The 53,557-nt window shown below is 38.8% G+C and overlaps 1 protein-coding gene across 1 annotated transcript; it reads right to left on the reverse strand.

Annotated features, from left to right (window-relative positions):
- Nucleotides 1-18,660: 18,660 nt before the first annotated feature.
- On the reverse strand, nt 18,661-52,142 carry ACOX3 (acyl-CoA oxidase 3, pristanoyl). Its single transcript, XM_010177258.2, has 18 exons — nt 52,075-52,142; nt 49,619-49,797; nt 47,840-48,073; nt 46,694-46,765; nt 45,133-45,222; nt 44,597-44,740; nt 43,651-43,739; nt 33,838-33,934; nt 33,239-33,421; nt 31,132-31,254; nt 29,383-29,503; nt 28,777-28,896; nt 27,360-27,473; nt 25,932-26,047; nt 23,135-23,309; nt 22,596-22,663; nt 21,812-21,898; nt 18,661-19,073 (listed from the first exon to the last, which is right to left on the reverse strand). Exons 2-18 carry the CDS (start codon nt 49,784-49,786, stop codon nt 18,954-18,956), a joined length of 2,121 nt encoding a protein of 706 aa, XP_010175560.1. The 5' UTR covers nt 49,787-49,797; nt 52,075-52,142; the 3' UTR covers nt 18,661-18,953.
- Between the last annotated feature and the right edge of the window lie 1,415 nt (nt 52,143-53,557).

Consider the following 53,557-nt stretch of genomic DNA (forward strand, 5'->3'; position numbering starts at 1 on the left):
TGCACAAGTCCAGGTAGATGACACCAGTTGTTCAAGATGATCACTTCAGCTGCAACATTTGGTCAATATCTAAGTCCAGGAGAAGCTGGTTCAGACATCAGTCCTCTGTGCCAAATTTAGGTCTAGATGGAGGTTTGCTCAGCTTGTAGCGTGTTGAAGTATCACAGATCATAAGTGATTTCCTCACTCAGGTACTATACACAGAGTAAAAATCTGAGATTAAATCTTATATTTTTCCTACATGTCTGTCCATACCCCAGTGTATTCAAGGCCCTTTGGCCAAAGTCCAGCTTGCAGACCAAGCCCAAGTTTTGCTCCCACCGTGCCTGACTTGTATTTGAAGAAGATTTATTTGTTCATGTCACAGAATTGGCAGTTTCAAAAGTTTTTTGCGAGCTGGGGTTGTGCCCAGTGAAGTACACCGGGGATTGCATTTGTGGATGTTCCTGGTAGATGCTGACTAACGTCCACCTGCTGCTCAGACAGGTCCCAGTCAACATACTGGTTGTGGTCTGGGTTTGCTGTTGTCTCAGATGTGCTGATTCACCAGAGCCTCTCCCATTGCATGCTGGTGCTGTCTTCCCCTTTCTCCTGGAACTGAGTCCAGATCCTATCATCTCTAGTAACACAGGGTTCCCAGGAAAACAAATCACACTTTGTGAATCACCTCATAAGGCAGGCATTTAATAGTTCTCCACCTCTGGTGACCTACAGAGGTTCTGTGTAAATAAAGGAGCTGAATCATCATTTTCATAAATATTTAACTCTACCTAGTCTGTAAAAAAAAGAGTAAGTGTAGAAAAAAATTTTTATAAATATGCTCTACACAGCCAGTTTGTCCTGCTTTAGCAAAGTGTAGCCAAAGACCAGAGAAGTGCTGACAAGTCAGTGGAAGAAAGTTTGTTCCTTATATATATCTGTGTGATCATGCATTGTATATATCTACATTGCTGGTCAAGCAGTTAAGTTTAGGGGCAAAGTTCACTAAGGGCTAAATTAAGGTCACAGCAGCCTAAAATTTAGTTGAGGCCATAAGCAAGTAAGTATGAAGGCAGCTACTGCACAGGAGAGTGCTGTAAATCCCTAGCAAACTCTCTGTGGTGTAGCTTTTTCACCAAGTGTTATATCTTCATTTAATTAGTGGAAGAAATTACAAGCAAAAGTTAATTTGACTCTTGTTTTCTCATTTTCTTGATCTCTATTTCCTTACTTTACTTGTCCAAAGAATAAAATTGCTGGTGCAAAAGAAGCAGCTGCAATGGCAGTTTCTCACTTGCTTGGATTCTAGGAATAAAGACAAAAAATTGTCTGATGCTGTCCTTCACCTCCTGCCTGTCCATTCAAACCAGCTGCTGCAAGTCCATCCGTTTTAATGCTTTTCTGCATTTAACACTCCTTTACTAATTTTTAAGCTCTCAAGCAATATATTACTCCACAGGTGATTAATGAAATGCACAAACTAATATTGAAATAAGACTGTTTTAACTTTTCTTTGAATCACAAGAATCCAGTCTGGTGAATGTAAACTGATAGCATTTTGAATTGCAGTAACCAGTGGAGATCCTGTTCAGAAGCATAACCTCACTGAAGATGTGATGGAGTTATGCCATTGATTACACTCCTCCTGCTCAGCTTCAGCCAAGCAAATCAAGGAAGGTTATCTGCTGGGGGCTTTGCCGAGCACAGAAGGAGCTGGGACCCACGGACCAGGTCTACACTTCTGCTGTTGAGCTGTAGCTCTGCTTCTGACACCTTGGGATGCATGTAGGCCTAGTTTTAACGGGAGGGACTCCAAAGCCATTCAGAAGCAAGCAGTAAAGACACTGCTCTGGGAAGTGCATTTCAGACATCTCAATCTGATCTCCACCCTGAATTAGGCTCTGTAACTGCAGAGAGGACCAGAGGCTTGGATGCCTTTGTCTGCAGGGTGTCTCCTATTAGCAAGTCCTGCACCTCTCCTGTTCATAATTTATACACCTTCTTCTGTTTGTGTTTTTCCAGATGATACCTTTTTCACCCATAGTTGTGCCATGCACTTTTGAGTAATGTGATTACAGTGAGTTAGTTTAGTACTTCAAAAATAAAGTCAGAATGAATATTGGCATGTTTAAAGGTGTATTGGACAGTTTAGATTGGGACAGCAAATGGTTGTCCCACCTAAAGCAGATTTCTTGCTATAACTATTTCAAGGAAATATGTTTGTCTTGTGTGAAAAGGCTAAAGAATATTAGGGACTATTTAATAATTATATACAGTCCAAGGAAATAAATAGGACAACAGAAAATGAGCTTTTCAAAATTCAAGGAAATGTAGCGTGCAACAATGGTAATCTGGCATAGAGTTTACACAATAGATCTCATTTTTTTCTTAACAGGACAATAATTGAAAACCAACATAACCCCTTAAACAAACCAGTGACAGCTGGGAAAATCAGCAGATTGGCCCTTTGTGCCTGTTTATAGTAGAGTTTGGCAGCAAGATATTTGTTGTAGTCTCTATAGGACGCAACTAGTATGTCTTCCAGATGCGCTTGACCTTTGTCTTGGACAAAAAAGTATCTTGCCATAGAAACTATCTATATACTGTTAGCCCGAGCCATCAACTCCTTTAAGATGCTGAAAAACCCCTCTTGTGATGGTTGTGCTTCCATTGCCATTCAGTACAGAAGTCTAACTTGCGAATGCTTAGATTTTTCAAACTTGAGTACATAATTTCAGCTCAATGTGCCTATAGAGTTCCTAATATGAGGAAGATCTTTAATACGATAAGGGGATAAGGGTTGCTTAGTACTCACAGAGGGACACTTAGGAGGTCCTTCCTTGCTTAGCTACTCGCAGTGGGTGGAAGTAGAAAGAAAAATGGCAATAGCTTCATCATGGGTTGCCTTTTATTATTTACTTACGTGAGCAGGATGATGCTACTGTTCTCTCTGGCTCTTTGGGGAAACTATATCAAACATAGTTCCCAGCAAATGGTTGAGCTACAGACAGCTTAATGCTAACATGCCAAATAGTTGAGAACAGCACAGGCCATCTCATACCCACTGACTCTAGGGGACATGAACAGGAGTCCTACCAATGCCACGTCTGCATCAATGTAAATTGTCCCATTGACAAACCTCAGAGCCAGGAAATAAAGAAAAGGAATCTCTGGCTGTAAACACACTTGAGTTAAGGGAGGATTTCCAGTATGTTAATTTTACTGTGTCAAAAAGTATAGTGGCATTCAGATAGAGTGGCACAAGAAAAATGTGAATCTCATAGGTGAATATTTATGGAGAGGAGAATTAGGACATAGCAGAGCAGAGAAGAATAGGGGAAATGGGTAGAGTGCTGTGGGACGAGAGAGGAGCTGTGGGCATCTTGAGCTTGGTTTGGCAGCAGAGAGGCAGAGGTTGAGAAGGTGCCATCAGGTTGAAGAGAGGACTTGTTTTGATGGGCAATAAAGCAAGGCAAGATGTTGAGTGGCTTGTACTTGCTGTCACATGGTCAGGTCTCTGGGCTGGTAGCTAAAGAGCCATGGCTCCCTGCCTCCTCTTAATGGTTTTGTGGCACCTGTATAGCTCAGTTAACCCTATGGTGACTGAGTTTCTTGCTTTTCCTTTCCATATAGGTCAGATGTGAGATAGAATACAAGTACAGGAAAGCAAGACTACATATTAGCTCAGAGAGCCATGCATCCTGATGAATGATCTCAGACACCCCCAGTGTAGCACTGCAAATCTTCTACGCCCCCCATGCACTCCTTTCACCACCACATGAGACAGTATGTCTTGGTCTCCTGTGCCCTGGCAGGCTCATAGATGTGTATCTGTCACCCAATCTGAGGCATAAGTTCCCACAGGGTCACCTCATTACACCTCATCTGTATACAGATGCCTTGTGTTGGGAATTCAAAGGGTTGGAGGGGGGTGTGACAGGGTGGACTAAGATTATGTCAGAAGAAACTGTGCTGAAAGAAAGATTAGAGCCAAGCTGTGTGAGCCAGTGGCCCACCAGTATGGTCCACTGACAACAACGATGGTTGCAACTCTGCCATCTACATTGCTGTCAGACAGGAAGGTAAACTTACAGAAAGATGGAAGTATACAAATGATGAAAGTAAGAGACAACAGAGGGTCTGAACAACATTCTCTTGTGTCCACATTTTACCCAGAGGTAAAGCTTTTGAGATCTTGTGACACAACAGTAGGCCAGTTTCAAAAGAGTAGGAGGATTCTGGAATGTAGTTTCTGGAAGACCATGTAGCAGCATTTCTGCAACTGATTTTCTGAGGAGTTGTTTGTGGGAAATTAAAAAAGAAACAAACACATGCTAATTGTTCAAATTGGATCAAAATAGCACAGAAATCAGAAATCTTGCTTTTCAGCTTTCACGGCTGTCTTCTGGCTCTTCTACTGAGACAAAAATACCAGCTGGCAACAGACTGACAGTGGTTTGTGAGATGTTGTTTCCTGAAGATAAGAATATTTCTAGGAGAGGTGACAGGCAAGGCAGAACTTTGCTTCATCATCCTGAGCTGCTGGTGTAATGTCGTTGGAGGACACTACTTAGTTTTGCAAAGTGGCAGCTCTAAACAGAGCTTTCTCCCTGTTTAGAGGAGAACTGTTTCTCCCTTTGTTTAGGAGAGCCCTCTGAAAGGGATTAATTCTGTCTATAGATCCTTGTTTCTTTCACTCTTGAGGAAGATATATATTTGGGACTTTAATAATTTCACGGTATCTTTAAATCATGAGACAAACAGGGAAGGCAGTAAAGTAATATGGTAAAATGTATTTCATCAAAATAACCAAAATGCCAAAATAGCCGAAAATAAAATGGAATTTGACAAGTGGGAGGAGAAAACAGCTCTGTCAGTTTTTACTTTGCTGTGTAAACAATGTGATGCAATTATAAATCTGCTTCTGGTTACACTGTATCATAGATCACAGAATCAGAGAATGTTAGGGGTTGGAAGGGACCTTGAAAGATCATCTAGTCCAACCCTCCTTCTAGATCAGGATCACCTACAGTAGGTCACACAGGAAAGCGTCCAGGTGGGTTTTGAGGGTCTCCAGTGGTGGAGACTCCACAACCCCTCTGGGCAGCCTGTTCCAGTGCTCCGTTACCCTCACAGTGAAAAAGATTTTCCTTATGTTTACATGGAAAAAAAGGTTTGTCACATGAACTCTTCTTCTGCTTTCATTGTAAGTCCTCATCTTGAATCACAGGCTGCTTTGATGATTTGGTAACATATGTTATGGAGTGTTTTTAATGGAGGGATGTGCAGATGTTTCAGCCTGAGCCTCTGCAGATGCTCTTCTTGTCTGGACCACTGGGGATGGGCAGGTGCTGTCAAACCACATGGCCAGAGGTGCAGGGTTCAGGCTGTACCTTATGCTTCACGCTTGCTTCTAGGAGGAAAACCACAGCTTGTCTTCTTAGTACTCCCCTTGCGACTCTTCCAAAATGCACACTGTTGCTGCTCAGATTTAACCCATACCTGAGATTGTTGCCAGATTTAACCACTTTTACAATGCATCAGTCACATACTTCATGAAGTTTGAGGACAAAGAAACAAGACATTTCCCAAACCGTTAGTCCAGAGGACGACAGGCCTGGTTATACGTTATGGCTTAGCTAGAGGATAACAAAGTACTGCTTTTGTGGAGCTGCTGTCCAAGGTCTCCTGCCCCCAGGTTCCCACGTGTGGGGTGGGTCAGTGCACACCCCAGGAGGCAGCTTCCTGCTCACTGCTTCAGAAAGTTCCTGGATCCTTCATAAGCTGAAAACCTTTCACAGAATCACAGAATTACCTAGATTGGAAAAGAACTCTAAGATCATCATTAATCTCACACTGACAAGTCCCTGACTAAACCGTGTCCCTCAGCACTATGTCTACACAACTCTTAAATCCCTCCAGGGTTGGGGACTCCACCTCTGCCCTGGGCAATTCATTCCAATGCCTGAGAACCCCTTCAGTGAAGAAATTCTTTCTATTATCCAATTAAACTTCCCTTGGTGCAACTTGAGTCCATTTCCTCGTCCTGTCACTTGTTACTTGATTGAACAGACTGACCCCCATCTCTCCAACCTCCTTTCAGGGAGTTGTAGGGAGCAACAAAGTCTACCCTGAGCCTCCTTTTCTCCAGGCTAAACAACCCCAGTTCCCTCAGCCACTCCTTGTAAGACTTGTTCTCCAGACTCTTCACCAGCTTCGTTGCCCTTCTATGGACACGTTGCAGCACGTCCATGTCCTTCTTGTAGTGAGAGGTCTAAAACTGAACACAGTATTTGAGGTGCAGCCTCACGAGTGCTGAGTACAGGGGTAAGAGAACTACCTGGTCCTACTGGCCACACTTTCTGATACAGGCCAGGATACCGTATGCCCTCTTGACCACCTGGGCACACTCCTGGCTCATGTTCAGCCAACTGTCAACCAACAGCCCAGGTCCCTCTTTGCTGAGCAGCTCTCCAGCTACTCCTCCCCAAGCCTGTAGTGCTGACGAAGGTTGTTGTGGATAAAGTGCAGAACCCGGCATCTGGCCTTATTGAAACTCATGCAGTTGGTCCTGGCCCATCAATCTAGTCTGTCCAGATCCCTCTGCAGATCCTCCCTACCCTCAAGCAGATCAACACTTCCTGCCCAGCTTGGCATTGTCTGCAAACTGACTGAGGGTGTACTCGATCCCCTTGTCCAGATCACTGATAAAAGATGTTAAACAGGAGTGGCCCCAGTACTGAGCCCTGGGGAACACCACTTGTGACTGGCTGACAGGGCTCAGGGGCCACTGCTTACCATAGACTATTCAGTGGTGGGGTTTTTTGTGTGGTTTAAACGTTGACTTGCTTGCCTTGCCACACATACGCACTGTAACCTGCATGAGGCATGGCAGAGTTTGTATATTTGCACTGCATAGGGAAATTAATAAGGAAAGGCTTTAGACAGTAATTAGAGTAATTAGAGAGGGTGTATGCGTCGAAATACAGTTTGCATTAGACCTTCAAGCTTTTCAAAGCATTTATAGTTTACATAGCTATACGTTAATCCACAAACAATCTATAGTTCTGAATATTCTCATAGCAACCACAGATGAACAAATGATTTCCCTGGGCTATTTAAGCATACCACTGCTATTAGGTCTCTGATTTTTAATTAAAAGGAAATAGCTCTAAACATCTTGAGGTAATTAAAAAGATAGATGATCTTTAAGGTTCCTTCCAACCCAAACCATTCTATGATGATAATCTTCTGTAGAATGCATTTCTTAAAGTAACAGTAATTCCCCTATGTGACTTTATAACTCAAAAAAATAACCACAATTTCATTAGACAAATTAGATTATCCAATTATTTTTCATTAACTTAAAATGTAAAATATGCTTACAGTTCTGCTGCAATTCTTGAATGTAATAAGAGAATTCCCTCTCCCACATTTTACAGTGTAACTCTTGAGATAATGATCTTATTAACCTTCATTATAATTCTAATTAATATACCGTATCACAAATAATTCCTTATTATCTCTACCATTCATAATACTTCCATAAGGAGTTTATTACTGTGGTAAAGTTATGACTCTGTGTTTATGAAATATACACGCACACCTAGATTTACACAATTTCTGGCTGAATTCTGACAAGAAGAAGGAAAAACCAGAGGGAAAACTATTTGAGTGAGAATGCTTAAAAATTGTTTGTTTTTGCATCTGACCACATGCATGGATTGAGTTTTGTAAAGTGCATGTCTGTGTCTCTGTGTGTGTATGAAATCTGTATCTTTGAAATTTAAATGTTGCAACATGTTGCAATGAACCACTGGATTTTAGAAGTTTTTAGAGAATAATATTATTCCAGGTGTTGCCTAGATACATATGGAAGCAAAAAATAAATGAACAAAAGTTGCAACAGATGTAATTACTTAAAACAGCGGTTTAAGGAGAGACTTCCACTGTGGATGAAAACTTACTGTCAGTCAGTCACTCTGGTCTTCATGTCCAAACTAGCTCTAAATTTTAAAACTTGTTCAAGTTTTCTGCAAAATCTATTGGCTTCCCTCTCACTCATATAGTAAAATTTACCCATAAAACTGTGTATCTATTATTTCCACCTTTTCTCTGTCCTTGGCAAATGCACCTCTGTCCTTATCATTTATGTGCCAAATACAAAAGATTATTTGCACTTTCTCTTAGCACAGGACTTTGGCACTGTCCCTTGCTTTCTGTGTCTTTCCACTGTCTTCTACATTAGATTAAATGTAAGTTCTTGGTCTTTACTGTCAAGACTCATCATAGCCTGATCCTAATTTTGAAATTAGGCTGGGTATTTACTCCAGCCTCCATGATGCCATCATAGAATGGCTTGGGTTGGAAAGAACCTTAAAAATAATCTAATTCCAACCACCCTGCTGCAGATAGGGTTGCCATCGGGCTGCCCAGGGCCCCATCCAACCTGGCCTTGAACACTTCCAGGGAGGGGACATCCACAACTTCTCTGGGCAACTTGTGCCAGAGCCTCATCACCTCTGGGTGAAAATTTTCCTCCTAATAACTAATCTAAATCTCTCCTCTCTTAGTTTAAAACCATTTCCCCTTGTTCTATCACTATCAAGCCATCCTTGATGACAAGTGCTGGCTACCTATTTTCTCACAAGTTTCCTTTCCAAATTAGGAAGCTCTCAGAAAATTTCCAGGTAAGTTTCCCATTAGCTTCTTTTCCATCTCACCCTTAAGTCCCCTGACATAATGTTTATAAAAAATTTGGCTAAAAATAGCCAAACACTGAGCTTGGAACACTGAGGTTGCTGCACATTGTGCTATCCAGTGATGACATACTAATTTGTTCATAGTGCATGATTTCTCATCTTCTATTTAAATTGTAAGGATTTGGAGAAATATTTGTGAGAGCTTTGTACAGCAGTTAGGATGGTGGGACTCTGCTCTGTGATTTCATCTAATGTATTAGGGTAAGCTCTCCAGCTCTCTCCACCAAGAATCTACAAAAACATGTGATGAAAAAATCCTAGATTACTAGAAAAACAGCCATGCCTGCCTGTTCCGGTATGTTCATTACAATTTATCATTGTCTGTATCAAAGAAAATGTCATACTTAAGGACTAACACAGATATAGTTAATCTTGTCTTGAAGAACATAATTTGACCAGATGACATGTGAGAGGTGTGAGACACTGGAACAGGTTGCCCAGAGAAGCTGTGGCTGCCCCCTCCCTGGAAGTGTTCAAGTACAGATTGGATGAGGCTTTGAGCAACCTGGTCTAATGGAAGGTGTCCCTGCTGATGGCAGGGGGGTTGGAACTAGATGAGCTTTAAGGTCCGTTACAACCCAAACCATTCTATGATTCTATGATATCTTGAGTCACCTCAACTCTTATGTAGGAATATCTATGAATAAGTGTATATGGGAACTTTTAATTGTGTTTCTTGAACTACTGTTGCATCCCTGAATGGGAAGTTTAATACATATGAGAGAATCATTCTGGTAGTTCAGGGGTAACATGGTGGTTCTCAGAAGTGGTAAGACACATCTCACTACTAATGATGATGCTACCATGTTCCTCCCAAATAAAACAAAACATAGTTGATCATGTTGCAAATCTTACATCTATGGAATGTACTTTTCTGTAGAAGTTTTTGTCCTCTAACCACAACTGAAGCAAAATACAGCATGACTCTTTCAACTCTGAGGTTTCTTAGGTCAAAATGGGAAAAAAAAAAAAGATTTTTTTTCTTTAAACATTTAAAAATCCTGTCTTGTGAGACTAGCTGGTGAATCAAGTTTTGGATAATACTATTACAAGAGAAGTCAAGCAAACAGAAAGATGACTCAAATAGTTTAGTGCCAGGACTATTTCTTAATACAGAGGAAAATCATCCTCTGGTTGCATATGGAATCCTCCCACAATGAACAGGGAGCCTGGCAACAGAAATAAAACTACAAATACTCCAACTTTTTCTGTGGAACTGGCCTCACAGCTGAAGCATAATGAGGAGACACTAGGAAAAAACAGGCACTGAGGAGAAGAAACGATAACATGGGTAAGTAACCCTGGGCCTATTTCCTTGCTTGTCCAAACAGACAATCTGGTAGATTAAAAGGCAACATTTTATTTAATTCTCCCTCCCCATCAAAAAACCCCAAATGAAACCCAAACCAAAAAGTGGGCCAAAAACATAGAAGGAAATTCCCTGAACATGTGCTCTCCCTATAACCACAACGGACTATGCAGGCTAAGGATGGATTTCTGCCTCTCAAGTAAAGTACAGCAGGACAGCACCACACCACCTCCAGAGTATCATCTGGTGACTGTCGTGGGGCCACCCTAGAACAGAGCCCACCAGTGAGACCGAAGAGTGGTCTGACTGAATCCATGCTGATGGATTGTGACTTGGATCAACAACGCTCAATGCACTGACTGCTGTGAAAAAAATATACAGTTTACATCTGCCATAAAGCATAGCTCAACCACATGAATATTTGTGTGTTGAGCAAAGAACCGGGCTTGTTGCTTGCCTTAGGCACTTGTGTTTTTCTTCCTTTTTATGATCTTGTCAAGGATCAGATGGTGGTACCCTTTCTCAGATGGGAAAGGTAGTTTTTTCTAAAGAAATACTTTTTGATAATTGTGGTCCTCTGCCCCACGCTTCTGCTTGTAGGACTTATCAACAGCTTTAGGACTGGAACAGGATATGCAGTTTCTGCGGAGCTGGAAGACATTCTTTTAATAAGAATTTGTAAAGAGATCAAAATAAGCACAGAAACCCAATTCCACCCTATATGTGTCAAAAATAAATTTACAGCTGGGAATACTCCCCAGGAGATATGTTTTTCCTGGCTCCCTCATCACACTAGTGAAATACAGCCAGTGCTCAGTTCTGGACTTTGCAAACACTCATCACTGATAAACTAGATGGAAAAAGCCAAGTGTTTGTGTGGGCTTACAAAAAATCATTATTTAATGACACTCAGAGAAGTACTTTTTTGGAGGGTAGTTCAAATGGCACCAGCTGTTCTGAAAAGGAGATTTAAAGGATCTTGGTACAGAATATAACAAAACCATAGACAGTTGTTTGGTCATCCCAAATAATGTGTGTATATGCACAGACTTCCCTTCAAAGTAAACCATTTCCTTAAATCTCTCCCTAGTGATCGGATACAAATTAAATTTGTTTTGACATTCAACATTTTCTTCCACTTTTGGACAAGCCAATAATACTCTAATCGCATCATATTTTAAGCTTCTCTTTGATATGCTAAACATTGAGTTCATCCAGTTTCCTGTTGTACCACACTTTTCTCCAGCTTTGAAGTCAATACTGTTGCTCTTTTTTGCATCCTTTGCTGGTTTGTGCCCTGAGGAAGCAGTAGTCTGGCACCTGGTTTCTGTGAGCACAGAGACAGAATTCCTCTTAGAAATTTTCACTTTCCACAACACAGTTTCCATTTGCCAGGCAGGCTTGCATTTTTATGGGTCTAACTTTGGATAAGGCTTTTTTAAAACTAGGGCTGGACATGAAAAAATTCCCTGATTATGTCAAGGTTGTAAGGGTCACAGGTTTTCCTATTCCTCCTGTGACACTCCTGTAACCTTTTAAAAAACTGTAAAACACACCTTTCTCTCCCAAATACATCAGTGGAGGTCAGTTGTTTATAAGAACAATCAGCCAATGTGAAGAGGAAAGCATTCACCTTGTCTCAGCACTGTCTGACCTAGAATGACAAAATTTCCCTTTATCCCTACATTTTTGAAGGAGCTGTTGCATACTTGGGTCAGGAAAACCAGGCTGGTTTAAATTTATTAAGCATTTCAGACTATGCTGTATGTCAAGTCTGTTTTCACTTTTATTTCTCAGTCTACATATTCTGCATATTTTAATAAAAGAGATTTTACAATTACTTCCAGCTCACTGAGGAAAATGATAAGCAGTGGCAGGTCTAGAATTATCCTTAACAACATCCCTAAAGCACACACAATGATTTCTCCACTGATGCCTTTCTGAGATCTTGTCAATCAGGAAGTTCCTAATCCAATTAAAGTGTGTTTTATTGACAGATAGAATGCTGAATTTTTTACTCTCAGTGTCATGTAACACTCACTATGGTGTCTTAGAGGTAAATGTGTACATTGCATGTCATATACATTCAAAAACCAGAGTGAGAATACCTGGGAGCTCCTCTAAGAATGAAATCAGGTTTGTCTGACAGCCTATTTTCTATAAAATTTCTGTTTGATATTTATGGTATTACTATATGCTAATTACTTTATTAGTTGAATCCTCCAGATTTTCCAGTATTCATCTTGTGATAGAATCATTTTCACCACTTCTCTGGCCATTTAAAACTTTGGTATAATATCCAGCAAATTCTATTCTGGTAGAATTTCTTTAATATTCTTAAATATAACAGAAATGAGTACGAGTAGCCCCATCAAGTTTTCCTAGTCAAGCCTTCACAAGCTTCTGTTGATAGTTATATGGGTCTGCTGATTTTACCATTGTAAGTGTTGCTTAACAGCCTCCTGGGTTACTAAGGGACTGGAAAGTATTTCATCACATCCTGGTGATAAAAGCATGTAAATACAGTACAGAACTACTTGTTGAATACTTATTTTGCCTTATTATAAACAATTTTATCATCTCAGCTCATATTTTTGCTGTTGGGAATGATGTCTGTTGATAGATTACTGGTTTGATTCTTACATTTTACAAAAATAATGTATTTAATACACTGTTTAAAAGAGGTTTCGATCCCAGACGATGTTTTTCTGTTGCTGATACGCAGGCTGCCCCTAAAGACCTCGTGGAGGTGGCAGAGCCAGTGCAATATATGCTGTATGGCATACTGGCAGTAGAGTTGCTTTTCTCTGGGTGCTTTAGAAAGTGTCCTGGCCCATGGATCACCTGTTGAAAGCGTGAGACATGTCTCTATCACAGTCACAGATCTCACGACACTAGAGCTCCACGTTGGTCCTTCCACAAGTTGTTTTACAACTCCTGGTTATCCCTCCATGGTGTGTACGCTGCCAGCAATTGCCCTTCTAAACAAAATTGTCATTATGAATTGAGGCATTTTCTCTATCAAAGAACTTACAATTTAAAAATATTCTTTGCATAAAAGGAGGAGTAATAATGGATATTTCATTATGATTTGGCAATTAGTTTTTAGCAAAGCTACGAGTACAGAGAAGATGACAAGCACGTGAAATGAGTTGGGGAGGGCATTCTGCAGGAGGGTGGAAGAATATGGGCAGGTGAAGGGGGCTATTGACGACTGACACTGGGTCTTTGGAGTCTTCTGTAAATCTCAGCAGATGTTGGTTACTCAAGTTGACCATAGTTCCCAAACAAAAACATTAAAAATGTGTAATTTGCTTCAGGAACTCCACTGGGAATTGTTCTAGCCACACACTTACCGGTTTATTCTGTGACATACACATTGAAGAAAATCCTGATGGAAACTGCATTTATTTAAGAGAGATTCATGCTGTGGGAATGCTGAACAAATACAACCAGACCGCAAAAATTTGGGAAAGAAAAAGGCAAGATAGACAGCAGAACTGTTGCTCTCAGCAAAAACTGCATTCATCTCTCTTTCTCCCTCTGAAAGGAAATGATGTGAATTGCTCTGCTTGCATGTGATAAACCTGAGACTTGACTTGCTTGGAGAAGAGTGAAGCTTTCTGCTTCTGTTCCCACTGACAATGTTGTGGGCAGCCTGCTGTGATCACAGCTGACCTTCCCGTGGCTGGATCTGTCTGTCTCAGATTATTCTATCACATGGACGTCTCATGCAGCGAGCTCCCCTTTGCTTGTGGTGCTCCTTAGGCCAGTGATCTGAGCTACAATGACCTGGAGCCTTACTCTGATCTCAGGCTAACGAGAACTGGGAATAACAAACCATCGGAAAAGGCCCACGGAGCTACAGTGCTACAAGAGGAAACACAGACCTCTGTGATGGCCATATGGTTGCATCTGAGAGAATGGTCATGCTGATAGCATGTGCTGGTATTAAATCACCACTCAGGTCTGAAAACACATGAAGTCAGTAAAGAAAATACATGAATAAAGGTAAACAGAAGAGAAACTTCTTACTCTGCAGAACACATGATATATCATTTATTACAGTGGGAAAGAGGCTTTCAGACAGCAATAGCAGCGTATGAGTCCACTTGTCTCTGCAGAAAACAAGAACCTCTGGCAAACCAGCATCCACAGAACTGCAGCTGTAAAAATGGTAGGGCTTCCATCGGGCTCCCATCGGGCTCCCTAAGCCTTTTTCCTGACACCATCACTCCTACATCCTCCTGATGTGAAATATTCATGCATTTATCTTGCCACATCAGCAAGGGAGGTGTGTGCATTCAGTGTCCTAATGCACATGAGCACATGAACAATGTGGGGTTTTTTTCTGATAGAAAAGATCTTTTTTTTCCTTTAACTCATTCACATGAGTAGAAACATCACATCACAGAGGAAACCTTGGTAGGCAGGTGGTTTGATAAAGTCAGGAAGAAGGAAAATGCCAGTATCCAGGAGACACGCCGTAAGGGGCACAGGGAAGCAGTAGGTTGGGGCTCTTCCAGGTCTACTTGTATTGAACTTTCTGGTGACAGATTTAGCTGCCTGCATGTAGCAGTATTTGAAAGGACAGATTCCCATGGCCAAATCGTTTTGGACTGAAGCTCTTTGACAGCCTTTGACCCAGCTTCCCAACCAAGTTAAAATGACAAGTCCAAACTTATTTGGCATTTGAACTGTGAGGGAAATGACTTTTCTTTTCTGCCAGTGGCCTCTTTTATTTAATATCCTGTAAAGAGGAACAAACTGTATATAATAATGACATCTTGTGGTAGTTGTTGAATTATTGCCCTATGATTTAGTAGATAATTGGATGCCAGATTTCATGACATTTTTCTCCCTCCATGCAGTAGCTCTGCAAGTTCACACAATTTCTGCTGCTCTGAGAAGCTGGATGTAGAAGACCTCTAGAACCTTTGGCTTATTGTTGACTTCAGTGGAAAAGGTTATTTTGGTTATTTGATTACACAGGTCTGGCCTAACATACAGGTCAGAAATTCAGTCACAACTGATTAAAGAATGGTTATCCAGATATTCATACAGAAAATACTAGTGTTTTGATAATTCTGAGTGCAGAGTGGTTCTGGCCTATAGACTGAGCCTGCCTTTGCTGTGCCCTGGCTTTGTACTGGGTGTGAGAGTAAATGGAGATGGCCTTTGCTGGCAGCATATAAAGCCCAACAGATACTCAACACCTGCACCAAACTTGCAAACAGTCTTGGTGAGCAGCCATCATCGCCCTGTGGCTGGGGTAGAGTTGTGTGGTGTTATAGAGTGAATCCCCAAAGCCTCACAGTACCGCTGCTCTGCTTTTACTTATCTCAGCTTTGCTGCTCAGGTCTCTAACTCCTGCCATTAACCCTCTGGGTATCCAAGGATCCCTAAGCTCTCAGTTTAGTGCAAGCTGTGGCCATAATCCTGACATTTTACTGAGTATCCCATTTTGCCTGCCCATAATTGTGTTCTTGCTGATGGACTCTGCAGTGCTTGCTCTAGTTGAAGTTAGAAGCTTTTCAGAACAAACCGCACCACTTTCCTGCCAGTTTGTACACTCCTTATCAGCACAGAGGGGCTCAGCTTTTATCAGGGAGTTTGGATGTTGACTAAATAGTCATAACAAATAGGATTAGCAGGAACAGCTTAGGGATCTTTTTCTACAGAGTTGTCTGTTAATCCTGTCATGTGTTTGGTAGGTATCTTTGGGGTTCATTGCATCTTCCGTCCTGTTCTACTGTCACACAGCTGAGTTCTCAGGGGTATTTTTTGGATTAAGGTGGTTTAAGCTACATGCCAAACACCTTTGTTTTTTCTTCTGGGCTACAAAGGCCTCACAAATAGACTTATAGTTTATATGCAAGATTTATATACAGTTCTGTTTCCCAGCTGTGAGGAAGGAGGCTGGAAAAGACTGTATCGCTTATGAAGAGCTCAGAGGTGACGGTGAAATTGCACACGTGTAAGACAGTGAAGTTATGCTGCCAATCAACCGGCAGTACCGAATGTGGAGTGACAAATGAATGCTACCGGTCTCTGCATTTTATGTAGTGGGGAATCTCTTCCCTGTGTGCCTCTTTCACTGTCAGAGATCCTGGTGTTCACACTGGGTACTGGGCATAATGCCTTGGGACTACTTCCTCCAGGTCTGCACAAATGCAAGCAGTAAAGACTTGCTGGATTCCCTAGAGATACAGAAAATAGATTAAGATAATAATGAGACTCCATGATTCTATAATATCTATTGACAGTTATTTAGCTGTATTAGTTATGTTTTTCCATGGGATGATGCCACCTATTGGACATTATTAAAAGAGGCAAAACAGTTCAATGAAAAGAAATACTTTATACAGAGGGATTTTTTTCAGCAAAGAAGGCTGAACTTTTGCCTGTTTCCTACAGCTTAATAGCTAGAAAAAGAGCTTCTATGGGGACATCCTGAATTATGGTACCTCATTAGAAAAGAAGAAAGTATACAGGCAGAAAAAAAACAAGAAACAACAAAACAAAAAAAAAACCCCAGGCAACACTGACTATCTGTGGCAAAGAAAATGAAGTTCAGAAAAACAAAACCAAAAACAGGTAAGGTTTAACAAGATAGTTTTTATCCATTTTTCCAATGGGTCCATAAACAACGGTTTCAGCATTTCGGGGTTTTTGTTTGTTTGCTTGGGGTTTTGGGGTTGTTTTGTTTTTTCTGAAATGTGTTGAGGGTGTTCATCTTTAATTGACCTTGAACTTGTGGTGGTAAAATTACTAATATTAAAGATTGAGAGGTCTATCTAAGAAGTTATCTTTACTAAAAAAAACATTCCTGTTGACTAAAAGCTAACAGTCTGTGACGGGGTTCCCAACTTCACACTTCTGAGCTAAGAAAACCCAGGCTGTGTCACTACTACAGGCTGCACCTACAGCCATCTCTTCATATAGTCATATTATTTCTGTTTGACTCCTTAAAAATCTGGCAGCTAGCAAGTCACCTAAGAAGTCCATGCCTCCTGGGATGGACACCTGGCTTTGTTAACATTAAAATGATTGCTTTTCCTCACCCCTTTTTTAAATTTTTTTTTCAATTTTTTTTTTTTTTCCCCTGAAACAGTATATAGGTTGGGTCTCTACAATCAGTTGACTGAGAACAAAGGAGCAGAAAGGGACACGCTGAATGTTCTCTCACAGAATCACAGAATGGTGGAGTTTGGAAGGGACCTCAGGAGATCTAGTCCAATCCCCCTGCCAAAGCAGGTTCCCTACAGCACATGATGCCCAAGCTGACACCACCAAAAGCTCAACTCACCTTCAGGGATCCTGAAAGATGCAATTCCCAACATCACCCACCCACTATGATCATAATTAATAAAGCTTCTGCCTGACCTGTCCTGAACTGTACTTGCATTATTATGCACTTGGAGTTATCAGATTCTCTGATAAACTACTCTTAAAATACATATAAAAAACTTTAAAAAAATCTGTTTACTAAATACATGTACCTTGAGGTACTCTGAGAGATTTCTTTAACACTAGCCTTTCGATGCATTCTCCAGACATGAAATGTTTCCTGAGCTCTGTCAGATTTAGATGGAACCAAGTAAGTCTCTACAGAACTACCTGGTCACATTGTGGCAGTCTGTAAAGCTTACAAACTTTATATGTATTCACACTGCAACAATAGATGAAATTATAAAACTCCACAAGAACAAGGGTCTGATTCTGCTCAAGTATAATTCAACACTTAAGTACTGAACTCGCATTTATTTAATAGCCCAAACCATAATTCATCCCTGAACAGCCATAAACAATGCTCAATTTTTTAACTAATAAGATAATCTCTTTGGCTTGACAGAATTGCTCACAACATTAAGGGCAACAGGAATTACATTTTAACAGTACTTCAGTTCATAGGTACAGCAAAGGAAAAAATGAATTTGTTTTTCACAGCATATTTAAACATAAAATATTCTAAATTTTCAAAGCTTTGTTAGTGTCTCTTTCATTTTTGAAAAAAAATTAAATAGTTAATATAGCTCAAAAAAGAAAAATCCTAATACATGCAATAATGCCTACCATTGTCATATGTTCATATACAACCATATTTATAATAATCTGAGTATATTCTGAGTTAACACACAGATGCAGTTTCTATGTGTGTCAATGTATTCCAGGCTTGACACTGGTTTTGCAGTACTGAAAACGTTACAACCAACAAAGAACATATATAAGACTTACAAGTTTACATTACTATAATTTTTTTTTAAAAAAGGTGTATAAATGAGTCATTTTCAATTAATTTTATCTACAGAGTTATACACAATTCAAAGACAGATTATCTAAAATCCCAATCCTCTCCTGCATTGAAAGAGCAATCCAGTAGTTTAATAGAGGCATATGAAGTAAATCAGAATAGCTTCATAGACTTCAAAGGGGCTGTTGGAAATGATTCCCATCCCTTAACACAGGTTTATCACTGTTGGTGTTCTTGATGTCTTTTTTCTTCAAAATCTCTTTCATTTTGCTTTTGTTCAGATTATTCATAATCCCTGGGGGGAAATGTTTTTTATTGACTTAACTTCTGTAATATGACAGTAAAGTCAATAGACTGATTGGAACATTTCTTTTATAGAAACTCTGTCATCATAATGCATCTGCATTTTTTTGTATTTAATTGAGTAAATATGAATATTGTGCAGATGTGTTGCTCTTGCTCCTGTCATTATTATGTTAACAGTCCCTGAGACGAAGTTGGACTTGATTTCAAAGTTATTTTAAAACTTGGCACTTCTCTATGAAAATCTCTTTCATTTTCAGTGTTTGACATATGGTCTCATTTCCTCCTGATGTTTGAAATACGGTATCCATCTCAGGCCCATCCAGCCTCTTACAAGTTGTTTGGTTTACAATCTTGGCCTCAGCCTGCCTGTAACAGGTTTATTAATACAAAATTCTGGCCACCATGAAGGTCTGTTCAGAGCCTTGCTGCCTTGAAGGATCTCTGCCCACATATTTTTATATAACTGCAAAATAATAATAAAAAAGGATTAATTAATACAGAAAATAAAACCAAGAAAAATGCTGTAAGATAAATGACCTAATTTTTTGTTTGAAATGAGACTGTGATTGAATTTCTAGATAACGAATGTGAGTAATTATGTACAGGCAAGAATAAACACAAAGATAAAGCACAAAATTTCAAAGCACTATAAACATCAGATATCTGTGTGATATCATTTAGACCATCCTTAGAATAAAAGCAGGAAACCAGTAACTTTTATAATTTCTTGTTTTCAACTTGATGTGACTTGTCTTATCAAAGGTAGAAATTTGGAAACAAGGTTATATTAAGCTAATCTTTGTTCTGTCCAAACCCGAAGACTGTGTCTGAAAGCACTCATGCATGTCTGGTTTTAACTTTATTTCAACACCACTATGGAAAGTAACATAACTTCTCTCCCAGATGTGAACTGTTCAATCTGAGCATAAGAAATTCCTCTTCATAAGCAGACTGTTAATTCATCATCTTCATCAATTTTCAATTTTATGTGGAATGGTTAAAAAAAAGTATATGGGAAATAAATTCTGCAGAAGTGTAACTTTAGCAATATTTGGCAGTTCGTAATTAATTGAAGCTTAAAAGTTTAAATAATATTATAGAAAGATGAGGAAAGGAAGGCCATATTTTCAGTAGTAAGTTGGAGTACAGTACAATACAATATTAAAATATAAAAATAAAAGCAGTCAGTGTGTGAATTGAAAAGCCTTTTTTCTACATCAAAAGATGGCTTGGCCCTATACATTTAGGATGATTGTGATAAGAAATCTTCATCTGACTGATATAAAAGGAGTAGTCTAGGAAGAGATCACTGCGTACTTGCACCATGTTTTATATTCCTGCCTATAGCATCTGCTCACCACTTCTGTTAGAGATAGAATAATGGGTGAAAACAGTATTTGGACAATACAGATATTCTGAACATTCTTACAGATTATGTTCCTTCTATTAAGAGTTACCTTTGGAATTTCCCTCCCATGACCTCTTTCATTAATTTAATCCTCTAAAATCTACAGAAAGGGAAACACAGTTTCCAGTGATGACTACAGTCCTCTTGTTGAGATGGTTGGATATTAGGGCTTGCCTTTCCTCCTTTATTTGTAGACTGTGTTACCAAAGTAATCATTCTGTTAGGTCAGTGACTGTTAGAAACGTCTGGGCTGCTTTCTGTATTGCTTGATCACCATGGGAACGATGGACAACTTTAGACACGAAGACACAGACAGAGAATATTGAAAAGCATTGAGTCCACTTGACTCAGCAATCCTGTCAAACTTCCTGGCAGTCTCCCCAGGCTCTACTGATTCTCTAGAGGGTCCATCCACAGTAAACCAGACTACCGTACTGTGAGACCAGCCTCTACATAATAGTTATCCCACAGCTTGGCCCTGCTGAGTAGGGTTGGCCAGTAAGCAAGAATTTTGGTTTGCTGAGACTTTGTAATGAAACACAGCTCTTTAAATATGTCAAGGAAAAAAAAAGCAGAGAGAGATCATCACCTAGTATAGCCAAATCCACGGTGCACCCACATCCTGAATCCTGGTTGTAGGCCTGGTTATGACACCTCAGAAAGGATAAGGCAGAACCAGGAAAGGTACAGAGAAGAAAACAAGGCCTGTCAGAGGAATGAAAGGTCCCAACAGATAGTAAATGCATACGGATTGGGACTAGGAAGTAATTTTTCACAGTACTCATAACTGAATTATGGAAATTATGGTGTCATGGAAGCCAAAAGACAGCTGAATTGGAAAATGGATGAGAAAAATGAATAGAGGATAGATAACATGTGGCTATTAAAAAGAATACAAATACAACCTACGGCAGGAGATATCTCTTAAACCACCAACTGCCAACAATTGAGACAACAGGGAAAGAACACATCAATATTTCATCTGTTTCATACTGTGCTCTCCTTGGCCAACGCCAGTTAGAGGAACTGGATACAGTATGGTCATTCTTATGCTCTTGATTCAACCACTGCTTTGTGTAATTTAGACTATACAGAAAAACCTGTCTCAGCCTTAACAAGGATGGATTATGTATTCATTACAGCAAGGAGAGGTGCTAACAAAACAGCACCCTTCAAGCCTGTATTAAGATTACTGAGAATCCTTGGGTAATGCTGTACCTTGCACTGGTTAGTACAAGATACTCTGTCATATCCTACAATTTCCACTGGATAAACATATTTCTCAAAGAACTGTGCAAATTCTGATACAATTTTTAACTGGAACAAGTTTTAAATTTTCCTTTCTCGTATTAAACCAAAAATTTTATAAAGAATTAAAAGAAAGAAATAATTTCTACACCATTTACATGCACATCACACAAACTGGGTGTAATGTGAATACCAATAAAGGCAGGAAAAGTCCAAGGCAGAGAAGAAATATACCTAACTACCTCTGCAAGGTATTAAGCTATATACTAAAGACGATACTACTTAAGGAATCTTAGGAGATGGTATAATTTATTCTTTTTTGTTCAGCAACACTGATGCCCACAAAAGCAAACTACAGCCATACTGTCTGAATTTCCCATTGAAGTCTACATCCAGCAAAATTTTCTGCAGACATCAATTCAACTCTGGTACTTGCCATTGAAAAAGTGTCTTCTTTTGTAGCTGTGAAGTGTCTTGAATATGTTATTTACAGGCAATACCCCTCCTAATGATTAAACTTACAAATTTTAAATGGGTTTCCTTACCTCTCCACTAGCTTTACCAATGGGAGAGTTGAGAATGAAGTCAGGAGGAGCAAAGACATCAACCAGGGCAACTGCATCATCTTTCAACTGTTTTAAAACAGAAGACATGAATTTGGCAACTTCTGTAGTTGTCTATGGCTACCTGTGAACTACAAAGCAGCATAAAGATAATTTTCATAAAGTACCAGGTACCGGTAATTTAAGTGAAATCCCCAATAAGGAGTCTAGATTTACGTTGGATTTTTTCCTCCCAAGGTAACTGCCAAAAGAGACTGTATTTTAAATGTTTTCCTCCTTTGCTTAAAACACATTTTAACCAAGATGGTACTGTTTACACACATAAAAACATGTATTTTTGAACTTTAAAAACATAACATCCAGATTCTTCTTTGAAATTTTGCTTACCTGTGAAGAATACAATCCATTTTGAAAAGCTTTTACGTTGAGAAAAAAAATTCATGAGCTAACACAATAATGATATAACTAGAACCGGACTGCACTATTTCACTGGCTTTCCAATGCTAATTAGGATTCTTTCAAGATTGCAAGGCCACAAGTGATAGAGTGTTATTTTGTAAGATATATTGGTTTTCATTTTTTTTCGTAAACAAAGTAGGACTAGATTCAGGGTCACTGAGTTCCTAATCTTAAAGTTATTCATAAACTGTTAATGTAATATCCTGCTAATTTACCCCTTGAAGTATGGAATAACGGATATATCTCTTTTTTAGTATTTCTATAGTATATTATTATTTAATCACAAAAAACAATATTGAAGGCTTACCCTGTAGCAGAGCTCCAGAATAGCATTCTGAATAAATCTACCAGCTTGTTCACCCGAAGCATAGCCACCTGCAAATACATTCACAAAGAAGCTTGTACCAGTTAAGATTACACTGATACAATCCTTTTACAAAGGAGTTTATCAGTTCACTATTCAAGAGGCTGAATAAAACCTTCTGTGTAAGTGGACCAACTATCTTTCATTAATGAGTTGACTACAAAACTGTTAATCTAAGCCATTTGGAACCTTTTGCATTACCAAGCTACACTACAGCACCTTGCTGCCTATCCCCCATCCTCTCCTCAAGCACTGACCACATCAAAACTTCTGAGTCCTCCATTAGTTCTGAGTTAAGAGACAGTCTTTTGGGTTAATATGTCATTTCCAATTACTGCTCCTGAAACTTTTGTCCAGAATTACTGTTTTACATTACACAAGCAATAAGAAAATGACCTAATCTAAATTAGGATTCCCTCCCCCTGTCAAGTTAGGACTTTTATAAAGTGACATGCACAGTATATTCAGGGAGCTGATCTCACCTTGGTAGAGCACAGCCAGATGTTTACTTAAAGACCAGAGTCCATACAGAGCACTGAGATTCTTAAGCACTGGCTGCAGGGTAGATGGTATGTTGGGATCATGAGTGTAGTCATGATATCTTTGTAGGACTGTTTGTTCAATAAAAGCAACAGCTAATGATCGACAGTAGTACACCTTAGGAAACAGAAAAGAAGGACAGTGAGTAACGAAACACAAGGAAGCAATCCTCAGTTGGTGCAAAATGTCATTGCTCTGGTAAAGTTAGTAGAGATTTGTTGATTTAGATCTGCTGATCTAGCTTGAAATTAAAGAAAGTCCAAGAAGAAACTCTAGGAGAAAACTCTTCCTACAATGTCTTTGCAAAGCTTAGACATGAAACACCTCTTAGAAATAAGATCCTAATTTTCCAGTGTTCCATTTTGGGCAGTCTCTTACACCAATCCAACGGGACCACAGATTGTATTACCAGTGTAATTTGGCAGTTGCACACAGACTGTATGGGATCAAGTAGTTACATCAGAGAGATGACCATGCAAAATCAGGCTTGCTAACTTTAGGATCAGTAATAAATCCATATAACTCTAAGAAGATAAAGGTAGGTTTATATTTATTTAATGTTATGCAGAGTTTTATAAAGAGGACAAAATCTTCAAAGTGGTTAAGTAACCTGTTGAAAACTTATTACAGTCCCTTCAAATAATAAATAAAAAATCTGATCATGTTAGCATGAGCGGATTCTGTTTATGGATTGCAATAGATTGCACCATATTTTGAAAGAACTATCCAATGAATCCTCAACAACTATCTGATCAGAAAGGCAAGTCACCAGTTACTGCCAATATAGAGTACAAAACCTTAAGTAATGGTACTAACAGGAACACTTGTCTACTTTTATGTACTTCACCTTTGCTGTATCATAACACATGTCCTACTGTGAAACAGACTGCTGACTCAAAACATTCTAGCTGATGAACAGAAGAGGAATATGACACCATTGCTGTTGTAACTGATTTGTTGCAACACTGTAAGCTGTTGTTTGTTTTTAGGCCATTTGTTCAGGGTTGTTTGGTTTTTTTTTCATTTAGAATTAGTTGATTAATTTTTCTCTTTTCTTTTAAATACTTGCATCATCCTTGCACTTAAATCCACTGTGGCATGTAAAAAAGGCACATTCCAAAGATTACTGTCTCTGTGGATAGCTGTTCAGTAGCATACTTAACATCCAAGCTCAGATACAATATGAACTGCAAAATACACATCTTTTCTCTGTAGGTTTAGGGAGGACTTAGATGGACGTTTTTAGATATGAATGACAATTCCCTAGTCACAATGAAATAAGTCTTAAAATTGCAAATGAAGCATTAAGAATTAATTCCCTATTCTTTCCCCCTATACTTCTATTTCCTTCTTTACCTTTGATTGCAAATCTGTGTTGTTTCTATCAAGCTATCTCCAAACCAAAATAACCTAGGGATAGGCTAGGAATCTCTTCCAGATCTCCCATAGCAAGATCAAATATTACATATTAGTCAGCCACAGGGCTGACAGAAAAGTGCTTCTTTATGCCCAGAAAGTTTTAAATCAAGTATGTATACTTCTTTAAAGCACAGCTTGTAAATCATTTTCAGATGTTTTTGAGGCACGCCATTTAACATAAAAAATCCCACTGTCCTGAAGATGAATTGTAGAGAGAAAAGAAAACCTAATGACCTAAGGTATATCAATGCCTATCTCAAAAGCAGTTGAGTATCTTTAAAGTATCTTTAAATTTTAGCACATTTGAACACAAAAGAGAAGAGAACCTTCATATTGCTGAGCAAACCATTCTCTCTTAACACACTGGCCCTGCCGTCAGCCTTCCAAGAGCTGGCCAACTGATAGGCAATCAGACTTGAATTTCTGGCAATTCCCATTCTGAATTTGATGCTGAAGAGTTTCTATAAGCTGCTTCTAGGGTAAAAACAGGAAAGATTTCCTCCACTCTACCAGTGGTTTCACATAGACCACCCCCTACTGAAGCTAGGCTGGCTCTTTCTAGGTGCAGAGCTGAATATTCCTTCCTGACGTTTTTTAACGAGCTTTGCAGATAAGGTGAATGACACCAGCCATCTTCAGGGAACAGACCTCTCTCCTTGGTGACGAATGACAAGTGTTCTTTCCTTGAATGTAAGCCAGTTTTTCTTATAGAGGTAAAGGAATAATTTGGGGAGCTTGGGGATATACGGTGAAATTTGGAGTTAAGCCATTCCTAGCTGTTAAAACTCCCTGGTGAGAGAGCGGATCTGCTGTATGTAGATTGTCAATGTTTCCTTTTCAGGTTCCAATGCTGTCAGTCTGGTATCTTTCATGAGTACTTCGCACTACAGAAATTAGAGATGGAAAAGACCTATTAGGTCATCTAGTTTACCTACCTGCCAGAGCAAGATTCTTTCCTATAGTATGTATTTGACCACAAGAGCATATGGAGATGTAATAATCAGATGCTGTAGTAGATTTAATAGTAGTAGATTTAGTCTTCAGAAGTTGTGCTATCAAAATTACAGACATCACCCAGCACATGCCTGCAACTTTTCTGAAGGAAAATATATCCTGGAAGACTTCTGCTGATGGTAACTGTCCCCCTCCTATCATGTTCAATACAATGCACTCAGACAGGCATTACATTTTATTAGTTATGTGACTTGCTGCTTTATGTTTGAGGAAATTGTACTTCATGACACAAGAAGACAGAACTAACAGGATCAGACAAACCTGGATGAAAATAAGTAAATACAATAAGAAAGCCAAATGTATTACCTGACAGTTGTTTTTTGCCTCAAAATCACTTCGCCCAGACTGCTTCTCCTTGCTCAGCTTTAGATCACTTTCTCGGAGCAGGTAGCAAACCAGCCATTTATATGCTGCTAAAGGAACTGTGAAAAAGTGAAAACCAAAATTCTTAACGTTTACATTTATAAGGCAAGAAGTCACATGCAGATTCTACTGCAGTCAGTTTTTGTTACCTGAGATGAAAAGTGAAAGTGTTAATTAATCAATCCATTAACATGACACTTGGTTCATTACTGTAGATGCAATAAATAACATCTGGGTAAGATAGACCGTAACTATACAGTGAAGACACACCATGTCTGACCACAGACTAGTTCAAACTGACCCCAAGCTAAAAGATAAGGTACATCCACAGCTCAATTTATATTCCTGACTCAATCAAATTTTTTTAGCTTGTTATTTTTTTCCCATTTTAAGACTTACATCTGCAAGGCACTCAGTTTCTTCTGAGGATACAAGTACAGAAGACAGTCCACATTTCGTGGAAGCACATGCCTTCTAGCATTGCAAAGGTGGCTGAATGTAGTGGCATTTGAATGACCTGCTTTGTACATAAGTGCGTCATATTTTTAGAGCAGCCTGGAACTATTAAGGAAAAAAGTACTCCAGCACAAAGTCCTTGTATGAATCCTGTTTGCTTGTGACTTAGCTTAAGATTTAACATAGAATATTATTTAGGCAATTGAGAGTGTCCATATGCTGCCTAATTTTAGGCACCTAAATTAACAGAGCAGTCTGTAACAGAATGGAACAATAAACAGACTCAGACATTTTTAAAATTACAGTCTGTTTCAATAGGTATTACAAGAGAGGAGAGAACATGTGCTTAGGTACCAGTTTGTGCTCTTAAGAAGAAGGTGGAGACATACAACAAAGAAGCAAGCAAGCAGTTGTTCTGAACTAGTCTTTTTCTTATAAGCTTTTGTATTTTGAAGTTATTCAGATTTTATGCCATAGCTATTATGATATTACCTCACTTGGCACCATGCATCACTATCCAAAGTTCAGCTTTTTTGCAATTATTTGAGCCCTGAAGTGGCTACTGAATTCTAGGAATCAACTTGTTTAACCCTTATATATTAAGACTGGAGTTTCTTCTCCCAGTATGTTCTCAGTTTCACAGATTCACTTTTGCTCAGTGATCTGTCACTATCTCATTATCTGCTCATTTCTTTGTTAATTTCTTTCATTTCTCCATTCCAGAATTGAGGCTGGGGACAATAGGACATATTTTGAAATGCAAACTATCTTCTCAGTAAATTCAAATGCATATAACGCAAAGAAAGTCAGCAAATATCTAATAAGTAGCAGAGGCTGAATCTCAAATTGCAGGATCCTTTCCCTTGGAAAGGAATTTAAGATTCTAGAATCAGTTTAACAACAGCAGAAGGCTACCTGAGGAATCCATGCAATCTTCAACACTAATGGCTGTGAATTTCCAGCCAAGGATATGATGGTAGTCCTGCAAAAAGTTTATTGTTCCAAAAGGGGATTCAAAAGGAGCTTTATCTGCAATACCAAAGAAAATAAAAATGATTTATGAGAAAAGAAATCAGACTCTTTGGAACTAAAAGCCTATTACAGAGCCATGCATACACTTGACAGTCCAGACGCAATTAGGCCATAATATTTATTTTATTATGGCCTAGTCCAGCCAAATGAGCACTGGTGGACAAGTGCTGAAAAACCTGACATCACTGCCTACGAGCCCCTGTGGTGGTTTGGCTTCACCCTTTTAATTTGCAGCCAAACAATGCCTGCTCTTCCACCCGCTCCCCCCACCCTAACCCAGGGAGTAGGGGAAAGAATTGGAAGGAAAAGGACAAGGAGACTCACGGGTTGAGATAAAAACTATTTACTATTTAAAATAAAATGATAACAACAGTGATAACAGAATATACATATGAGTGATGCACAGTGCAGTTGCTCACCACCCACCGACCAATGCCCAGCCTGTGCCAGCCAGTGATCCTGGAGCCAGGACAGTCCCAAAACCCAAACCCCAGAAGAGCGAGAGTCTGAGCGATCCCTGAGAGAACATCCCTGTCTTCTGGTCAGCCGTGGTTAATATACTGACATGATGTGATATGATCTGGAATATCTCATTGGCACATCCAAATGCCAGGTTTGGGTTTTGCTGTTCACTGCGCTTCCCCCTCCCAGTCCTAATGCAGCTGTGAACCAGCCAAACATGGTGGCCTTGAGCTCCAGCACCAACTAATGACAGCAGTACTTTATCAATGTTCTCATAACAAATCCCATATTGAAACTAAAACACAGCTATTCTAACTACTAAGAGGAAAATTAACTCTATCCTAGCAAAAACCAGGACAGCTCCATAAGATTCAACTCCAACTGTTGAGTTTTCCAGTTCTGTAAGATGCTGGTGAATCTCACCGCTAGAAAATGGAAACAAAATCTAGAGAACTACAAAATGTACTGATGGATATTGTTACCAAGTGAGGCAACATGAACTGTTTTAAGTACAATGAGCAGAGGGTACCCAGACTTACAACAACTTTAGGAGTAGTTCCATTGAACTAAACTGAACTTCTCATGAAGTAAGATACGACTTAACCTGATTAGGAACGGCAAAACATCAAGCGAGCTTCTGCATGATTTAGGAGAAAATATTTCTTGCAGCAAATATCTGTGTATTCTGAATGTATCATATGATGGAGTTTGTAGCACATTATTTATGCTCTACAAAATGATTAAATGACTGTCAATTGCTTTCATTATGAAATTACCTCCTAACTCCATTAGCTACAGACTGTTGGGTCCAGCATACAATTCCACAATGAAACCTTACCTCTTATGCAATTCATCCAGCTCAGTAAGTAGTTGCTGGTTTGCTGAAGCAGGACGTTGTTATCTCCCTCATATGTGCAGTTTGGATCATTGTCATTTCGGATTTCACCCAGACGATTCACTTAATAAGAACAAGTGCACAATTTAATATATTGCAATGTGTTAATGGAAGCTAAGAGGGTTTAAATAATTATTCTGTGACAAAATGTAAGAGAGTTGTCTGTTCCTGTATGTACAGCTATTGTTACCAAAAGATGAGCTTGAAAGTTCACTGTTTAGCTTGTGAAAATGAATATACTGGAAAGATTTTAGAAAAGTGTGGCACTCGTCTTACGAGAAAAAAATTCATCTATAAAGTCTGCATCTCTGTTTTTGGAACTCAGAGTGAATGACATGTACAGTCTGTCGAAATGCTGGTGCATTTGCTGCATGGGTTTAGGGTTTTTCTGTGGTATCAGGTAATGAACTTTAAAAATATGGATTTGAGGAAAAAACCTTTTCTACACATATTGCTAAAATTCAGACACCACGATACAACAGCAGTCAAAGAACACATCGACACAACCATTCTCCTTCTGATCTGTGTATGCAGCAGTCTGTAACTTACTGGCAAGGTAACCATGTCCTCCACAAGCTTCTCGGCATGCCTGGGCTGCTTGCTGGGCAGTCCAAGAAGACAGTGGTTTGCTGGCAGCAGATAAGGCATGAATCTCACGTCCCAAATCAACCTTTGTGAAAAACAAGTTACAAATGAGTAATAACTTTTACACAAAGTAAGCTTGTCATCAGTTAAAGCTGTAACTACATGTACTGCTTTATAATGAAGAAAAGAGTAATTGGCAATACATACACAAATTTTTCTGAGATCTGTGTAAGGGCAGAGCATATTCTTTGCTGCCACAAAAAAACCCTGCCACAATTGAAAAACTTTCAGCACTGAATTTCTTATATGGGATAGCAATAATCTGTGCCAAGTAATGAACACATGGGTATACCTTAGCTCAGATGTGCCACCTGACATGGCATTGCATGGAACAGTTCACTGCTTGCCAACCTTTTCCTTCCAAAGATGAAGAGGCAGGTGGTTGAAGGTGGCATGTTCAGAGAAAGCTTCTATATCCCTACTGTGATCCCTTCTGGGATCTAAGCAATCCCTCTCTCTCCAGTCAGCAAGGGGATATTTAGAATATTTACTGCCTTACGTGGTTTTCATGGATCTTTCAAACATCAATTGCAAAGAGTAAAAAAACTTAAATGTACCCCCTCAATTTCCTGAGACTCACAGCAGACTGCATTTACACTAGTTCTGTTGGCCCTCCTTTGAAAATGTGTTTGGAATTACAGTTTTTGGAGATAGTGGGTTGATACTACCAAAGTTTGTTTAAGAGTATCTCCCTGGTTGTTTTTCTTTTTTCTTTTTAAGATCTCCTCTAGAACAAAATTAATTCATGAGGATTACATTCTTAACATTGTCAACAATCAGATTTTTTTCTATAATGAATTTTTTTCTGATAGCCACTGTTTTGCCTAAGATTAGTGACTGCACTGGAGACCTCCAGAGATAATATATCAAATTAAAGAAATCAAACTAATTCTTCTGTGGTTTGTGCTAAGAAGAGAAATTAGAATATCCAGTCATCAGTACACAAATCTTTCATGAGCTTTATTTTAGCTGAAAAAAGCCTGAGTGTTTAAGTGAGATCTGAGCAATACACAGCCAGTCTGTAGGCCCTAACAACACTGTCAAAATTTAAAAAAATAAATAAAAATTATATGCTATTAAAAAACATACTGCAGTTATTTTTGTTGAGAACCAGTCCTTGCACAGAGACAGATAGATCAGACTATTTCCTCTGTAAAGGGGTGACTTCCAATGGTCTGATTGTGGATGAGAAATTCAGCACCAAGACTCAAAAGTTTTAACTTTTTTCTCAAAAAATATTTAACCTAATGCATGAATATGAATTTCAAACTCAAGCCAGACTCATAGTGTCTGTGCAGGAATTAAGAATAGTATCATTTACTTTGATATATGCTCCCTGCAGTGTCATTTACAACAGTTATAAGTTAAATTTGTATTACCATCATATATATTTATGATAAAAAAATCTGCATGGTAACATAACCTTAAATCCCACAGAAATCAATAAAACTTTAAACACACCATCAAAACTAATTTGGATGCTTTTCTGAATGTAACTTTAATCATTACTTTACATGTCCCATATTTCTGAGAAATTGCTCTAGCATTCATGATTGTAAGATGGCCTAAGCCTTCTAAGAAGGTCCTTCATTTAACAATTTCCAGTTTATTATAGTGAGAACTCAGCAAAGAAGAAATGTGTAAATATCTCACCTGTCTCTGACTCCTTTGCTTTGTCAATAAGCCTGCATAAAATTCTACGAAGTTCTCAAACAGGGATTTGGAGAAATAATCTAAGGCATATGCAGCAGCCAGATAAGGAAGAAGACGCCATTGCTAGAATAAAAATAAAATAGATTTGATTGCAAATTGATGTGTATTTTTTATAGTTATAAACTATGTAACTATCTTATAATATTGAACCAACCCATTTGTTTTTACTTTGTTCAAACTGGGAAACTGTTTTATGGAGAAGAGAACTTGAAAGTAACCATCTATAAACACAATGAAGTGTAACTACTCTATACACAAGCTGCAGTTACGTTATTCCACTTCATGCATTTTATGAATTCGTGATAAAAATTCTGTTAAACCAGTGCAAAAGTTCACTGAAACTTTGGGGACCAACGACATATTTTTGCTCTGTGTTTATACAATGTCTGGCATTCTGGGACCAGTCATGATTCATGTGTTTCTTGTTCACTGCTGAATTGTATGTTAGTGCTGGTTGCATTCTGTGAAAAAAAAAACAAAACAAAACAAAAACCCATGGGGCTGGGAATCAGAGAGAATGTTTCTTTACTGCTCCATGCAACTTGGAGCCCATGAAGGAAAAGAGAAACTGCTTGAGGAAGCTTTTGTGGTAGAGTAAGAAGGAATGAGATGTTCAGCAAGCAGAGCCCACAGAACAAGGCAAACAGAAAAACTGAGAGACTCAAAGAACAGCGGGAAGCACACTCTGGTTTATTCAGCAGAGGTGGAAAGAAGGCAGCTTTCTTCAGTTTGTAGAAACCCATTAAAACTTTCAAAGTTGCAAGACTAAGTGCAAACCTATAAAAAGCACCACTTTGAAGGGACAAACTGGGCAGGTTTGTTTTCAACACTTCCTATGTATTAACCTTTCTCACTCAGCAGATCTGAGTTTTCTCTGTTTCCCAGTTACTCTATATTCTCATTCTATTTTTTCAGAGCAAAAGGTGTTTTTCATCTGCTTAATCTGCAGAAAAACATTGGTTACATTCCTCTCAAAATTAGTGCTAGCTTGAGACTTCACCAAAATGAATGTCATTGATTTCTGTACTTATAAAGCATAAAGGCCAAAAAAGAGAAACAGCACAGCAGCACAAGAGGCACTGACACTTTAAACAGATAGTAGTTTCTGCATCTGCAGTATTTCATGTGTGTATGGATAGGCTGTCTGTCCTGGTTTTGCTAGGATAGAGTTAATTTTCTTTTTAGTAATTAGAATTGCAGTATTTTAGTTTCAGTGTTTCAGTTCAGACTTATCATGAGAAGAACGTTGACAAAGTACCAATGTTTTTAGTTGCTGCAGCTCAAGGCCATCATGTTTGGCTGCTTCACAGCTGCATTAGGACTGGGAGGGAGAAGCGCAGTGAGGAGCAAAACCCAAAACTGGCATCTGGTTGTGCCAATGAAATATTCCAGATCATATCACGTCATGTCAGTATATTAACCAGGGTTGACCGGAAGACGGGGCACATTCTCTTGGGGATCGCTCAGGCTCACTCTTCCGGGGTTTCGGTTCGGGACCGTCTCGGCTGCGGGATCGTCAGCTGGCACAGGCTGGGAATTGGTCAGTGGGCGGTGAGCACTGTGTATCACTCATTTGTATAGTCTGTTATCACTGTTGCTATCATTATCATTTTCTTGTAATTAGTAAATAGTTTTTATCTCAACCCGTGAGTCTTTGCCCTTCTTTACAAATTCTCTCCCCTACTCCCTGGGTGAGGGGGGGGGAGGGTGATAGAGCAGGCTGTGTTTGGCTGCAAGCTGCAAGCAAAAGGGTGAATCCACCTAAACCACCACACTGTCTTTCTCTGAAAAGGTGACTATTTTAGAAAGCAAATGCTTCTAGGTACTTCAGCAAAACGTAAATATTTTGGGTTTTGCTATTCCAAGAACTTATGTCAAAATCCTGATCATGCCAGGAGAAGGTCTTGAGTTGGAACGAACCAACACTTTAGATGACATAGGTCACTCTAGTTTTACTAACTTCAGTGTCACTATTTTGATCTGCAGTAGCTTTTAATCTAAGTTTCATTATATAAAAGCCTGTAGATGTGAATTCCAAAGTATTTACCTGTGTTTGGTATTCAAGAACAGGTATTTCTTCATCATCAGTTGGTCCAAACTGACGGCGAGCTGCTGAGAAGCGAATGGCTATTGATAAAGCAAGCTTTAAATTGGTTGTGGAAACTGCTGTGATGAGAATTCTGCCAGTGGACAAGGATCCCAGAGATGCACTAAAACGCTCTTTAGCATCCTGAATGGATAAAAGGCACAGACTGAATGGTGAGGCTAACATTTTGTTTACATCCCCTGTAAAGATACAACTCTGGTAGCATAATCATAAGCCCAGAGGACTGGCCAAATTTTGTTTCTTGACACATTTAGGTGAGACGTTCAGCAAAGACTCAAAGTAGTTTCTCTAAACTACTTTGGGATCAGTGGGGTAGCACAAAGAGCAAGAAGTCAGTAAAATCAGTAAGGTGAGTTGAGACATCTCTGAAAGGCAATTTAAAAACCAGCATTCTGACTATGTCATGTGAAATCGTCAACAGCCTTATTTAGGGTATCTAGTACTTCCCAACATGAGAGGCTCATGCTCTATCTCTTAATCTACTTACACCTTTGTATATTTAATGAACTGTATTAATGAAACAAAACATTGATTCATACCTTGATTGAACTTGAGTACTTCCCCTCAGCTGTGACATCTCCACCTATATTCAGTATGTTTTCTTTAGGTATCCTGACATTGTGGAACATCGCAAATCTGTTTAAACAAACACACAAGCAATGTAAAATCTACCCTGACACAGTCTGAAGTGTCTACAGTACAGAAAAAAGGTCACAACAAAGACACTGCACAATGATCTCAGGTATATGAGTGAACTGAAAACAGTGCCCATTAAGCCAGGCAGGTAGTTTTAGGAGTATATGCCTGGGAGAACAAAGGCTTTCAGACTTAGGGCAGCAGAGGAAATTCAGGATGGGAAATCTGACAAAACAAACACCTAATTGATTCTAGGAGACCATTTCAGCAGCTTTATAAGTAAACAGCTAATGAAAGGATGAGTAATGCATTCTGTTTGAGGCAAGGGACAGGTGAAGTTCCTTATTAGAGACCTTATACAGAGGCAGCTTGATGGACACTTTCACCAACACCCAAGAAACCTGAACTGAATTCTCAATCTCCATGTGCTTAGATCTAAGATACTTAGCTTGATTTCTCAGATGTCAAAAGCTTGAGAAGATAACTTCCTTCTCCTGCTTAAAACATTACTGGTCCATTCTGATTCCTAATAACTCCCTGCCACAAACAATTCTGCTGAACCACGAGCTTTACTGAAGTGTTGTTTAGTCCAGTCTGGAGACTGCTTTGGAACAGAGACACTATATATTTTTATGAGTCTAAAATATAGATCTGTGAGGATCATTCATGTTATTGCAATACAAATGAGGACATAGCTGAAACAGTGCCTTGAGAAGGAATTGAATGGAGAATTTTCCTTTGTTTAAACTCAAACTAGGATTTCTGTTCTGTGGCATTTTAAAAAGCCATCTTTAAAAGGAACAGCAAGATAACCTTTTCTAAGTTGTGGTACCCTAGTGGTGATAAAGAAGGAAGTTGTCAGAATAGGCAGACTGTCCTGAGTATTCATATCTTCAGGAAGAAAGTGTATGAACTCTTTCACCCAAATGGGCAATTCAACTTGGCACAATAGTAGTAATATCAGCTCCACTCACAAATATCTCAGTATCTAATAGCACTTGAAAAGCTGTATTTGTAATCAAAGCAAATTCCTTTTTCCTGCCAATACAGGCTGATCTATTTAATAAGGCTCACAAGAGCCAGGTCTTTTACATTAATAAATTACATAAGGGCTGCACTGCTGCATGTGCTTTAAAATTACGAGTTGTTTCCAAGGAAACATATCTGCATACTGAATTTATTCAGCCTTAGAGATACACAGTAATTTTGGACTTAGCCACAGAGAAAAGCATGCTATCCTAACCAAGAACCAGGTGCTTACCAGTTTTAACAATGCTAAAAAGTGCTTTATTAAGTTCTAGTTTCAGTGAGACAACACTATTTTGTAACAGAAGCAAATTCAGAATTTCCCAAAATCTGATTTCTATTTTTGTTAATATTTTTTTCATATCATAAAAGAAAAAAATCTCATTCAAAAAAGACCTTTTGGTTAAATTCATATTCTCTATTCCCAATGTCCCAAATAAAACCATCACAACTAGAACTGTATATCAACTCCAATATTTTTAAGAAATAGCATGCATGTTAGACAGAACTTGAGCTTTATAATTATTATTACCCATAACTTTAATTACAGAAGAGTGTGTGTGGCAAGGTTTAGGTCCCTAGTTTAGCACTCACTTTTCCTAGTTACTGTACATCCATAGAACTACAAGGAGGTGCTTCCTCCTAGGAGCTTACAATCCAAGCATAAGGCAAGAAGCTACAAATGTGTTCAAAGAAACAGTGAGGCAGACACTAACTACTGCAGAATACCTTCCTGATATGAAACCTGCCAGTCACAGCACGTTGGCAGCTAAGCACTGGCATTTTTTTTATAAGCCATTAGAGCAAATGAGAATTTTAAGGACGAATCTGAGTGAAGAAAGTAAGGGAGTTTCATGGGTGTTTATAAGGGATTCTTCCCAAGGAGGAAAAGATACATGGAAGAAAGCAATGAAATATGATTTTAAAAAGCTATTGAATGGGTGATAAAGCCTGGAATCACAAGCCAGACTAAAGGAAGACCTGATCTAACAGACATGATACAATCTGTGGGGCACAGATTAGGAAGAAATCTCCAAGGGCTCCAGCCCTTGAGCCTTCTCTTTGCAAATACACATTTGGAGCATGTTTAGTCCTGTGCGTGATGAACAGTAAGATTTGTGGTAGTTATGACAACGAACAAGACGGCAAATTGTCCTTTTGCATTTTACACCATAGTGATTAGTTTAATTCATTCAGCAAAGATGATTTTGTTGTAGAAAATTATACTGATACGTGCTCAAAACTCTAGAGTTCTTGAAAAGCAAATTAAAATCTGCTAATACATAAATCTATATACTAATAACCTACTTTTAGGAAATTCAAACCTACTAATATTTAACACGTGGCAAATGTGTGCCAAACAAAACAGCTCCCAAAATGACCTAAACAGTTTTACCCACTTTCATCTGTTGTGATACAATCCCAAATAAATAAATCTTGAGGAAGTCTTTTGCTGGAATGATCAAAAAATCTTGTAGAAAGTTTGATTATAACCCTTCCGACATAAATATAAGGTAGCTAAGTCTGTACCATGTAAAATATTACCTGGAATAATTTTGATTAAAAACCACATGCATACCCTACTTCTAATAACTTTTTTCACAGCTAATGAACCAGAATACTAAATTTCCAATCATTATATAACAATCTATTTTCTTAAAATCAAATAGTTCAAATAACAGTTTTTGAAACTGTAGATTTTCCCCTTGATATTGCCTATTACAGACACATTATTTCCTTATTTTTCTGTAAGGTGCTATCAAAATAAACACATATAAGATGGTAAAAACTCAAGGAGCAAAACAGAGAGACAGAACTAGCAATTAAAAATCACTCAGAAAATTCCCATATGTAAGGAAATAAGATATATTGCCTATAAGCACCAGTGTTGAAAACAAAAGCAAAACCTTGCAGGACCTGGGAGTTAGACAACCTTGTGAGATCATTGGCAACTGCTGTTACGCTCCTTATCCAAGAACTCTGCTGTTTGAAATTGTTAGACACACTAGCCAATTTGAACTTAATATTGGAACATAGTAAAAGTAAAGAGTAAGATTTAATGAAGTCAGCGATCACATTTCTAATGGTTATTAGCCTAGAAAGCACAGTGAATAGACCACATCTGTCAACGCACTTAGGAGGAAAATCTTCTTAAAGAATTGAAGAAATAGCTTACAATTATGGAACTGCACACACAGTCATGGGGATATCGTGTACCAGCAAGTTCGGAAAATGGTTAAATTCCACATGGTGATGACAAGTCCATAGGTTTAAAAGCCACCCTACTTAGGGCCTCTTCTGCATAGCAAATAGTGTGACTGAAATTAAAACTTCTCAGCAAGAAAGACAGATAGCTCTCACTTTAAATATATATATCAGAGGGCTCTATAGCCCTATGCAATTTTGCATCATGTAGCCCATAGGTAAAAAAATCCTGTATCACATAGATTTTCTACCTAGCTGCAGAGTGAAGTGCTATTCCAACAGCAGCATTCTTGTTTGGGTTCTTTGGCCAGTAGTTTAGGGAACATTTCAATTAATTAATCTTACTGACTTTAAATAATGCAATAGTAATTCACCTGGTGTGCAGTAATGCTGATAAAAAAGGAGCAGCTGGAAAAGCTTGGAGCTCCTTTTGCCAGTACTAAATTAATAAGCTGTTACCTACAAATAGCTCAAACATGCTTCGGTGAACTTCAGACTCACTAAAATGCCCTTCCTGCCAGCTTTTGATATTGACTACTTTAGAGATGGTGCAGTGACAGTTCCTTCAGTCCTTCCAGACAGAAACAGAAAGCAGGTGAATGGCATTGGAAGGCTGTGAGTCAAGTGATCTCATGGCTGTTTATGGCATACAGTAAACCTTGGGAAGAATAACACTTCAGAGGTTTGGTGAAAAACTCGTAGGAAAGAAAACAGCCACATATTCCAGACTGAAACTCACAGAAAGGTTAGAGTTGAGAAGAGTTACAGAGAAGCTGGGGAAAACTGCAAGGCAGTATTTTACCTCTAGTTTCTACGATCAATGCTTTGCACCTAAGAATGCAGCTCTGTATCAGTAATGCTCAATAACAACAATAAAACAACAGAGCATTTTATAGGCCTCCTAATCCTATCTTCATGGACACGCAAAGACCCGCTCACCCTAAAGTTCTTATAGTCTAAGTGCCAGGCTTGCAAAGCGTTCTGGATGTGCAGACTCCTCCAACTGTCTAGAGCTGACAGAGGTCTGCTAAGGAAGAAAAAAGGTTTGAATTTCACTGCAGATGTGAGGCTGTATTTCTGTGGGTGACAAAAATGCATGACTAGATCTGAATCCACCTTTCCCCATTTGGTACTATCAAGTGCCTGTCAGTGTGAACTGGGTATGACTACACAGTTTTGAGTTACTTGTGAGTGACAAAAACAAGGGAATGAGGTAGCACTCGTTAGCAATGTGACTGCACCTTAGCAATGTGCACATCACTCTGTGTACTCATATAGTGTCTAACCTTGACTGTATAAAGTAAGTGGAGAGGGCAAAACAGGGAAAAGTCAATGACTCCACTGCAAAAATCACTGTTTAGACTTAAATTTAAAATATGCAAGATGTGTCTTGCGAAATATTTGGTTTAACCGTGAAAGTGGCACTCTTCACAAGGACTGAAGGTGCTGTATTCAGATAATGTGAGTACAGGTACAGGCATTTTTAACATTTATATTTATTTTACAGCTGCTTCATTACTATTGCAATTGTTTGTGACTCTGGTCAGAGGCTGCATTACAATAAAAACATTAAACAAGCATAAGCTTGTTTATTTGAGAAGCAGGACTGATTTCTACATTTGCTTTCTTATTCACACCCCTGTACTGTCCCTTTCCATGTACCGGAACAGCCTCTTCTGTGGCCTTGCAGTGAACCAGACCTGAGAAACGATCTGGTTGAAGACAGCCAAATTTTGCTGGGTTTTTTTTTTGGGGTTTTTTTTGGTTTTTGTTTTTTTGTCAGATTAGTTTTCAGGCAGTTCCAGTTCCCCAGCTGAGTCCCCTACACAGCTACACAGATGTTTGTCCCAGCACAAAGAAAAAGGCAGTGTGGGAACAGAAGCAAACAACCAAAGCTGATTATGGAAATTATCTTCACTGAACTACTGCTTCAGATTGTAAGATGAAGTTCCAAGAGAATATTTAGGTTTGAACCACGTATTATAGCTTCTGTCTTCCTAGTGAAATAACTGCAACCATTGCAAAATCTAAGTAAGAGTTAAGAGGATAAATACTAGGAGACAAAATCCCTGTGGAGGTCTAGACTTTCATTTGTTCTACCCTTAAACTAGCAGTAGCAGAATCTTAACATATTATTGACACTGACACTAAAATTGTATCAAAGGGGAAAAAAAAAAAATAACCATTTAAAAGTAATCTGTAAAGGCTTGGAGGCTGTGTGATGTATGTCATCTTCACCAGTATACACGGAATTACAGTGAGGACTTTCAGAACCTGCAATCTCTTTCCAGAAAGGATTCTTTTACACCTTTTGTTGCTTTTCTGCCCAATAAATCCCCTTTACCCATTTCCTCTTGGGTGTTTAGTTTTCAGTAACAGAAAACTGAATCTGGCCCCAGTGATTGCTAGAGAACGTGCTGAATGTGTTAGCATGTTGCATGTGTGGAGAGATTGTACTTTTTAATCATACATGAAAAGTTGTTAAACAACTAATAAAAAACTCCAGTTTTCCAAAGTCCACCATTATAATTCGGTACAGCTAACAATTCTTCTTCCCCCAGAAAGATCTTTTCCTCCCCTACAAACAACTCCATTAAAATAAATAGCTTTCTGTCTCGCAGTGGTTTGTTGTATCTTTGATAGCTTCATTTTATTACCTCTTCCCTTATCAAAGGTTTTGTCTGCTCAACAAACCGTATACATGTTATCAGTGGATACAGCTGAAGGAGCTCAGAGCATGTTTTACAAAGACAGGCACGTTAAGCACCACTTCAGAAACACAAATAGAGCTGGTTTTCAAACTCTTTCTTGTGCGGATTCAGTTGGGCATCATTTCTATTTCTGGAGTGGAGAAAGCAGCAATTTGCTGCTAGTTACAACTGGACATGAAATTGGTTCACCACCAATTCAGTGGCAATCGTTTACTGGTGTGCATTGCAGTCATGGGTAATTTTGGTAATGCTACACTAGCCAGGGCAGACAAAAAAACCCAACAACAAACAAAAACAACCCCCAAAAAACCAAACCAAAGGGGAGAAATAGAAATGCACATCAGCACTTACCCAAGTCCTTGCTTTATGTCCCTCCTCTTATGCCTCCCATTCATTTTATTGAAATCTCCTGAATCCCAAATACCCTGAGTTTTTTCAGTGGTTGTTTTTTTCCTCAGTTACTTCCATTTTGGGACTTGAGTGAACAGTGTATTTCAAAGACTGTCAGAACACTAGCAACAGGTGGATATTTTTATATTATAAAAATAAAGACTGAACAGTTGCATCCCCTGGTGGCAGTTTGATTTATTTTTTGGTAATAAAACACAAAACCAGTCTAAACTCTACATAAGAAAAATCAGGAGTTCTATTTTTAACCATTTATGTATTGATTACACAAATTGTTGTAAATGATAGAGAGAAAGAAAAATATTTTAAAATATTTTAAAGTGATTTTGTCTTTTTTGTCAGGTTAGCTGAAGTTACAGAGACTTGCAAAACCCTTGTGATTTTTGGACATTCCACTTATGAAGCTATGAGAATTATTTGGAAAGTCAGATTTAGAGGAGCATGTTAGTTAATTGGATTTACACTGCAAAAATTCCCACATTACTTCTGAAATTCTTTCTGTTACTGAAAACATTACACTCTGCATTAGCAGGAAACCAGCCTTCAGCCAAACTCGAGATTAATTGTTTTCCAAAGCCACAAGGGACAACTACAATCACCTACTCTGTTCTCTTACATAGCATAAATCAATGGCATTTTTCAAGGAAGCTCTGGAATTTCTTCCCCATGTCCTTCATAAATGTCCTGGAGCTTAACTTTTGGTACCCATATTGAAAATTAGGAGCATAAACTTCTTGAAGTACAGGAACAAAATCTGACATCCCCTCCAGACTCTGATCTTTACTCAGACCATTTCTCCTAAGTGTAACTACATGATTTACTGTCTCTGGTAGTTGAACCAGACATCACACATACATTCAACAAACTGGCAAAGCATGGAGTAGAGACCAACACTTGTAGTCACAGCATAATGGAATGTTTTCTCCTCACCACGTACAACAGGCTTCTACACTGCAGGCTGTGCTTTCTCTGGGATAAGCTAGGATATAAGACTACGAAAGTGCTTAGGAGAACACCTTGACAAGGCAGCGTCTGGTGAAACGTCTCCCTGTGGATCTTGGCACTTTGTAGATCACGCAACCAGCAGTCCATTTTCTCAAGTGGCACAGCTTGTTGTCTCTGCAAACAAATGCAGAGCTACGAAGCTACTACCTCTCCAGTCCCCATCCAGGCCTTCATGTACCTCTGAGTAGAAATGTGTACAAGTCTTGATATTTTTGACAGCTCAGCGTGAGCAGGAAGGTTGCAAAATGAGAACTAGTTCTCTAGTTCTTGTGAACAATGTTGGCATTAGCCTCAGACCCCTCCAAAAAAAATAGCTGAGGCAGATCAGGAACACAGGCTCCTAGAGTTTTCAGCTGAATTAAGGGTATCTATTGGGTAGCCTTGGGCTCCCCCATCCCTCTATCTTAATCTGCAGGTGCTGTCTTAAGCTTTCTAGTGCAGGGACTGTCTTAATCCATACTTAAGAGACCTAGATCCCTGACTGGGGCTCCTTAGGCACTGCTGTTAGAAGAAAATAATATATTTTAAAAGCACCATATGCAAAGTAAACAGAAAGATTAGAATGCCCTACGATTGCTTTAAATGACATGTGATGTCATAACTAAGATAAGGGACTCCATCTGGCATTAAGAAAGGAAGTCATTGGTATCTCTTTGTGGTGGTTTGGCGTCACCCTTTTAGTCTGCAGACAAGCACAGCCTGCTCTCTGCCCACACACTCCCGCCACACCCACATCCAGGGAGTAGGGGAGAGAATTGGAAGGAAAAGGGCAAGGAAACTCACAGGTTGAGATAAAAAAACTGGGACACTCTTATTTCCAGTGTACCGTGAAGATTATAATTTCAGATTATTCAGTCATTACCAATGTTTTAAGAAATGCTCAATTTTTCTCCCAGTAGATCAAAGGATAAATGAATTTTAAAAATCATGTGCACTTGGATGTTATGTGACAAGCACACTCTTCTCCTTCCTTGCACTGTGCATAAAACTATGCTGCAAATTCAGAACAGTTCTACAGAAATATGAAGCTGAATTACATTTAGATTACTCAGGTCCATGTTGCTGTGCCATCTGGTGGCTACTAGTTTGTAATGCAGATGCAGGCAAAAATGCCCACCAAAACCCAAACCCCCTTCTTTTCCAGGCCTTTTCTCACATTTTTCCTCTATAAAACTTTATTTTCTGTCTGGTTTTGGGGTTTTTTTCTTTATTTATTCCGTGTTTTCAGGACACAGAGCACTAAAGAGAATAAGCTACATAAATATAAAAGTCAATGCTGGTTTTGCCACTCCAGGCTATTTCAGACATCAGGAAAAGGCCACTACAGACAACAGACTACAGAAGACCTACGACCCTCTGGAAAGCCAGTCAAAGCCATTCCATTTGAAAACAGGATACCTTAGGATGTCTATACTTCGTTTACTGCAATGGCATGTAATGAAGGACAATACATATACCTGTAACAAACTGAATCAACAGAAAGGGGTAAATCTGAGGCATGAAGAAGCGACTCCCATCATCTTACTGTCTGAGGTCTCTGTCTTAACACAGAGCTATGCAATTAATTCGGAGGTTTAAATCATAATTTTTACACAATGGCTGTTTTAATGCAGAAATCTTCACTTCACTCACAGAAATCTTCACTCACTCATCTTCCTCACTGTCTCTCCTCCCCATCAGATGCCTTTGGTTAGTAAATTAGAGACACGGTAAGGTCCTTGAAGTCTATGACTAAGAAATGGAGCCCAGATACTTTTTTATTTCAACTGTACCCAGGGAATACAGAAAAAAAACCTCAAAACCAACCAAAACTAACCTTCTTCTTCTCTTCTACAGTGAACAGGATTAGTCCAGAAATACCATGGTTTAAACAAGATACCTAGTTTCTCTACTGGGTCTCATTAATCTTACATCTTTACTAACAATAAACCTGTCTGTGGACCTCCATTAGCCTTCCTGTGGGCTGGAAATTGACAGACAAAATAATTAAGGGTTTACACCCAGATGGCTGCAGAGGCTGATTAAGTCTTTTACCCAGAACTTAATGGATTTTTGGTTTTGTTTTTTTCATTTTTTATTGTTGCAGAGTCTATGACTGCAAGAATGCTTGGGGATATTCATAGAGTATCAGTGGCACTTCATATTCTAAAAAGTGAGAGAAGCAGAAAGACTATGCTTAATTGCATAGAAAATACTGAAATTAAAGATGTTTCAATCTGGATTTTATTTTTTTTTTTAGAAATACCAACAACTGAAAACCACGAGCTCAGAAGTACAGACAGAACTAACACAGGAGCATATTTGCACTACTACAGTGTGATATAATCTAGAATGCTTTCTCCTTCAAATGGATTGACTTACCCATTATCCAACCCATTCTGTCCAAGTTTCTTTCCTATGTCACCTACCATCACACCTGGCATTGGTAGCAGAGTTTTTGTATCTCGAATCTGCAAAGTAGAAGGAAACATTTTTCAGTTGTGGAACAATGGAAGTTACTGGATGTACTTTTCAAGTAGTGAAAATATTCCCAACTTGTATTGTTATTAATGCTGATGAAAGCTCTCATGTTTTTTTCAAGCACATAATCCTGGATGTAACATGTACTTATGTATCCTCTCTTTTAGGATATAGATTCCTTAATGAAAATGACTTTGGCTATATGACAGTAAGTATATCACTGTGTTAAATAAGCCTTAACACAGACAACTGCTCTCACCAGACTAGCACTGAAACCTTTTTCAGATGTACACAGACATAGTAGGCATCAATGGAACTTTTATGTAACAATCAGCTTTGAGACACTGCTCGATGTTGTAATAAATTCTCTTCAGTCTGCAACTAGGTTATTTGACTGTGTATAACTTCTCTGTTGCACTGTCATATTTTCTGATGCCTTTAATCTTATAAACTGATCTCTGTGGTAGAAGCTTGCATATTTCATGCAGATCAGTCTGCAGCATTGGCAGACATAAATTATCTTAAGCCTCATCCAAGATTTTCAGGACTTCATATAGCATAGGTTAGTTCTAACTATATAGGTAGTGTGATAATCTGGAGGCTTTTCAACTCCTTTGTGTTTTTTCAGAATTTTTTGCAGAAAACTGATAGTATAAAACTGGCTGTACAACCATCACAAAATCAGTGAACATTTAAAACCAGTACACTTCTTACAATTGAAATAAACGTTGAAAGCATTCATTAAAGAATCTGCTGGTCAGATATACATAACAGCATAACAGAAACTCTTTAATTTGAATCCATTCCCCCCAAAAGAAAAAAAAGATTAGCAATATTTCTACCCTACCTGTACAATAAAGGAATGTAATCCCTGGCACTGTCCATCAGGAGTATAGAGCTGCGCGTACACAACTGCATGGGTGGCATGCTTCCCCATATTACCAACCCAGAACTTTGCAGCTTCAAAGTCAGGAGTATTGATGATAAATTCCTGTAGCCAGGAAAGAAAGGAGCAAATTATATAAATCATACCACTTTTTTTTTTTTTTTTTTTTTTTCACAACCATGGTAACGTTTTGAAAACTTCCATCAACTGCTACGTTTTCATTCTGTACTCCAACAGCATCTCTCTCCTACTGTATTCAACTTTAGAGAGAATGTACCTAGGAAAAAATTACACCTCAAAAAAATCATTACTTCCTTGTAAAGCCTGAAATTCAGCCTTTTAATCGCTCTTTTAAGCAGTTAAAAAAAGTAAAGCAAAGTGATGGGACTCGGAAGCATTTACTAGATCTTAGGTTAAGCTGAGCTGTGAGTCCATGTGAGGGACTGAAAGAGCTGTCAAACAGTGTCAAATGTTATTCCTATGCATTAAGGACTAACCTGAGTGCTACAATCAAACGTGGCAGTAGTCCGTATGCCTTTGGTGTTAGTTCCATGGCTGAGTTCAGTCAGAGCAAAACATCCAAAAATCTAAATAAGGAGATACAAGGCACAGTTCAAGACTAATTTATGACAGCAATTAAAACTGCAAGATTTTCAAATTATTGCAAATACAGCTATTGGAAAGTAATGTGCAATTGCAAGAAACCAATCAAATGTAACCCTAAGGCCAGGACATCATGGCTGCAGTAGGGTTACAGGTACTTTTTTCCTTTCCTGATGCCTAACTTATTCAGGCAGGTACAGATTACTACATTCACTAAGTTTTCAGCTGGCTGGGTTGAAAGAACTGTTTCATGGTGAAAATCAGCACATTTGCTTGCATGACAAGCAGTTCTGGAAACTCTCAAAGTTAGGACAAAAACAGAATGAGGTTGTTTATTTTCAAAATTGCGAATAGCATAATTATTGAAGAGGCTAAGTTTATTTCAGATCAATGTATGCATACACTTGGTTCTCAGCAGCATTTGGGAACACTGCCTGCTTGATGCCACACTGAAATGTGCATATGGAATCCTTTACCCTAGACTGGTTTGGCCTGTAGTACATACCCTTCAGTAGCAAACCTTTGAAAAGCAAGTGAGAATAATAATTAAAAAAAATCTGAAGCCCCAAGCAAAACTATTCTGACAAATACATATCCTCTGGCTTTTGTGTAGACTGAGTGATTAAAATAATACATCCTGGTCTGTAACATCAGGTATCAAATCAGAACTATGTAGCAGTATATTGCTGTCTATAAGCAGATAGATAAACCAGAATTTCAGAAAATTAAATAAGCAAGGAAGGTGATGGTTGGCCAAAAAAACAGGAAAAAAAATAAGTGATAAAGAATAACAAAAGAAGCATGAAGCTCAGTTTGGGTGCACTCAGCACATATATCTTGCAAAATCAAAGAGGGTCAGGCCAGATAGTGAATGCTGAACACACGGCCAAATGGCATAGACAGGAGAAACTATTTAGGACAGGCTCAGCATATCAGAGAGGCTGCATTTATTCTGCAGGGCACCTGGTCCTGAGTCTCCATTGGAGTCCATGTGGTGCTCTGTGGCATTAAGACATTATTATTTTCCATTTTATAGCATCAGAATGGAATATTTACAGCATCATGGCAAGAGTACGTGTTCCATAGTGTGTGATGTAGATGTGGGAGCTGGAAATGTCTTGAGCGTGCAAAACTTGCTAGGATATACTCTTAAAGGACTGTGGACAGAGAAAAAACTGGTGCAGTGTCATCTATACTGCCTTTTGAGAGAAGTCCCCAAACTTTGTCCACATGTCAACTTGGACAGTCTAAAACAGATCCAGGAAGTGGCATAATAGCTAGCAGTGAGGACAGTCAGGGCTTAGTCTTCAATCTGCTCCTTGGTCTTTTCTTTTGCTATGTAGAAGTACCTGGTTATGTAAAGAGATCAGAAATAACACAAGGGTGCAGGCAGTGCCACAATTCTGCCAGTGCCCAGTTCTCAAAAGTTATTAAAAAAAAAAAAAAAGAAATTACCTCCATGCTATAAACTTGTTTCACAAAGTCTGCAAACCTCTTAGAAGCACTCAAAATTGTACCTGCAAATACCTATAAAAACAGAGAATTATGAATGAAATTAGTGAACCTGTGATGGAAAGCACAAATTGCAAATGCATAATAATTTGTAATAGTGATGTCTATTGAAAAGACCAGGGAAAGCAGGCTGGACAGCAAACTACTGCTTAGACCATAGCTGGAGGAGGTAAGTCGCGATCTGATTTTGTCAAGGCCTCTTTACAGAGGACTGAAATTTTCACAGCTCTAACCTGTTCAAGCTTTCATTGCAAACTCTTAAAAACACTTAATGAGCTCACTTTCCACTTGTCCTTTCTGATGTCTCCTTGAGTAAAGTAAAACATTAAGACTCTTTTAGCTTGTTTTACTGCAAATGGATTGGGAACTGAAGATAGCTGCTTCATGATCAGACAAGAACACTGTTTTTAAAGGTACCTTCAGTTTTTCTAGATGGATATTCATAAAACAACACTATAATTCCCAGACCCTCCCCTGCCATGTGAATAGTAATAGTTAATTAATTCAACTACTATTATTTAACCAGCCATGTCAAATATTCTTTCTGAGAGACTTGTCTAGGGAGCAACTGATGAACAGAATCACAGTCACTGATGTCAGTGGTAAAATTTACACCGGTTTCCATTCCTTCTGGATCCTGTCCTGAATCAACACATACAGGGTGAGGCAAGGAAGTTTCTGACACCTGTATCTGTAGCAACAACATAGCCTCCAAATAGGGCCCAACAACCAAGTTCTTTGGCTGCTAATGCTACAGAGAAGAGACAGAGAAGTGCACAAAAGAAGGTGGAACTGTAGACATCAAACTGTCTTTCTGTAGCTCTGTCTGTACTGGTCCATCTTTACTTTCCAGGGCGGATTCCAGTGGAGACAGGGCTTAATGACAAAGATCTACTAACTTCATCCCACAGCTCTCTGATTCTTCTAAACAGTTAAACTGAATACCATTTTTGAAAAAAAAAAAAAAAAAAAAAAAAAGACTGAGAAAAGGTCTAGCTTTAATAAAATAGGCAGTAAGCAATGGAATCACAGTATTACAAGACATTTAAATTGAAATATATACCCTTACACCTTTTGAACTGTACTTACACCACAATGTAAGAAATACTGGAGACACGGAGACCAATCATACATCCCTATACAGATCACCATATTAAATATCTTCAATGGGTTCTCTATGATCTCTTGTTGAGTAAGAAAATCATACTCAAAGAGCCTTTTACAACGCAGGAATGTCAGTTCCTGATATTTCTCACGACACAAATCTTCTCCAGGATGATGTGCAAAAAGAGGATCACTTTCCAGAGCAGAGAAGATTCTGTTCTTGAGAGGGGAAAAAACTGACATGAGAATGTTCATCTAAAAGTATTAATAAAACAAGTTAATGTTCTTCTAGGATAATACTAGGCCTCAAACTACAATGGTTTGACAGAAGATGTAAATTTATAAAGCCAAAACTCCAGAGAATGAAAAAATATATTTTAAATAATCCGTTATTATATATACAGTTCACGCAGCTAAATTTCATGAAAGCTCCTTCGTAATGAAGTAGTAAGTGTGGGACTGTTTCACTGTGAATGTAAGAGAACAGTATGATAAAACTTACTTACTGTTTATAGCAGTTTCATTATTTCACTATATGAAGCTGCTGGCAGGATCTAAAGGGCAACAGTCTTCAATCTGAGAATAAAGGTACAACTCCAGGGGTTACGTTCAGTTATAAATATGCCACAATGGTAAAGCCATTAAGCTACCACAACGGCTCTGTTCCCTGATGAAAGCAGAGAAGTGCTCCATTTAATGGAACTGTCATATGCAGCCATTCAATATGGGGATATGCATCTTTTAATGTTTTAATTTGGATTTTTTTTTTTAATTCATCTTTGCATCTTCAAGATATCCACATATTCTTAATTGTCTTTCATGTAATTTAGGAAAAAAAATTCAGTGCCTTAGGCAAAATCTTTTAATAAGGTTTTTAAAGTCCTTTCCTCTCTGAAGAGAATGGCACAGTAAGAAGGAAGAAAACCAGAAGATTGCCTGCACTTTTCTTTAAAAGGCAGGTTCATTCCCTCTCTCTGTGTGAACAACACTATTTGCCCATACAGCTTTGAAACTCCCTCAGACAAAGACCACTTGTGCTTTTTCTATGCTTTTAAGCATATCAGTCAGATGCAGAAAAAGGCATTTTTGATTTCTCTGATCCACCTTCTAAGACTTTAATAATTCTGGTGAATGTTCAAGATTAGTTTAAATCCATGTAAATCTATACCATCTTCAAAAAAGCCAGTTCTTTCTCCTACATCTTCAAGACATGCATTCCCATATCACTCCTGCTGTAAAATCTCTTTTTTTGGTAGGATTAGCTTCCAGAGAGGTAGGCATGCTAATATTTCCAACTGCAATGCCACATAAACATTAATGCAATCACAGAAGATCATAGGAAATTAAGTCAAGTCAAAGGAAGACAAATACTATGTTTGACAGTGGCATGAACTTAGATCAGCATAAGTGCATTTTGAAACCACAGGATATATGATTTAATGTAAACAAGGCAGTAAAGAAATATAGTAGAACACAGTTCTTTCTCAGTTTCTAATAAGCACTGAAGTTCTGTAACGTAGCACCTGCTGGTCTCCCCTGTATTGAAGTTCAGTAATGAAAGAAGTCTTATGAGACAGCAAAGTAAGTTGCTTAAAAGTTCAGTTCTGTTCTGAAAATTGGATGTGCAAAACCACTATCTTCATGCTCCATATCTACAGAGTATTATCAAAGTAAATACTCTCCTTTTGAAAAATCACACACTTGTTTCTACTGATAAAATAATCTCCAAAATTAAAACATGCTTACAATTCTTGCAAAGTTTACCTTAAGCTGGATGATCTCTTCGCCATCTAGTAACACTGACATCTCTTTCCAGTTGAAGGAAGCTTTCTTACGATATTTGCAAAGTGGTCCTTTAGGGAAATCTGGTAGCAGAGTATCCCATGAACTTTGGTTGCCAGTGGCTTCTTTCAGATCCAGTGTGGATGCCATTGGTAGCTAAACTGCACCAAACAAGAAAAGATACATCACAAACTGAAGTACTGCAGATATCTAGTTTTTAATAATAAAAAGAAATCAAAAGGGTTGTTAATTAAATCCATAGACTTGTTCAAATGTATGAGTACAGCAGTGCAGAACCAACTAAAAGCCTCCATTTTTCTAATTCAATCAGCTCGGTACAAGCTAAGAAAAAAAATGCCTTTGATCAAATGTAAATTAATAACATGGTCTTTGTTATTAAAATATGAGCTAAACCTTTTAAAATAAGCAAAATATGAAACAGGGACATCATTGGTTAATACTGCATAATAAGAAAGGGAAGATAAGAGAAAAGATCCAGGCAAGAAAATAACAAGTCTTAAATAACACAATGCAAATAATTCTTACCTTGCTTCTAACTTAAATGCAAAATAATAAAATATTAAAGCACCCAAACATGCATATAAAGCCCTGTTCAAATGCAGGAGGTGCCTGTATTAACTCCACATTACTAGTTAACATTTAAACAATTTTAACTAAATGGTATGTTGGTTCTATGTTAAGGTTTGTCTTCGTATAACCGAAGTGACGAGCTGTTGTTCATGCATAAACATGAGACAGAAGACATCAGGGAAATGGTAGGAACTCTGTCCTTATCTTCCACTGGTTGAACATATGAAAGAGTAAGCGGGTAATAAAACCTTTATTTCACATACACCACTTGGTAGAAGCACATTTCTGTAAAATTACACACATTTACAGTTCCTTTGCCTAATTTAATCTTGTCCAGAACTGGGTGAGATCCCACCAATCCACTTGGCTATGTGAGCACTATGCTACCCAGGTGTATCTGCCCAGACCATTAGGAGTGTGGTACAGAAACAAATAGGTGGCTTTACAAAGGGGAAATAAACACCTCCAGCCCTGTATACTCTTCCATTGTTTGCATATGGTGAACTTTTAGCATTGTGAAACTAGAACAATATCAACATGTTGTCCATCACTAACATTGAGTTGAATAGAAGAGGCGAATGAGAAAAGCAGGAGGCCATGTCTGCAATGGGTCTGTAAAAGGTACAGATTAAACCTGCATAAATGAAGTCAACTAAAACTATCACAGTAGTGACTTCTACAAAACACATAAAGCTATAGGGCATTTCTTCCACATGGAAGATGCAGGTTTGGAGAACTGTAAAGCACAGAGGTATGCACTTCTCTTAAGTGTCATATTGCCATACTCAATAATAGATTTTAAATAATACAAAGCATGAACTTCACAACCACGCTTCATTTTTCCCTCTTTCTTCCCTAAGCTTAAATTTCAATTTCTGTTATTTGGTGGCTTACAACATTTTTAGTTTGTCTTCCCACTAAATATTTTTTTCCGAATACACTTTTTTCCTGTGCTGAGTTGATCTCAGACTCTTGCAAATGGGTTCAGAAGCAGTAAGGCCCCATGAAGCTTGCTGGCATTTTGTTGTGTTTATCTATGGGTCACCCGAGTGCATTGCAAAACTTCACAGAACCAGCAGGATTTCATTATCAGTAGGTACAACCGCCCTGGTTTTGGAGAGAAGGGGAATCCGGCTCTGTGTTAGAACCTGGCTCAAAGAGTAAAGGCTCTGCTTCTGCTTCCAGAAGCAGATGTCGGGGTGCCCTCTGCTGCTACCTGCTCGTATCACACCCAGCAACTTCTGCCACTTCATACAGATGACAAGAGAGAGATCTGTCTTCTGATTGCAAGATGCAATAAGTCATCGGGCAGGGGAACAGAAGCTGGCCGCATTCTAACAAGGGGAGTGGCTGGAAGAAGCAGTTCTCAAAGGTACTGGGAGGACATCCAGGTCCAGGGCTGGCCAAGGGCTCAGTACAGACTATGAACATAATAAAGTACAGAAATTACTAGTTTGGCGTTCTATTTTTTCCATTACTTTTTTCCTCATCATCTTGATACATCTCTTTGCTACATTTCTTTTCTCTCAACCTAATCCTCTTATGGAGGTCATTGTCTAGTTCTGGACTGTATAGACACAGTAGAAGAGGACTGCAGGATAGTATTTCTGCATGTGACTTCCAAATTGGTTGTAAGAAGTTGCAGTTCCAGTACTGAGCAATACGTTTGGAAAGAGAGGGGGGAGAAAAGGCATTGAGAAAGAGCATTGCAACCCCAAGTCAAATAAACAGACAGCACTCTCCTAACTGGAAAACAGGTATATTGGGCAGAAGTTCAAGGCTTCTGGCTCAGAACAGAAAAAAAATTGCATCAAAATATTGCAGTTATTACCTCTAACTTTATTTACATTGCAAATCAATGAGATTGCTCAAATGAGAAAAGCTAAGCACTCATAAAAAAGGATCCTGTGCTTCAAAAAAATTACAATTTCTCTCTCTGCCTTCACACAATGTTTTAATACAATTTGGTTCCAAGCAAACAGTTTCAAAACTAATTAGGAAACCAAAACAGGCAGTTACAACAGGAAAGTAACAAAGGACTGCCCTAAAGAATAACCTCAGCGTTAATTTCAGCCTTGTGCTGACATTTTGAAATCTGCATGTGGATGTGGCAGTAAAAAATAACGCATGTTATTTTCAACTTGCTGAGAACTGCTGCAGTTTCACTGAGAAATGCTGAGTTGAGAACCCCTTTATGTGGAAGGTCCTCCTGCTAGTAATTAAAATTCTTGACTGGACAACAACAATGGTATACAAATTGTGAGGAAGTATTTCAGATTGCAATGTCTTTATCATCAATTATTTTGCATAATGATGACACACCTCAGACACTTGGTAGCTATCAATGATAACAACATTGTACCCTTATTCTGTCAGAAATACCATTACTTGCAAATACAGAGCTGCTAGAAAATCACAGAATTGCCTAGATTGCAAAAGAACTCTAAGATCATTGAGTCCCATCATTAACCTCACACTGACAAGTCCTTGACTAAACCGTGTCCCTCAGCACTATGTCTACACAACTCTTAAATCCCTCCAGGGATGGGGACTCCACCTCTGCCTTGGGCAACCCATTCCAATGCCTGAGAATGCCTTCAGTAAATAAATCCTTCCTAATATCCATCTAAACTTTCCTTGGTGCAACTTGAGGCCATTTCCTCTTGTCCTGTCACTTGTTAGTTGGTTGAACAGACTGACCCCCACCTCTCTCCACCCTCCTTTCAGGTAGTTCTAGCGTGTGATAAGGTCTCCTCTGAGCCTCCTTTTCTCCAGGCTAAACAACCCCAGTTCCCTCAGCCACTCCTCATACTTGTGCTCCAGCCCCTTCACCAGCTTCGCTGCCCTTCCCTGGACACACTCCAGCAACTCCATGTCCTTCTTGTAATGCGGGGCCCAAAACTGGACACAGCACTCGAGGTGCGGCCTCACCAGTGCCCAAAGAGAACTTTCCTGGTCCTACTGGCCATACTATTCCTGATACAAGCAGGAAAGCGTGGCCAGTTTTAAAACAAAATAAAAAAACAGTTGCCCAGAGAAAGACAACACTGGGGAGGTGAAAGGCGGGTAAGTAAACCACTGCCTTAGGAGTCCTTGTAGGTTTCAATGTACAACCGCTACTTGAACTGCAGAAATTCAGGGCGGGGCTTCGCTTCTGATCGGACGGGGGGGAAAAGACCACGTAATGTACTGGTTTTTATTACAGAAAATGTACCGAGATTTGTATCTTCGAAGAGTCGGGCAGCCGGGGGCCTGTCAGACCGTCAGGCTGCTGTTACCCAGTTTTGGGTCCCCTTTCCGAAAGGCGTTTCCACGCCGAGGTACCGCCGC

Source organism: Antrostomus carolinensis, unplaced genomic scaffold, assembly GCF_000700745.2.
Source record: "Antrostomus carolinensis isolate BGI_N321 unplaced genomic scaffold, ASM70074v2 scaffold8431, whole genome shotgun sequence".
In the NCBI taxonomy this organism is placed as follows: Eukaryota; Metazoa; Chordata; class Aves; order Caprimulgiformes; family Caprimulgidae; genus Antrostomus; species Antrostomus carolinensis.

Excerpts from the sequence above, each read along its gene's own strand:
- ACOX3 (XM_010177258.2), bottom strand. The coding sequence starts at position 49,786 with ATGGCATCCACACTGGATCTGAAAGAAGCCACTGGCAACCAAAGTTCA. Across the intron at positions 43,740-44,596 it reads TACATTCCTTTATTGTACAG|ATTCGAGATACAAAAACTCT; the intron begins GTAGGGTAGAAA and ends TCTACTTTGCAG. Across the intron at positions 33,935-43,650 it reads CAGAATGGGTTGGATAATGG|ATTTGCGATGTTCCACAATG; the intron begins GTAAGTCAATCC and ends TTGTTTAAACAG.